Source organism: Leopardus geoffroyi, chromosome X, assembly GCF_018350155.1.
Source record: "Leopardus geoffroyi isolate Oge1 chromosome X, O.geoffroyi_Oge1_pat1.0, whole genome shotgun sequence".
NCBI lineage: Eukaryota > Metazoa > Chordata > Mammalia > Carnivora > Felidae > Leopardus > Leopardus geoffroyi.
This window is the reverse complement of record NC_059343.1, coordinates 41,499,760-41,564,068: the sequence shown is the minus strand read 5'-3', so window position 1 is coordinate 41,564,068 and position 64,309 is coordinate 41,499,760. Positions and strand designations below refer to the sequence as shown.

At 43.8% G+C, this 64,309-nt stretch overlaps 1 protein-coding gene across 5 annotated transcripts; it reads right to left on the bottom strand.

Moving 5' to 3' along the window:
- Window positions 1–9,189: 9,189 nt before the first annotated feature.
- ZNF157 (zinc finger protein 157) lies at window positions 9,190–48,504 on the bottom strand. Of its 5 annotated transcripts, none has more exons than XM_045471462.1 (6): window positions 47,931–48,504; window positions 46,111–46,317; window positions 33,525–33,603; window positions 13,813–13,939; window positions 13,419–13,603; window positions 9,190–11,836 (listed from the first exon to the last, which is right to left on the bottom strand). In XM_045471462.1, the coding sequence occupies exons 5-6, from the start codon at window positions 13,489–13,491 to the stop codon at window positions 10,614–10,616; spliced, it is 1,296 nt and encodes a 431-aa protein (XP_045327418.1). In that variant the 5' UTR covers window positions 13,492–13,603; window positions 13,813–13,939; window positions 33,525–33,603; window positions 46,111–46,317; window positions 47,931–48,504; the 3' UTR covers window positions 9,190–10,613. The 5 variants fall into 5 exon arrangements, with proteins under 5 accessions (XP_045327418.1, XP_045327415.1, XP_045327414.1 ...); XM_045471459.1 differs by having other exon boundaries at window positions 13,419–13,514; XM_045471458.1 differs by lacking the exon at window positions 33,525–33,603 and having other exon boundaries at window positions 13,419–13,514.
- Between the last annotated feature and the right edge of the window lie 15,805 nt (window positions 48,505–64,309).

Here is a 64,309-nt window from a genome sequence, read left to right as displayed (position 1 = left end):
GCGGTCCGGGAGTTCGAGCCCCGCGTCAGGCTCTGGGCTGATGGCTCAGAGCCTGGAGCCTGTTTCCGATTCTGTGTCTCCCTCTCTCTCTGCCCCTCCCCCATTCATGCTCTGTCTCTCTCTGTCCCAAAAATAAATAAACATTGAAAAAAAAAAAAAAAGAAGTTACGGAAAGCTGTTATAACTCACGGTTACATTTATTACAGCTAGAGGACAGAGATTGAAATCAGTCAGGGGAAGAAGTTCTATTGAACAGAGTCCAGGAAAATAAGCTTCCAGTTGGAAAGAACAGCTTCTAGTTGTCCTCTCCCCATGGAATCAAGACATTACTCTCCCGGCATTGATACATGACAATGGCATGGAGGGAGCACTGGCAACCAGGGAAACTCACTCCAGCCTTGGCGACCACAGCCTTCAATGGGGCTTCATCGTGTAGGCATCGGATGACTGCTCACATGGCTGGTTTCAGTTTCCAACCCTCAGGAGGCCGAGCTTCACAAACCAAAACCCCCACACTTCATTATGTTGTTCATATGACTCTGAGCCCTCACCCTAAATCACGTAGTTAGGATCTGAAAGGCATAAAGACCCCACGTAAACAAAGACATTCCTATCAGGCATGACATTCCAAGGGCCTAAGAGATTATTTCCCAGAAGCTGAAGGCAAAGGCCAGGCTTCTCTTTGAGTAAGGTTAAATTATTTACGATACAGGCCACCCCCCAGACCTTTGGCCATGGCTCTTTCGCAGCAAAATATATTTGGGCATCTACGTTTAGCGTTTATATGACATCAGCAACAGTAAAACATCCATCCCATAAGGCCATTATATACATTTTCATGTTTTTATGCTTATTCGATTACTCTTCCCCTTTGGTCCATCTCTGTACCTTATTATTAAGAACTTTTTGGGGGCGCCTGGGTGGCTCAGTCGGTTGAGCATCTGACTTCAGCTCAGGTCATGATCTCACGGTCTGTGAGTTCGAGCCCGCGTCGGGCTCTGTGCTGATAGCTCAGAGCCTGGAGCCTGCTTCAGATTCTGTCTCCCTCTTCTCTCTGCCTCTCCCCAACTCATGCTCTCTCTCTCAAAAGTAAATAAAACTTGAAAAAAAATTTTTTTAAAAAAAGAACTTTTTGGGGCACCTGGGTGGCTAGTCGGTTAAGTGTCCAACATGATCTTGCAGTTCATGGCCTGGAGCCTGCCAATAGGCCGGTGTTTAAAAAATAAGGCAACCTGTCATCAAAAGTCATAAATAAGTTATACAGTCAGGTGGGTATTTAATACAGATTTTATATAGAATTTTTTATATTCTATATATTTTCTATAATATATATATTTTATACAATATAGATTTTTTTCAAAGGGCAAGCAACAATGGAGTATGTATTATGAGGGCTATCGATAAAGAGATTTTTGGGGGCACCTGGGTGGCTCAGTTGAGCATCCGACTTTAGCTCAGGTCATGATCTCACAGTTTGCGGGTTTGAGCCCCGCGTCAGGCTCCGTGCTGACAGTGCAGAGCCTGGAACCCACTCGAGTTCTGTGTCTCCCTCTTTCTCTGCCCCTCCCCCACCCCTGCTCTCACACACACACTCTCTCTCTCTCTCTCAAAAATAAACATTTTAAAAATAAGGAAACAGAGATTTTTAAACAGGAGTGTTGAATAAGAACTATGCCAATGGGTGCTTATGAATAGTATTTCTTAGTGGCAGACATCTATGGGTGATATGTCAATGGTTTTTATTTCTCAGGGGGGAGACTTGTCAACAGGGGTCATGAATGGAAATATTTTAATGGGTATTTTTGAATGGAGTGATTTTTTTTCCCCCACGAGGTTAATGAATGAAAGAGTTGCCAGTGGGTGGGTATTTATGAAAGGGGAGATTTACCAATGGGAATCCTAAATGGAGACATGCCAGTGGGATATTTCTGAACAGATAGCACAAAAGTGGCTACAGTAAGCAGAATTGTGGAAATGACCCCCAATATTCCAACCCCCCTTACATAAGCTCCTCCCCTTAAATGTGGGTGGAACTTGTGAATAGGATGATGGATAACTCCATGACTGTATTACATTAAGTAGCAAAAGGGATCTTGCAAATGAAAATAAGGTTAATCAGTTGGTCGTAAAATAGGGAGGTTATCCAGGTGAGCCTAATCTAATTAAGTGCAGGAGGACTTCAAAAATGCAATTTTCTCCTGCTGGTGGCATAAGAGGTCATCAGAGAAGTTGGAAGCATGAGAAACCTTTGGCACATCCTAAAGGCTTTGAAGGCAAAGAGGCCCCTGTGGCGAGGCATGCATTTGGCCTCTAAAAGCAGAGAACCACCCCTGGCTGACAGCCAGCAAAGAAACGGGAACCTCAGTACTACAACTGCAAGAAACTAGATCCTGCCAATAACCTGAATTAGGTTGGAAATGGATTCTTCCTGCGAGCCTCCAGATAAGAGTCCAGTGTGGTCAACTTCGGTTTTGTGAGACCATTAATTAAGCAGAGTATCCAGCTAAGCTCCCTTGGACTTTTGTTTTGTTTTGTAACATTTTTTTTTGAGAGAGACAGAGGGCGAGGGGCAGAGGGAGAGAGAGAATCCCACAAGGGGCAGAGAGAGAGAGAGAAGTTGGGGGTCACCCAGGGCTCCTGTCTTACCCAAAGCAGTGCTCGAGCTCACCCGATGTGGGACTTGAATTCACGAACCATGAGATTATGACCTGAGTCGAAGTCAGATGCTTAAGGACTGAGCCACCCAGGCACCCAACTCACTTGGACTTTGAATCTACTTTCTGTCTCCACAGTTTTGCCTATTCTGGACATTTCTTATAAATGGAACCATACAATATGTAGTCTTTTGTAACTGGCTTCTTTCAAGTAATATTTTCAAACTTCGTCCATGTTGTAGCAGGTATCAGTACATCATTCCTTTTTATTCCCGAAGAATATTCCATTGTATGGATATACCATATTTTGATTATCCATTCATCAGTCAATGGACATTTGTGTTTCCACTTGGGGGCTACTATGAATAATACTGCTGTGAACATTTGTGTCTTTCTATATGTGGACATGTTTTCATTTCTTTTGGGTGGATGCCCCACTTTATGCCCTACCAGCAATGTAAGATGGGTCCAATTTTTCCACTTCCTTGCCAACACTTGTTATCGTCTATCCTTCTTATTCTAGCCATGCTAACGAGCGTTAGGTGTTATCTCATTGTGGGTTTTTTTTTTTTTTTTTCATTGTGGTTTTGATTTCCATTTCCCTGATGCCTAATGATGTTGAGGAGCTTTTCACGTGCCCTCTCCCATTCTGTGCGTTTTCACTGTCTTGACAGTATCGTTTGCGGAAAAGTGTCTCTAATTTTGATGAAACCCTATTTATCTCCTTTTTGTTTTATAGTGTGTGCTTTTGATGCTGTATCTGAGAAACCATTAAGGGATAGGATTGGAATACAGATTTGGCTCCAGTAACTATGTTCGTCATCATACTACGTTGCCTGTTGAGAACTTACATCACTGGTACTAATAGTACACAGGAAGTTATTATTATGTGTTTCATGTTTTGACCTGAAAAAAATACCCATTAGTCATCCTCCAACCCTAGTACAGACCTCAGGATTCTGATCATGTACTGTGAGGCCCATGTTTTAGGGAGAAGTACTGAGGCTCAGGTGAGGGAAAGGGTGGCCCCCAGGCTACCCACTGAGCTGTACCGCCCCCCCAAGTCTGCGCATGTCACAGGGCTGACACCCCTCCGCGTGCTTCCTCTCAGTCATCAGTCTCTCTCCTAAGCAGAGATTCACACCCAGACATGTGGCATGCTGGCTTTGGGGGGGTGGGTAATTGACCTTACTCACGTTAGCGGATTTTCTAGAAGGGTAATGGGAGGAAATGGAGTGACCTCAGGACTACAGACCTCCTACCAGGAGCCACACAAGGACTCTGAAGTAGGAAGCTTGTCTGTAGGGTATGCTTCTTCATGGCAGCCACAACTAAAGGAGGCAGGTGCCTGGGTGGCTCGGTCAGTTAAGCATCCGACTTCAGCTCAGGTCATGATCTAGCAATCTGTGAGTTCAAGCCCCGCTTCGGGCTCTGTGCTGACAGCTCAGAGCCTGGAGCCTGCTTCAGATTCCGTGTCTCCCTCTCCCTCTCTGCCCCTCCCCCACCCACGCTCTGTCTCTGTCTTCCTCAAAAATAAACATTAAACAATAAATAAATAAAGGGAGCTACCTGGAAGGAAGGTGCTCCCTCTGCAGGCTGACACTCTTTGCTGTTTAACACCCCCAGCCACATCCTGTGTATGCAACAGTCCTTGGTGCTGAGAAACAGTTGGATACACCAGAAAATAAGCAGGTGTGAACACACCCAGGATTGAGGGAACAACTGGGAGAAGAAGGTAAATTATTCCAGGCATTGGGGAACACCCAGAAGCAGCAGGAACAGTCTGTGGCTCCACACAGGCCAGGGTTGAGGAACTATTCCAGGTCACTAGAAAACAGCTTTAGGGCAAGGGATCAAGTCACCGCAGTGATGTGCAACAAAGAGGCTATCAAACAGCCAGAGGGACAGAGACTCTAGAACAGCCAAATGGAAGAGGAAACCATTCCTGAATGGCATGTGACAGCCAGAAATACCTAGGAGACAGCCCCGAGAGATAAGGGAACAATCTCAGGCTGAGGGAACAGCCAGAGAAACAAAGAAACAGCTGGAGGGACAAGGAGACAGTGTCTGGACCCGAGGAACAGTAGGATCAACAAATATCTGGAGAGACCACAAAATAGTCCCTGTATGTGGAAGACAATCAGAGGGACTAAAAAAAAACCAGAGGAACAGGGGGTAGACCCTGAGGATGAGACCACAGCAAAAAAAGACCAAGGGATAGTCTCTGAAGCGCAAGGAACAGAAAAATCAAATAGTCTGAGGCACTGGGGAACCGCCAGAGTCTAAAGACCGATCACAAGGATTGAAACAGCCAATAAACCGGGATACAGAGATCAGGGAACAGCGGCTGGTCCTAACATAGGTTTATCAGAAACGGGAGTAATCACAGAGATTAAGGACACTGTACTTATAACTAGTGGGATTTCAACAGACACAGTCATGGGAGCTAATATAGTGCCAGCAGATACAGCCAGGGGGACTAACGGGGGTCAGACACTATACTGGTGACTAATACAGGATCATCCAAACCATGAAGGGCTCTAATGTAGGGTAGGCTCTAATGAGTCCCAGGCATTATACTGAGGCTCATGAGGCAAATACACCGTACTAGCGAATAATGAGGGACCAGCAGCCACAGGGATGCGGGTGGTAAATGAACTGATGCTGAGACAGAGACAAAATCACTTTAGTGATGGCTAATGGCTAATCAGCAGAATGACGAAAGGCTAACGTGAGGTCAGCAGACACTGGGCTGATTTTTTACGACCAAAAACACTGTATTTGTGACCAGTGTTAGTAGACATAGGGATGGCAGTAATCCGGTGTCAGCAGCAGATGTCATGACTGAGAAGCATGAGGCAAAGACTGAACTAGCGAGCAGTCACAGTGTTGAGGCTAACATGGGGTGACGAGCACTGTGCTGGGGGATCGTTGCATTCTGACACTGTATTAGTGGCTAATGAGGGAGCAGAGTGATGAGGGTTCATGCAGTCACAAACACCATGATTGGAACTTCAGAGGGTGAAAGACATTCTACTCGTGGCTAAAGGGTGATCGGCAAGATGGGGCTAATGTGGAATCAGCAGATATTGTACTGGAAGCTCGTGGAAGTTAGTCTCTGCTCTTACGGCTAATTGGGGATCAGCAGACAGAGGGATGGTAGCTAAGGAGGGTCAGCAAATACATTGCTGGGGCCTCATGGGTGTCCAAGAAACTACTGTTGGCTAATGGAGGATCAATGGACACCATGATGGGGGCCAATGCGGGGCCACCAGACTTTACTGGGGCTTCAACTGGTCAAAGACACAATATTAGTGGTTAAAGGGAGGAGATTTAACAGACACAATGATTTGACTACTATAAGGACAAAAAACATGGTGATACATCCTCAAGGAGTTCATCCTCAGCTAGTGGCTAAAAATAAAAAGGCACTGGTGTATGGTCAGCCCGTGCCCTGACAGGCTGTAGTGTTGGGTGAGAAGACACAGTGATGGGGGCTATTTTAAGCAGACACCACTGGGTCTGAAGGTTAAAAAACTTAAAGGTTCATAAATAGGGGCTCCGAAGACAGAATGACAAGGTCATCCAAGTTCTGCAGATGGTCTACTGGGGCTCAGGGGGATCAAAGTCACCACACTGGTGGCTAACTGGGGAACAGCAGATAGATACTGGCGCAACTGTGCTGTGCTGAGCTGTGGGTTCATTCGGTGGCCAATAAAAATCAACATAATGATAGGATCTAAAGTAGGAAGAGCAGACGCTGTGATTAGAACACACTGGGTTGAATGTATTGCGTGGTAGCCAGTAGGGGGGCAGCAGACACTGCCGATATGGGTCAACAGACACTACATTAGGTCTAAAGGAAGGTGACGAGACACATTGCTGTGAGCTAATGAGAGGTCAGCAGTCACCACGCTGAGTCCAAAGAGAGACAAAAAACATGATATTGAGTTAATGGAGGATCATCAGTCACAAAGCTGGGGCTAAAGGCGTGAAGAGACTCCGCGACGAGCAAACAGGTCAGCAAAAATTGTCATGGCAACTGAGAGGGGTGGCGAGACGTGATGCGATGAGCTGGGGGCGGGGGGTCAGTAGACTTGGTGGGAGCAAAAAGTTGTGATAAGACGGGATATTGGGAGCTGATGGTAGGTCATTGTACAGACATTGTGCTCTAGACTAGCGGGGGTGAAAAGAAGTGCTGTTAAGTTAATGGGGTGTTGGTAGTCACCACGCGGACATATTCTGGGGGTAAAAACTACTGTGGTGGTGGCCAATGGAGAACCAAAGGAGACTGCTTAAGCTGTTGCGAGTCAAATACGCACGGCAGTGCTGGCAGTGAGGGATCACCACGTAAATGACGTTCCCTAACACGAGGCCAGCACAACCCATCATGGGGCCTCAGTGAAGGTCATTTTCATGGAGCAAAGCCATTTCTAAAGCCCTGGGACTAAGTCTCCCATTGCCGGTGTCTTTTTCTCCCAGGCAGCCCACATCCGGCTCCTGGTATGGGAACAGGGAACTTTTTATTATTGTTTTTAAAGTTTGAGATATAATTTACATGCAAGCAAGTGCAAAAATCTTAAATTTACTCATTTCATAACTATTAATACACATCCCAATCAAGATATAGAATAGTTCCATCGACCAGGAAGTTCCCTCCTACCCTTCAGGAGTTAATTCCCCTCCTAGAGGCAACCGCTGATCTGCTTTCTGTTATTATAGATGACTTTTATTATGTTTGACATTTTCCAAAACAGAATAATAATTCTGAAACATAAACTTGAGGGGCGCCTGGGTAGCTCAGTTGGTTAAGCATCCGACTTCAGCTCAGGTCATGATCTCAGGGTTCGTAGGTATGAGCCCCGCGTCAGGCTCTGTGCTGACACCTCAGGGCCTGGAGCCTGCTTCAGATTCTGTGTCTCCCTCTTTCTCTGCCCCTCCCCCACTCACCCTCTGTCTCTCTCTCTCAAAAATAAATAAACATAAAAAAAATTTAAACATAAAATTGAATTTTTTAAATGGATGATCTGAAGATTAAAAGAATCACTGAGATGACATCTTGATAAATTTAATTAATGCTCAGTAAATAAGGGTGAGGGCATGCTGTTGAAAAAATGCATAAAGTGTAATATGTACACTCAAGTGTATGCTATATTTGGGGACATCTGATGGTTAATTCAAATACCGTGGGTCATCATATTTATTATGGAATGTCCAGGGAACAAAAAAAAAAAAACAGGTATTTAATGTAGCATCAATTTTCTATGGCATAGCGTTACCAAATGCTAAAGGTAAAGGATTCACTTTTGCTCATCAAAAATGCTGCATTAGAGAACATTCTCGGGGCACCTGGCTGGCTCAATCAGTAGAGTACGTGACTCTTGATCTTCGGGTCAATAGTGCAAGCCCTACACTGGGCCTAGAGCTTACTTAAAGAACAAATTAAAAGATAAGCTTTAAAAAAAGAAAACATTCTCAAAGGTCAGAGGTTTGTCACTGGCAGACTTCCACTAAAGGGCATTGTTCAGGCAAAGAAGAAAATGATTGTGGACGGAATGCAGAAAGGTGGCAAATATGTGGGCAAAATGAAATGAACGTATGAAAGAAAAAAGTTTTCTGTGGACATAGAAGTATGTATCTCTTCTGTGTGTATGTGTGTGTGTTACACGTAAATATTTATATAAACCCCATAATACATCAGTATATTTTGAAATGTATATGTATATACATGTACAAGCAAAATTTCTGTTAAAAGTTAACTTTATTTATTTATTTATTTTTTCAACGTTTTTATTTATTTTTGGGACAGAGAGAGACAGAGCATGAACGGGGGAGGGGCAGAGAGAGAGGGAGACACAGAATCGGAAACAGGCTCCAGGCTCCGAGCCATCAGCCCAGAGCCTGACGCGGGGCTCGAACTCACAGACCGCGAGATCGTGACCTGGCTGAAGTCGGACGCTTAACCGACTGCGCCACCCAGGCGCCCCTAAAAGTTAACTTTAATTAAAGACAATTTATGGGAGAAAACCGTAACATACAATGGAAGTCGAAAAAAGTTGAGTTAAAAAATAAAAAGACAAACCATATTCATGGATGGAAAGGCTTAAAGCCATTTTACATCTTCCGGACTGGCAACAATTTGAAAGACTGATAAGTCCTGGTGTATATGTGGGATAATGTAAACTTCGTCTCAAACTGCTCATGAGAGTGTAAATTAGTACAATTTGGAGGGGGGGGGGCGGAATTCAATTATTTAATAAAGTTGCAAAACTTCTGTAGCAATCAGAACCCAGCTAGGAGGGGCGCCTGGGGTGGCTCAGTCAGTGGAGCCTCTGACTCTTGATTTTGGCTAAGGTCATAGTCTCACAGTTCACGGGTTCGAGCCCCGCTCTGGGCTCTGGGTGACGGCACGAGCTTGCTTGGAATTCTGTGTCTCCCGTTCTCTCTGCCCCTCCACTGCTCACGCCCACCCTCATGCTGTCTCAAAAATAAATAAACATTAAAAAAGAAAAAAAGAACCCGGCTAGGAGACAGAAACGATACCAGTTGTTTTAATGAAAAGAACTTCTTATAAAGAATTTTTGACTAGTCACAAAGTTATTAACCATGTAACTGAAAAGGACAGAAAGAGAACATTAAAATTATCATGGAGGCAGCAACTGCAGGAAGCAGCTAGGCTAAGGTAACAAGGGAAGAAACTGGAATTATTAAAAACTGGAAGGTTGGCTGGGGTGCCTGGGTGGCTCAGTCGGTTGAAAAACTGGAAGGCTGGGGAGTGGTGTCACGTGGGTGGGACTGGTAACTCCCAAGGGGGTGGCACGAGCCAGCTGCCGCTAGTGTTTCTGAGGGGGCGGGGCACCATTGGCTGTTCTGTGAGTGCTGAATTAAACAACTGCCACCATGAGGAACTTCTGCGCAAGGGAGGGAGCGATACTGGGCTGACACTCAGATGAACGGGGCGCTAACAGGGAGGAAAAGAAAAGGGGCAAGGCCCTTCTTCCTTCCTCACGCTCACGGTTCACGGTCACTATCTCCGATTGGCAAGGCCCCACGGGAAGCAGCTGGCAAGACAGAAACATGTTTTGTAGAGTCACAGCCCCAGCATCGCAAAGAACAGCGTAGAAGGGGGGTGTTGGAGCTAGGGGCACAACAGCTTAGTAACTTAAACACTGCCTATACTCTATGACCCATCAGTTCCACTTTTAGATCCAGACACTAAACACAGAAACAACACAAATGTCTTGCACTAGGGGGAGAGAAATGAATACACCAGACCTATATTTATCAGCATGGATAGATAGATCAAGGACAGGTAACGTTTCATGAAAAAAGCAAGCTGCAGAACTTTCAACACAGGGTGGTACCATTTATGGAAAGTGTTCAGAGGAATACAGTATTATATATTGTACAATTCACGCTATACACACACACACACAACCTCAGGGGAGATTAACATTCTAAATGTTGACAGGAAAACCTTAACTTTAGGGGAAAAGTGTAGGAGAATTGTGATCACCTTGAAACTGATAATATTCGAACCTAAAACCTCAACGGAAGAGTTAACAACTTTAAATAACCAGCCACAGTCCAGGAGAAGATTATCTGCCATACACATGACTGAAAAAAGGTTTGTACATTCTCATATATTGAAAAACGAAAACAAGAACATGTAAAGCCAGGACGTAAAAGATAAGCAGCCCGTCAGAAAACAATGGGGAAAGGATACACAACAGTCAAAGCACAGAAGAAAAGAACCCTAACGGCCAGTCAACAGGTAAGAAGTTATTCAACCTCACCATTGATTAGGGGAATCCAAATGAAACGAAAACAACGAGCTATCCCCTAGCAGGAATCAGGATGTATTTTCACACCAGTGTCCGAGCCTAACTGTTACGGGTGTGCTCTGTGTGCCGGTGACCAGAGGACCCAGAGGGCTTGGTCAGGCGGTGATGGGAGTCTTCACAAAGAAGCTTTCTCCACAGTAAAAGGCAAGGGCCGGCCCACGTGAGTTCTCTGATGTTCCGTGAGGTGAGCTTTCCGGCAGAAGGCCTTGCCACATTCTTGACATTCAAAGGGTCTCTCTCCCGTGTGAATCCGCTGATGTTCAATGAGGCGTACTTTCACGTAGAAGGCGTTTCCGCACTCGCTACATTCATAGGGCTTCTCTCCCGTGTGAGTTCTCCGGTGTTGACAAAGGGATTTCTTCATACTGAAGATTTTTCCACATTCGCTGCATTCATAGGGTTTCTCTCCTGAATGCATTCTCTGATGTTCAATGAGGCGTGCTTTAACATAGAAGGCATTGCCACATTTGCTACATTCGTAAGGTTTCTCTCCCGTGTGAATTCGCTGATGTATCCCAAGAGACGAGTGTACCCTGAAGGATTTCCCACATTCGTGACACTGATAGGGTTTTTCACCTGTGTGAGTTCTCTGATGATTATTGAGAGTCATTTTCATTCTGAAGAACTTCCCACATTCGCCACATTTATAGGGTTTCTCACCTGTGTGAATTCTCTGATGTTGATTTAGGGATTTCTTTGCACGGAAGTTTTTCCCACAGTCACCACATTCATATGGTTTCTCCCCTGTGTGGGTTCTCTGGTGTTGGGTCAGGGATATCTTGACTCGAAATGTTTTCCCACATTCGCTACATTCATAGGGCTTCTCCCCCGTGTGAGTTCTCTGGTGAATCATAAGGGTTGCCTTCTCAGAAAAGGTTTTCCCGCATTCGGCACACGCATACGGTCTCTCTCCTGTGTGTGTTCTCTGGTGTAGAATGAGTTGTGACTTCCTGCCAAAAGACTTCCTACATTCACTACATTCAAAGGGTTTCTCCCCTGTGTGAGTTTTCTGGTGAGCAATGAGGTATGACCTTGCACTGAAGGTTTTTGCACACTCACCACACTTATAGGGTCTCTCCCCTGTGTGTACCCTCAGATGTTCAATAAGGTTTGATTTCCTGCAGTAACTTTTCCCACATTCATGACATCCAAAGTTTTTTACTCCTGCGTGTGTTCTTTTATGTCCAACAAAGCCTGTGTTCTTGTAGAAGACTTTTCCATATCCATTATACTCAACAGTTTGATCCACAGGTTGAATCTTCTGACGCTGAAGGTCACTGTCATGCCTGAGGGCACCACCCCCGACAGAACTCTTGCCACACAGCAGTGAGAGAGATCCTTTAAAAACAAATCAGATCACTTACTTAAAACTCAACAATGGTTTCCCTTGTCACGGTACCGAATGAAAGTGCTTACCAAAGCCCACAAAACATAGCCTGTTAAAAAGTGCTTCACCTCGCCTAAAAAACTCAACATAATTTGGCCCCCAGCTAACTCTCTGATATGGCCCCCGGCCACTCACACCACCCACCATTAAGCTACACTGGCCTCTTTGCTCTTTTTAGGATCTATCACCCTGACACACACTGTTCTCTCCACCCCGAATATTCGAAGTCTACGTGGCTCTGTCTCTCTCACATCACTGATGTTGGTGCACCAATGTTAACCTCCCCAAAAAGTCGTCCCTGGACATATCCTCCACAGGCACACGACACATCGTTGTCTATCTTTCGTATCTTGCATTGATTTTCTTCTCACCACCAAACGTGATGTATCAGACTGCCAACTCCGGGACAGTGATATTAGTTTCCCAGGTGCTAGATCCCTACACCTAGAACATGACCAGATCATAGCTGACACTCATTTAAGAGGTGGTGGAACACCAGAGGCGCGTACGAACAAATGCCCCACAACGAACGGCATCCAAGGCAGTGGAAGGCAGGCAGGCAATTGAGAATACTAAAGAGAGACAGACTAGCTGAGAACGTGTAAGACGAGGCGGGCAGGGTTAGGTAAGAGTGGTAGATAACCACAAAACTCAAGAGGGGCGCCCGGGTGGCTCAGTCGGTTGAGCGTCCGACTTCAGCTCAGGTCACGATCTCGTGGTTCCCGGGTTCGAGCCCCACGTCGGGCTCTCTGCTGTCAACACTTCGGCTGTGGCTCCTCTGTCCCCCTTTCGTTCTGCCCCTCCCCTGCTTGTGCTCTCTCTCTGTCTCTCTCAAAAATAAATAAGCTTGGGGGCGCCTGGGTGGCGCAGTCGGTTGGGCGTCCGACTTCAGCCAGGTCACGATCTTGCGGTCCGTGAGTTCGAGCCCCGCGTCGGGCTCTGGGCTGATGGCTCAGAGCCTGGAGCCTGTTTCCGATTCTGTGTCTCCCTCTCTCTCTGCCCCTCCCCCGTTCATGCTCTGTCTCTCTCTGTCCCAAAAATAAATAAACGTTGAAAAAAAAAAATTAAAAATAAATAAATAAATAAGCTTGGGGCACCTGGGTGGCTCAGTCGGTTGAGCATCCGACTTCGGCTCAGGTCATGATCTCACAGTTCGTGGGTTCGAGCCCCGCATCGGGCTCTGTGCTGACAGTTCAGAGCCTGGAGCCTGTTTCAGATTCTGTGTCTCCCTCTCTCTCTGCCCCTAACCCACTCGCATTCTGTCTCTGTCAAAAATAAACATTAAAAAAAAAAATTTTTTTAATAAATAAATAAATAAATAAGCTTAAAAAAAAAAAAACCTCAAGATAAAACAGGCCAGAGCACTTAAGTGTGAACGTAATGAGGGCAGGTGTGGTTTAGGTACCTGAAGTGTGTAAACCTTCTGCCCTCCAGTCATTTGCAAAGAGGAAGGGCCCCTAGAAAGAGCCTACTGGAAACCACTGCCCCAAGCGTGAATTTCTGCACTCTTCCTTCCCGTTTCTGCTCACTCACCTGGGAAACCTTGGCCTGAGGATTCCTCCTCTAAAATCCACAGCTCTTCTCCTCGCTCCAACTTGAAGATCATCTCTGGTTTGGCCACGCAGAGGCCTGTTAATGGGAAATGGCAGAGGACATGGGCCAAGTTGTCTGAGCGCTAGGGCCTCTGATGGAGGAGGAGGAAGGTGCATCTTCATGAGCTGCACGAGGAAGGGGGCCCATTTAAACCTTTCATTGGGGGAAGTGACAACACACATCACGCTTCCTGGTGCCTCAAACCTAATCAAGCATCTGTGACCCTGGAATCTAGAACCTAAAGTATTGTTAAAGTCTACAAAGGCCATACACGTTACAGTAACCAAGAAAGAAAACCTATGGTACCAGGAGTTACATGGACAATAATCCTCACCCACGGATGCCAGGTTGCTGTAGTTCTCTAACATCACATCCTTGTGCATGGTCCTCTGAGCAGGGTCCAGTCTGTGCCACTCCTGTCGGGTAAAATCCACAGCCACGTCCTCAAATGACACAGATCCCTGTAACAACAAGCTGCAATGATCAGAATGGGACACACGGAGGGGCGCCTAAGTGGCTCAGTCGGTTACGCACCCGACTCTTGAGTTCGGCTCAGGTCATCATCTCACGGTTCGTGGGATGGAGCCCTGTGTCGGGCTCTGCGCTGATGGCATGGAGCATGCTTGGGAGTCTCTCTCCCTCTCTCTCTGCCCCTCCCCAACCTGCTCACACTCTCTCTCTCAAAATAAACATTAAAAAAAATGTTAAATACTATCTCAAAAAAAAAAAAAAAAAACAGACGTGTGAAACTAATTCTCTCCACAGAGCACCAGTAAGAGTTAACTAGAAGAAGCTACATTGGACACCTGACCCTGTGTCTTGCTCGATATTATATTTTGTTGGGCGGGGGGAACCCAGAACAGCCCTGCTATTGTGTTAATATATCAATCCATGAAGAAAAGACTGCTGACTGCTGAGTTAACATGAGGTGCCGGACCTGTCCCAGTTGCTGGGAAAACAAACAAGGGATAAGATGGAGTGCCTGTTCTCAAAGAGCTCAAAACCCAGTGAAGAGGCTTAGGTATGAACACAGTCTTGCAATGAGGTGTTACGGGAGCTGCGTTAGGCATGCGTACAGGGTGCAGTGGGCTGTGTTATCAGATCCAACTTCGCTTGGGGAGACGGAGCGTGGAATCCTTCAACAAGAATACAGTTTCCCTCAAAAATATGGGACAACAGCATAAAAAAAGGCAGGAAAACATGAAACACACATGGTGAGCTATGAAACTACATATAGAACCGGAGGAGAGAAAAACAGCACTTCAGGCTATGATGAGCTTAAGGGCTGCAGAGACATTCCGGGGCCAGAGAGGGGAGGGATTTTCAACTGTTTTTTTTTTTTTTTTTTTCCTACAGATCATCAGTCTCTAAAATGCCTGACTCCCTATACCATCAGAATATTTTCTGACCCTCCCACAATATATTTATATTTCGAAATTAGACAGAAGTCCTGTTAAGTGGGAGAAAGGCACAGATCATTACTCCCAGGATAATGGCGCGAGCAGATGGGTTGAGGCTGGTGCCATATATTGAGATGAGCAAAACAAGAGAGATACTGGGTTGGCAGAAGGAGAAATTGAAATAGATCTTGGACCTGAGCTGGGTTGTTTATGGCACATACTGATAGACGTCCAGCTGGCAGGTGGCTATAGGATTCTGAAGCTCAGAAGAGAAGGCTAGGATAGGCCAACGATTGGGAGGCAATAGCATTTCAGTACTAGTTGAAACCACCAGAATAAACTGGAAGGCTAAGAAAACACAAAGAGCTTGAGAGAAGCACCAGGTACAGAGTCAGCAGGGACACCAAAAGTACATGAAGCTTGAAGGGGGGGGGGGTCCCTGTGGGACACAGAAAATGGGAGAAATACTGTTTTTTTTTTTTTAAAGCAGTCCTGCCCCAAAGTAGGCCCCAGGGCCAAAAAAAAAACAAAAAAAAACACACAAAAAACCTGTAACCTTGTAGCAGCAGACACCTCAAACTCTAAGGAAGAGAAATCCTTTTCTTTGGCAAGAATAGTGGTCTGGAGAATGTGGGAAGGATCCCCATTGCCTTTTTTCTACCCTCCCACCCCTTGGCCCCAAGGACAAACTTCCTTACAGAAAGTGAGTGCCAAAGCGGACAGACTAAATCCCTAACTGTCCAGCCAAAAGATCATGGGAGGGAGTGTGGGGGAGCACGACTGTGGGGGAGACTGCCCTAATAAAATAGCCTCAGAATACATGAAGCAAATCTGAAAGAACCGAAAGAAGGAAGGGGCAAATGCACACTTAGAACCGCTGACTTTCAACACTTCTCTTAGTAATCAAAGTAACCAGTAGACAGAAAATCAACGGGGATATAGGAAAACTGAACACCACCCAGCAACCAAAGGACTCTGCAGAGCATTCCACTCAGAAACATAGAAATTAAGTTTCTTCTTCAAGTACACACGGAATAGTCACCGAGCTAGGACATACCCGGGATCATTGAGCAAATCTCAACACGATCAAAGGCCCCTTGGGTACCAAGGAAAATTGACCCGGAAAACCAACTCTGACATAGCACTTAACAAAACAGTTAGAATTTAAAGACAAAGAAAATATCTCTTCAGGGCCTCCAGGCAAAAAAAGATGAAATAACTTACAAGACCAGAGAATTAAACTGGCATCAATTTCTCAAAAACACTTGTGCCCTTCCTCAGGAATTTAACAGAGCTGCGCTGTCCAATTTGGTAGCCACACGTGGCTAGTTATAGTCCTGGACAGCAGAGATACAGAACGTACTCATCACTGCAAGGGGTTCTATTGACCAGCACTACACCAAACGGTGAGCTTCATCCGACCAAAACCGATGAATGGGGAAATTCTGGCAAAAGCCTGACACTGGGCATTTTACATACTACCGTAAAGTTAAGACTAACACAACGCTGGGGTCACGGGCTGAAGGATAACGTATAGATATTAAGTTGTCCCGACAAAGTAGAAAAAGAACTAAAAAATGGAAGAAGAGAAAGAAAAAGAGAAAAGATGAATGAGATCATTGACTGCCATGTAGGTAAAGGTGAGAGACAAATTAGATGTTATAAAAGATTAATAAAGAAAAAAAAAAGTAGGGGCACCTGTCGGCGGAGCGTGCAACTCTTGATCTCGAGGTTGGAAGTTCAAGCCACGCATTGGGTGTAGAGATTACTTTAAAATAAAATCTTTTTTGAAAACAAGGTAAATTGGTATAGGCGTTACGGGAAACAGTATGGAGGCTGCTCAAAAAATTAAAACTAAACCTACTATATGATCCAGTGGTCCCACTTCTGGGTATATATCTGAAGGAAATGAAATCACTCTCCCAAAGAGATATCTGCACTCTCATGGTCATTGCAGAATTATTCAAGATATGGAAAACAACTTAAGTGTCCATCGATGGATGAATGGATAAAGATGTGGTGTGTATACACACACACACACACACACACACAACTCAACATCATTCAGTCATGAGAAAGAAGGAAATCCTACCATTTGCAACAACATGGATGAAACTGGAGGGCATTGTGCTAAGTGAAATGACTCCAACAGAGAAAGGCAAATATTGTACTGTATGATCTCATCCATACGTGAAATCTTTTTTTAAAAAAAGTCAAACTCACAGAAGCAGAGTAGAACATTAAGGGGGGTATGGGAGAAATGTGGCGATGTTGGTCAAAGAGGACAAAGTCCGCTATGTAGAATGAATAAAGTCTAGAGATGCATGGGGCGCCTGCCTGGCTCAATCCACGGAGTGTGCGACTCTTGATCTCAGGGTTGTGAGTTTGAGCCCGAGGTTGGGTATGGAGATTACTTAAAAATAAAATCTTAAAAACAAAGTCTAGAGATCTAATGTACAGGCGTGATGACTATACTTAAGTAATACTATATTGAACAATGGAAATATGCTAAGAAAGTAAATTACAGGTATACTCATCACACACAAAAAATGGTAACTACGTGAGATGGTAGTTAATGAACTCGACTGTAGTAATCATTTCAATATGTATATGTGTAGATCATGTTGTATACCTCAAATATATACAACTTTTATAAATAAAGTAAACAGAAAGAAACAAGGACTGCCTAAGGGTACTATACGAAGTATTAACACAAAGGGAATTATCAGCATGAAAATACAACCTTCCTAATAACCAAAAAAAAAAAAAAAAAAAAGGTAGAGGAAACACTAAATAGAGAAAGAAACAGCAAATATAACAATCTCACAGTGATTACATCAGAAGAGAAAGTGAAAAAATTGAGACCAAACATATCTGTATTGTTTATGACATCAAACAGTAACATAAGTAAGTGTAAATGGGATTACGTCACCTACGAACTGAAAAATGTTTTCATGTTGCCTCGTAAAGCAGAGCCCAATAATACTGTGCACAAAAGGTATGTTTAAAACACAGTCATTCAAAAAGGCTAAGGGGCGCCTGGGTGGCTCAGTCGGTTAAGCGTCCGACTTCAGCTCAGGTCACGATCTCGCGGTCCGTGAGTTTGAGCCCCGCGTCGGGCTCTGGGCTGATGGCTCAGAGCTTGGAGCCTGCTTCCGATTCTGTGTCTCCCTCTCTCTCTGCCCCTCCCCCGTTCATGCTCTGTCTCTGTCTCAAAAATAAATAAACATCAAAAAAAAAAAAAGGCTAAAACTGGGGCACCTGCGTGGCTGTCGGTTGAACGCCCGACTTTGGCTCAGGTCATGATCTCACAGTTTGTGAGTTCAAGCCCCACATCAGGCTCACTGTTGCCAGCTCAGAACCCGCTTCGGATCCTGGGTCTGCCTCTCTCTCTGCCCCTCCCCCGCTCACACTCCCTCCCTCTCAAAAACAAACATTTTTTTAAAAAGGTAAAATTAGGGGCGCCTGGGTGGCGCAGTCGGTTAAGCGTCCGACTTCAGCCAGGTCACGATCTCGCGGTCCGTGAGTTCGAGCCCCGCGTCGGGCTCTGGGCTGATGGCTCAGAGCCTGGAGCCTGTTTCTGATTCTGTGTCTCCCTCTTTCTCTGCCCCTCCCCCGTTCATGCTCTGTCTCTTTCTGTCCCAAAAATAAATAAACGTTGAAAAAAAAAATTAAAAAAAAAAAAAAGGTAAAATTAAAGAGGTGGATAAAGATTTACCAAATGAAAACAATATAAAAGCAGGGACTGAAATCTTGATGCCAACGTAGAATTCCAAAAGCAGTTATATGAGACAAAGGAAGATACTTTGTAATATTAAAAGCCCTGTCCAAAATAAAGATCTAACAACAGAGATATGTGTAAATACCTATGCACAAAGTGACACCGCAAAAGCCTATATAAACCAAAAACTACAAGAATACAAGAAAAAAAAGCCTTCTCTAATGGGAGACTTTTAACATACCATTCACAAAATAAGACAGATTATGTGGACAAAATAATAAGCAATGATACAAGAGACCCAAGCAACATAATAAGGTGAAACTTTTGGATATATACATATCAAACACTACACTCCGATCATACAGAATATACTTTCTCTCAAGCACACATGGAACATTCACAAAAATTGACCATGTAGTAGGGCACAAAGAAGATAATCTCAGTAGGTTCCTTAAAATAGAAATATTATAAACAGGGGCGCTTGGGTGGCTCAGTCGCTTGAGCATCCGACTTCGATTCAGGTCATGATCTTACATTCATGGGTTCCAGCCCCGCATCGGGCCGTGTGCTGACAGCTCAGAGCCTGGAGCCTGCTTCGGATTCTGTGTGTGTGTCTCTCTCTCTCTCTGCCCCTCCCCTGCTCATGCTCTATCACTCTCTGTCTCTCAAAAAATAAAACGTTAATTTTTTTTTTTAAATACAACTATTATGAACACCAATCACAATCAGTAAAGAGATTTAAGAGTTAGAAATTGACAAGCTGATTCCAAAATTCATATAAAAAAAGGAAGGGGGGGGCACCTAGGTGATTCAGTCAGCTGAGCATCCAACTCTTGATTTTCAGCTCAGGTCATGATCTGAGCGTTGTGGGATCAAACCCCCTGTTGGGCTCTGTGCCAAGCATGGAGCCTGTTTGAGATTCTCTCTTTCCCTCACTCCCCTCTCCCCAACTTGCGTGCTCGCTCGCTCTCTCTCTCTAAAATTAAAAAAAAAAAAAAAAAGAAGGGATTGGGACTTGATGCAGGTCCTAGAAATAACAAGACACTACATTGATGATATCATGATAGTATCAGAAACTGAAAATCAAGCCAGGACTGGCTGAAATGCAATAGTGACATATGGGGAGCAGAGGAGAGTTGATAGATGCGACAAAAATCCAAGGGCCTACTCAAATGGAGTAATTTGTAAGAATACCTGGGGCAGAAGCTATCCCTGGCATGCCACAGGCAACACAAAATGAACTATCGTTGGACTGCGAGCGTGGATGAGAGCCAGAAACTGGCTGGAGCTTGAGAGAGGTCTTGTCATTCTCCTGACGGAAGAAGGCCTCAGGCCCTGTATAAACCATCTGTGATGGAATTTGCATTGTTTCCTGAAAGGAGGATTCTGTAATCACTGTGTCAACTGGCATAGAGATTTCTCTTCATATAATGAGGATCGGGGATCTAAACTTACCCAAAAAGCTAGAGAGGCACCATTTGTTCCCATTGCAATGGCGGGTTTTGCAGCAATCATTATGTGTGGATTATATAACCTGAAGAGCAGGACAAATACTAAATGTTCAATGTTTATTTATTTTTGAGAGACAGAGAGAGAGAGAGTATGAGTAGGGAAGGGGCAGAGAGAAGAGGGAGACACAGAATCCAAAGCAGGCTCCAGGCTCTGAGCTGTCAGCACAGAGCCCGATGCGGGGCTCAAACCCACGAACTGTGAGATCATGACCAGGGCCGAAGTCAGACGCCCAACCGACTGAGCCACCCAGGCGCCCCAGCTAAATGTTGTCTGTTCACCCGTTCCACATGTGCGTGGCAGCCCAAGGCTTTGCTGTGGGAGCAAGGATTCTTGGTATGAGCTATTCCATGTATGAGGAGTTCTGGGCAAGGCCTAAACCTTAGAAGAAGAGATAATGTCAGGGCGCCTGGCTGGTTCAGTTGACAGGGCATCTTTATTTTTAATGTTTATTTATTTTGGGGAGGGAGAGAGAGCACGAGTGGGAGAGGGGCAGGCAGAAAGCGTGGGGACAGAGGATCCGAAGCGGGCTCTAGCCCTACACTGACAGCAGCGAGCCCAAGGAGGGGCTCGAACGCACAAACTGCGAGATCATGACCTGAGCCGAAGTCGGACGCTCAACTGAGCCACCCAGGTGCCCCCAGTCGGTAGAGCATCTTGATCCCAGGGTCACGAGTTCAAGCCCCACATTGGGCGTGGAGCCTACTTTAAAAGAAAATTAAAAAAAAATAAGAGCAACTGTTTTGGTCTTGGTGGTGGTGGTTAGACATCTCATTTGAAGGTTATATGTTCATGTTCAAAATAAATCATTAGTGCCTGGGTAGCTCAGTTGGTCAAGCATCTGCCTCTCGATTCTGGCTCAGGTCACGATCTCACAGTTGGTTGGTTCAAGCCCTGCGTCGGGCTCTACGCTGACAGTGCAGAGCCTGCCTGAGATTCTCTCTCCCTCTCTCTCTGCCCCTCCCCTGCTCACTCACTCTCACACTCTCTCTCTCTCTCTCTCTCTCTCTCTCTCTCAAAAATAAATAAACTTAAAAAGAAAAGAAAAATCATTAGAATGAGTCAATTACCTGGTAATTGAATATTGGCTTCCTTTTATACAGGCTTGATTTGGCTGGTGACTAAATTATTAGTGCCTAGTTCCCCAGGGGAGTCAAATTAGCACCAAAAAAAACGTCCCTTTCAAATGCACTTGATAGTGGTAAAATGTTCAGCTTCTTCAACTCTTCCGATGAAATCAGTTCTAAAGAGGACAACATGCAACTCCTGAAGTATTTTCAGTTTTTTGGGCTATTGAAGGGTTGGCTATTGGAGCCCCTTTCAGAACGGTGCGTGGAATATAACATCATAAGCCTCCCCACAACCGAAAATGTGTGTATATGTGTTTAAACCAAACCTAAAAAGCTGATAAAAGGGCTCCTTAGAAGTAGTATTTATTTCAGGATTATACTTGCAAACATGGAATAATTATGGATCTTAGCTTAGCTTAGCTGTTTGTGAGTGCAGAATTATATTTATGCTGCTGTTATATTAGAATAATTTTAAATGCCAGGCACCTGGGTGGCTCAGTTGGTTAAGCGTCCAACTCTTGGTTTCAGCTCAGGTCATGATCTCACGGTTTCCTGAGTTCGAGCTCTGTGACGGGCTCTGTGCTGGCAGCACGAAGCCTGCTTGGGATTCTCTCTTTCCCTCTCTCTCTGCCTGTCCCCCACTTGCTCTCTCTCTCTCAAAATAAATAAGCAAACAAAAAAAATTTTTTTTAAAGAAAAGAGTAATTTTAAAGTCCTCTTGATACAAAACAGATGAACATAAGGGAAGGGAAGCAAAAATAAATATAAAAACAGGGAGGGGGACAAAACATAAGAGACTCTTAAATATAGAGAACGGAGGGTTGTTGGAGCGGTTGTGGGAGAGGGGATGGGCTAAATGGGGGAGGGGCATTAAAGAATCTATTCCTGAAATCACTGTTGCACTTCATGCTTACTAAATAAATACATTATTAAAAATAAATAAAGTCCTCTTGAAATAGAAAGCTACCTTTTAAGTGCTAATGCAAAGGCAAATGAAAAACACTTTTTAAACATGCGAAGTATGTTTATTTTTCCTGTAAGAACCATAAATGCTAATAAATTACCTAAAACGGAAGTGACCAATGATTTATGAGCAAGCTGCTTTGGTCAGACATTACAAACTTTGGTATACTCCAGAACGTGTTACTGCACTTGTGAAATTTCTCTTGTCTAACCTAACTTCACATCCCACGGTGATACCATGGTAAATGTAGTGTTATTAAAGTAAGTGAAGACGTTTAAAAAAAAACACCATCGTTGTCAACCCCTGGTACTAAACAAAAAACGCAGCACCTGATCAGATTACTTGGGATTTTGCAGGGTGCGTGCTCCACATCTATAGGTATTGCTAAGCTCCTATCTACAAAATTACCCAAAAGAAGGTCATATTTGAATAAGATGCTGAAAAAAAGTAAGCAGTCTCAATTGTAAAAAGCAGTGGCTCTTTTTTTTTATGGTGAAAAAACGTATATTTAGATTTAGCCAGCTGGACTCAGTTTAGATGATCCCAATTTTGTTGGCAACACCCAAAGCATCATAGTCAGGAGCCAGTCGAATATATATATGTCTTCTCTTCCCCATCGGGCCCGATCAGAGTGTTGACTTTGGCCACATCCATGTCACAGAGCTTCTTCACAGCCTGTTTGATCTGGGGCTTGTTGGCCTTGACATCCACAATGAACACAAGTGTGTTGTCCTCTATTTTCTTCGTGGCTGACTCGGTAGTCAGGGGGAACCTGATGACGGCATAGTGACCAAGCTTGTTTCCCCCCGGGGCGCTCTTTTGAGGGTATTTGGGCTGCCTTCAGAGATGCAGTGTCTTGAGCCGTCGGAAGGGAGGTGGCATGTGGGTCTTTCTCTGTGCGACTGGACGCCTTTCAGCACTGCTTTCTTGGCCTTCAAAGCCTTTGCTTTGGCTTCCGCTTTGGGAGGGGGTGGAGCCTCCTTCCTCGCCTTTGGTGCCACCTTCGCAAAAGGGAACAGTAGCTCTCTTGATGCCTTTGGCCATTATGATCCACACTCAGACATGATTTTGAAAGCGTATGCAACTTGTACTAATGGAGACAGGAGCCCAGTAGGCTCATGAACCAAATGACCATGGTGACAGGGATGGAGGCTATATATGGAACCAGCGACACAGACTCTCACTCACCAAGGCTGACCTGGCCACAGCGACAGCACAGTGGCCAAGGTGCCAGCAGCAGAGACCAACACTGAGTCTCTGACATGGCCCCACACTCTGGGGTTATCAGCCAGCTGGCTGGTGGCAGGTGGATTACACTGGGCCGCGTCCACACGGTGAAAATTTTTGTAATCTTGGGTTAGGTGAACGTTTCCCAAATACAGCGCTTTTTAAAAGCAAGACCCGTAAAAGAAAAAAAAAATAGTAAATCAGGCTCCATCAAAATTAATGTCTTGTTTTTTGGCAAAACTCCATGAAGAGAATGAAAACACAATCCAAGACTGGGGAAAGGATTTGCAAATTACCTATCTGATAAAGACAGCATGGGAGAATGGCCTTTTGAAGGCTCAGCTGCAGTTCTAACTAGGTGATGATACCTTGCAGAGCTGAGACGATATCCACCAGGAGGCTGTACAGCCTCGGAATCAGCATCTAATATATGGTACTGTTTCTCCCAGAGACGGGAGTCACGGATCCAGAATTCAGAGGGGGGAAATGGGAACGGCATATCACTGACTTTGCCCATAATGATCAGTGAGCAAAAATGTTCCTGCTCGTCCGTGTGACCTTTATGCTCTGCTGGTATAGAGATCTCAGTTCCAAAGGGATGAATGCTTGGGGCGCCTGGGTGGCTCGACGCTTGGTTTGGGCTCAGGTCATGATCTCACGATTGGTGAGGTCGAGCCCCACATTGGGCTCCGCGCTGACATCGCAGAGCCTGCTTGGGAGTCTCTCTCTCTCCCCCTCAAAATAAATAAAATAAATTTTAAAAAACATAAGAGTGATTCCGTTTCACTGGAACCTAAGACTGCCACCCAGAAGCTTTGGGCTTCTCATGCCTCTGAAGCAACAGGCAAGGAAGGGAGTTGCCGTGTTGGCTAGGGAGACGGAGTCTGCTGATACACCATGGAGGTATGGAGGGATACGCCTGAAATATAGAAGGCCCCCTGAGGCATACTATCCTGCTGTGTGATTAAAGTCAGTGGACAACCATACAACCCAATTCAGGCAACTATTAATAGACGGACCCTGAAGGAATGAAGGTTTAGGTCACCGCACTAAGTAAAGAAGCGTGACCCAGCGAGGTGCCTGCTGAGGGCAACGGGAATACGGGATGGATAGAAGAATGTATTTATAAATACCAGGATGGTTGCATCATGTTAGGCAGAAGGATGATCTTGTTATTGTCTTTATTTGGGGACTGGGTATGGCTTAGGGTGACGTGTGTGGGCGCCAAGTTGACAAGGGCTGGACTGTGATGGTCAGTTTTATGTGTCAAGTGGGCTAGCTATCATCCCCAGGTACTCAATCAAACACTAATCTGGGCGTTGCTGTGAAGTTAGTTTGTAGATGTATTTAACATCTACCATGAGTTGATTTTAGTACAGAAGATTATCCTTGATAATCTGGAGTGGGTTTTATCCAATCAGTGGAAAGGTCTTATGAGCAAAACTGGAGTCTCCCTGAAGAAGAAACTCTACCTGTGGATGGCAATGTCTGGCTCCTGCCAGCTTCCACTTTGCCCTTCCTGCTGGCTCACTCTATGGATTTGGGACTTGATTAGCCAACTCACACAATCACTTAATCCAATTTCTTGCAATAAATCTCTTTTTAAAAATTTGTTAATGTTTATTTATTTTTGAGAGAGCGAGATAGTGCGAGTTGGGGAGGGGCAGAGAGAGAGGGAGACACAGAATCAGAAGCAGGCTCCAGGCTCCGAGCTGTCAGCACAGAGCCTGACGTGGGGCTCCAATTCACGAACAATGAGATCATGACCTGAGCCGGAGTCGGGCGCTTAAACGACTGAAGCACCCCAGGTGCCCCATTGCAATAAATCTGTTAATGTACATATATATCCCCTAGTGGCTCTGTTTTCTCTGGTAGAACTATGACTGATACAGGGTACCCAGTTGGGCCTTTAATCCATTGACAAGCAATCCTTATAATATACAAAGAGAAGGCAGACACAAAGGAGAGGGTCGTGTAAAGACAGAGGCAGAAATTATAGTGATACAGCCACAAACCAAGGAATACCCATAACCATAAGGAGCTGGAAGAAGGAGGCAAGCAAGAGAAAAAGCCTAGACTGCCCTGAAGAGACTGTTGGAAGAAATACAGACGTGAAAGGCACTGCTGGAGAGGGCTCAGAAGGAGGTGAAAAAGATGGCAAGGGAGGGGCGCCTGGGTGGCTCAGTCGGTTGGGCATCCGACTTCAGCTCAGGTCATGATCTGGCAGGCATTTCACAAGTTCGAGCCCCACATCAGGCTCTGTGCTGACAGCTCGGAGCCTGGAGCCTGCTTCGGATTCTGTGTCTTCCTCTCTCTCTGCCGCCCCCACCCACCATGCTCTCTCTCTCTCTCTCTCTCTCTGAGGTAAATAAACACTAAAAAATTAAAAAAGAAGATGGCAAGGGAAATTTCTATCATCTTAGAGAATACATGCATCACGAACAGAATGGTAACAGACACAGAAACATTAAAGGTGCTTCTGGTGAGGCTTCAGATGAAAATGAGGAACACGTTATTGGAAACGGAAGGAAAGACTATCCTTGTTATACAGTAGAGGGAGACTTGGTAGAATTGTGTTCTATAGTTCTGTGGGAACTAAAACTTGTAAGGAATGACCCTGGATAACTTAGCTGAGAGATTTTCCAGTGAACCATTGAAGGTGTAGCCTGTTTTTGTCTTGCTGCTCATAGTAAAAGGTAAGACAAAAGGAACATATTGAGTCAGGAACTGTTAAGCAAAAAAAGAACCAACAGTGAATGATCCGTTATATTCTCAGCCTACCCATCTCGTAATGAATGCTAAACTCAGAAAATTCATTGTTGGAAACTAGAGCTGTGGAAAGCCAAGGGTGTGGCCAGACAATCTCCTCCTGAAGAGATTAGGTGTGTGACTCATGGATCCACTGGACCATCTCAGCCAAATCCAGGAATAGAGATGAGACTATCCAGTAAAGATCTTTGGGGGCCCTTCTGTCTAATGAGGACACACACGAGGGAGTCACAAGGCTTTTGTGAACGTTATATGTTCAGAAACACTGACAGCTCGAACTGAAAGGCATGGATGCAGGACAAAAAGAGAGAACGCTGGGAGCTTCCGGGCTGGTGGACACGTAGAAAGGTGGGGAGACTGGTGTGCCTAGAGAGGGCATGGAAGCTCTATATCCCTTCCCCATACCTCGCCTTATGTGTCTCTTAATCTGGCTGTTGGCTCGTTTATCATATCCTTTAATAAACTGGTAAACATTTAAAAAACTGAGACAAGGATGTCAGACTTCCAAAATTTTATAGGCAGGAAACTGACTGAGGGAGCTGGCTGACTGTAAATGTTTGCCACCCTGCAAGAAAAAAGGAAGAATGACTTAAAAGGCACAGTCAGAACGGAAGTGTAGGTCCAGAGGGAGAGGCCAATGGAGCCACTGTAGGCAGTGCAGAGGCTGGAAGTGTTGCCGCAGGTCCAGAAGATCAAGAAAGAGTCTGATGCAAGAGAAAGAAACACTACTGCAGTCACTCAATTCTGTCTTCCGATGGTTCTTCCTTGATAGAACAGCTCCCTCCCAACTCTGATCGAGAAAAAGCACGGCAGTTTGCTGCACAGGCAGAAAGACCAGCTACATTCATGGGACACTCGTCCAATGGAGACATTTGGACACCATGGGGGGCAGTACTTTACCCATGACTTGTCATCTGGATATTGGTTAGCAATTTCCAACTTAGTAATGTTCCTCCTGCACAGACTTATTTGAGAGCATTGTCAGGACACTCAAGTCGTGCACCATCTGGTACCCCGGGAAAAAAAACTAAAAAAGAACCAGCCAGGACAGAGTGTCAGAAAAGCATGGGTTAAGACCTCAGAAAGGAAGGGCAACAGATTAAGGACTCAAGATGATGGTGAAGAGGAAAACACATGGAATGCAAATTCTACTCAACAGAGGTGGTGATGCAGTAAGACTACAACAATATACGCACTAATCATTGTTTGTCTCATGATTTAATTCAACCAAAATTCTACTGGGCGTATTAGAGAGTATACTCGGGGGCACGTGGGTGGCTCAGTCGGTTACGCCTCCAACTCTTGGTTTCGGCTCAGGTCATGATCTCAGCCTGCTTGGATTCTCTCTGTCTCTCCCCCTCTCTCTGTCCCCACCACACACACACACACACGCACACGCACACACACACTCTCTCTCTCTCTCTCTCAAAATAAATAAATAAACTTAAAAAAAAATAATATTACACTGTATGTTAACTAACTGGAATTTAAAAACATAAAAATATTCTGTTGGGGAAATAGGACTGCTTTATGTTTTCCAACTAATCTAAGTCTATTTATTTATTTTGAGAGAGACGGAAAGCACAAGTCAGGGAGGGGCAGAGAGAGAGAATCCCAAGCAGGTTCCACACTGTCAGTATGGAGCCTGATGCGGAGCTCGAACCCACAAACCATGAGATCATGACCTGAGCCAAAGTTAGATGCTGAACCTACCGAGCCACCCACGTGCCCCCAGCTAATCTCTATTTTAAAATATTTCTTTAATCCTGTTTACTGGGTGTGAGTTAAAACACATGAAGCAACGGAACAGAAAACCATCAACAAAATGAAAAGGCAACCTATTGAATGGGAGAAGATATTTGTAAATGAGATGTCATATCCAAAATACATAAAGAACTTAAACGACTCAATACCAAAAAAAAATCCCCGATTAAAACATGGACAGAATGGGACACCTGGGTGGCTCAGTCAGTTAAGCATCCGACCTTGGCTCAGGTCGTGATCTCGCAGTTCGCGAGTTCGAGCCCCGTGTCAGGCTCTGTGCTGACAGCTTGGAGCCCGGAGCCTGCTTCGGATTCTGTGTCTCCCTCTCTCTCTGCCCCTCACCCACTCACATTCTGTCTCCCTCTATAAAATAAATAAACATTAAAAAATTATTCAAAAAATTAAAAATGGGCAGAGGATCCAAATAGATATTTTTCCAAAGAAGACAGACAGAGGGCCAACAAACACATGAAAAGATGCTCGACATCCCTCATCGTCAGGGAAGTGCAAATCAAAACCACAATGAGATATCACTTTACAGCAGTCAGAATGGCTAGTACCCAAAAGAAAAGAAATAACCAGTATTGGCAAGGGTGTGGAGAAAAAGAAATCCTGGTGCGCCATTAGTGGGAATGTAAATTGGTCCAATCACTGTGGAAAACAGTATGGTGGTGCTCCAAAAATTTACTACCACTTTGGAGGACAGTAATTTAATTACTCAAAAAATTTAAAATAGAATTACCATACGATCCAGTAATTCCACTACTGCGTATCTACACAAAGAAAATGAAAACACTATTTTGAAAAGATATACGCACCCCTATGTTGATTGCAGCATTATTTATATGGAGGCAGCCCAAGTGCTCACCCGTAGATGAATGGATAAAGAAAATGAGGTAGATCTATACGTATGTCTACATACATACTAGAATACTGCTCAGCCATAAAAAAGAATGAGATCTTGCCATCTGCAATCACATGGATGGGTCTGGAAGGTATTATGCTAAGCGAAATAAGTCGGACAGAGAAAGACAAGTACCGTATGATTCCACTTCTATATGGAACCTAGAAAACAAAACAAACAGACTCGTAAATACAGAGAACAAACTGGTAGTTGCCAGAGTATAGGTGGATGGGGAAATGAGCAAAACAGATAAAGGGGATTAAGAGTTAGAAACCTCCAATTACAAAATAAATACATCACACAGATACAAAGTACGGCATAGGGAACACAGTTAATACTGCAATACTGTATGGTGACAGATAGTAATGTGTAGAACTGCCGAATCAATACGTTGCACACCTGAAACTAACATAATGGTGTATGTTGAGGAAGTTTTAACTTAAAAGTAAATTATTCTATAACCTATAATTCTATAACCTATCATCTACAATCTACATATTCCCCTGGGGGGAAGAAAAACCCACTCTAACTCGGAAGAGTCAAAAGATAAACAACTAACTGGTTGCAAACTCCCTGCATAAGGTAACCAGCTGTCAGAAGCCTAAAGAGTCGAAAGGCGTGACACCAGTAACCTCCATCAGCTTCCTTATGTAGCATTTCATACACCCAATATCACTATTCTCCTCTCAGATGGCATGCTTTGCTTAGAAGTATGTTACTCTAAAACTCTTTTTTGGGGGGAGCGCCTCGGTGGCTCAGTCGGTCGAGCGTCCAACTTTGGCTCAGGTCATGATCTCGTAGTTCGTGGGTTCAAGCCCCACATCACGCTCAGTGCTGTCAGCGGAGAGCCCACTTGGGATCCTCTGTCCCCCTCTTCTCCTTGCCTCTCCCCCACTCGCGCTCTCTCTCTCAAAAATAAATAAGCATTTAAAATAAATAAATAGGGGCGCCTGAGCGGCTCAGTTGGTTAAGCGTCCAACTCTTGGTTTCGGCTCAGGTCATGATCTCACGGTTCGTGGGTTCGAGCCCCACGTCAGGCTCCATGCTGGCAATGTGGAGCCTGCGTGGGATTCTCTCTCTCCCCCTCCCCAGCTTGAGCTCACGCTCTCTCTCAAAATAAATAAATAAACTTTAAAAAAATTTAATAAATAAGCAAAAGAAGTAAAGTTCTGTAATTTTAATCTGAATTGAAAATGAATTCTGTAGTTTTCATTCTCTCAAGAAAAAGTACGCTGAGTTCTGCTTCCAGGAAAATACACGTAAATGTACTCTTCCCTAGTCCTCCTGCTAAGTACATCTAAGAACCCTGGACACTATATATAAAAACAAAGAAGAGAATTTTCTATGTACAGCATCATGTCATCTGCAAATGACAGTTTCACTTCTTCTTTACCAATATGGATGCCTCTTATTTCCTTTTCTTGTAGGACTGCTGTCGCTCGGACTTCCAGTACTATGTTAAATTAAAGTGGCAAGAGCAGACATCCTTGTCTTCTTCCTGATCTTAGAGGAAAAGCTCTCAATTAACCCTCACACACCATTGGTGGGAATGTAAACTGGTACAGCCACTGTGGAAAACAGTATGGAGGTATCTCAAAAAAATCTGAGGGACACCCGGCCGGCTCAGTTGGTAGAACATGTGACTCTTGAGCTCAGGGTCATGAGTTCAAGACCCGTGTTGGGTGTGGAGCCTACTGAAAAAGAGATTTCAAATCGAAATACGATATGACCCAGTAATTCTACTACAGGAATGAAGTGAAAATGAAGAAAAGGCAAATGAAAACGCTAATTTGAAAAGATACACGCACCCCCATGTGTACGGCAGCCTTATTTACACTAACCAAGATATGGAAGCAACCCAAGTGATCACTAACAGATGAATGGATGAGGAAGATGTGGTGCATACACAATGGCGTATTACACAGTCATAGAAAAGGATGATATCGAACCATTTGTGACATGGGTGGACCTAGACGGTATTAGGTTAAGTGAAATAAGACCGAGAAAGACAAACGTCAGAAGATTGCATTCATATGTGGAATCCAAACAAAACCCCAAATGAATAAACGAACAAAAAGCAGAATCACACCTATGAATACAGCAAACAAACTGGTGGCTGCCAAAGGGAGGGGGTGGGAGAATGGGCAAAATGGGTGAAGGCGAGTGGGAGACACAGGCTTCGGGTTATGAAACGATGAAGTCACGGGAGTGACAGGCACAGCATAATGGTATCTACACTTGTGGTGGGCAGAGAATAATGTATAAACGTGTCAAACTGCTATGCTGAACACGTAAAACTAATTAGTGTAACTGTGTGTCAACTATACCCACATTAAAAAAGGCACGGCATAAGGAATATAGTCAATGAACGCTATCGCGATAGCTCCGTATGGCAAAAAAAGGAGGCTAGGCTGGCGGTGGGCACGGCTTAATGTATAAATCCGCTGATTCACTATGGGGTACACCTGAAACTAATGTAACACCAGGTGTCGCCTATACTCAAATTTAAAAGTTTAAGAAATAAATAAGATATATTTCAGTAGTCAAAAATAATAATAATTCCTTCCTACCTGTGGTGCTCCCTGTCTGGGTCATAATAAAATATATTTAATTTTAAAAAGAAAATAAAATGAAGAAGACTGTGCCACTTGGAGATGAGGCAGATCAGTGGGGGACTTAAAACTCCAGGAACAACATAGCAGTGATTCCCCTGAGTTTTCTTTATACCACATATATCCCACAGTAGGTGCTGGAGACACAGGCAACCCAAAAATTCCAATGGACTAAGAAAGTCTGCTTTATCTGGTCAAAGGACCAGGAAAAGGACAACCTAGCAAGAAAGCATTTTTTTAAAATATTTATTTATTGGGGTGCCTGGGTGGCCCAGTTGGTTAAGCGACTGACTTCGGCTTGGGTCCTGATCTCACGGTTCGTGAGTTCGAGCCCCGTGTCGGGCTCTGTGCAGACAGCCCGGAGCCTGGAGCCCGCTTCGGATTCTGTGTCCCCCTCTCTCTCTGCCCCTCCCCACTCATGCTCTGTCTCTCTCAAAAATAAATACACTTAAAAAAATTTTTTTTAAATAATTATTTATCTATTTTGAGAGAGAAAGAGAGAGAGAGAGCATGAGCGGGGGGGGGGAGGGGGGGTGAACAGAATGCCAAGCAGGTTCCATGTCAGCATGGAGCCTGACACGGGGCTCGATCTCACGAACCATGAGATCACGACCTGAGGTGAGATCAAGAGTTGGATGCTTAAGCGACGGAGCCACCCAGGTGCCCCCAGAAAACTTTGAAATAATAACCAACTTATTCCAGCCAAGCATCGTGGGAGAAAAGCACGAAAACCTATGGGTCCCGGCTCCATCCCGTCAGCAAAAGCCAAGTGGGGAGCATATACTTCCACTTCTTTGTGGCTTTGACAAAGTGCTATACCCCCTACAACACTGGAGTGGTATCACAAAAGACAAAGCAGGGAGCTGAGGCTCATCCCTTCTGGGCAGCAAGGAGCCTCCTCACTCAGTGCCGTCAGTGAAGAAACCAGGGGGAGCCTGGACGTCCATCGCAAATCAGCAGCAATGAGGCATCCTTCCCCCGTCCTACCGAGTAGTGGTATCAGAGGTCTAGCGGAGAGTCAGGAGAGGTGTCTGGAAAGATACAATGGAAAGCTGGAACCCGACACCTGCCCAGAAGTAACGAGAAGCTCTCTACCTCGGGTTCAAGGGAAGCCAACTGGGAAACCTGGGTTTATTCTGCTGCCTGGTAGTGGTGACATGTCATCCTTTCTTCCCCAGCTGCACTGAAGTTAGAGGAAGCCAGCTAAAACCAGTTTAAATAAGAACCAGAATCTCGTAACATCATATCAAAAATGTCTAACGGTTTCGATGGATAATCACTCATATCAAGAACCAGAAAAGGGGCGCCCGGGTGGCTCAGTCGGTTAAACGTCCGACTTTGGCTCAGGTCATGATCTCACAAGCTTGTGAGTTCGAGCCCCGTGTCGGGCTCTGGGCCGGCAGCTCGGAACCTGGAGCCTGCTTCGGATTCTGTGTCTCCCTCTCTCTCTGCCCACCCGCCCTGTAAAATAAACATTTAAAAACTAAAAAGAACCAGAAAAATCTCAAACTGAATGAAAAAAAATCAACTGCTATCAAGACTGAGGTAACAGAGAAAACTGTCCGATGAAGACTTTGAATCAGCCATCACAAAAACACTTCAATGAGCGCGTCTCAGGAAAACACGAGAAGATACCAGGAAGACGCAAATGGAGATGTTAGACCTGAAAAATACAATAACTAAAATAAAAAACTCAATGGATGGCCTCAACAGCAGAACAGAGGAAACAGAGGAAAGAATGAATGAAGTGAAACACAGAACAGAAATTACCCAGTCTGAATCACAGACTAAATAGACTGGCGGGGGGGGGGGGGGGGGCGGGGGATGTGCCCCAAAGCTCTATAACAAAAGAACCAACATCTTGCCATCAGAAATCAGGAAGGAGAAGAAAAAGAGGTGAGGCTTTAAAAGTACCTGAAGAAATAACGAATAAAAATGTCCCAATTTGGCAAAACAAATACATTTACAGACTGAAGAACCAGAACAAATCCCAAACAGGATAAAACCAAAGAAATCCACACTAAGATATATTATCGTTAAACTTTTGAAAACCAGAGATTTAAAAAAATACATATTGAAAGCCATGAGAGAGAAATGACACCTTACCTACAGAAACAATTTGAATGACGGCAGATTTCACATCAGAAACCATAGAGGCCATAGGACGTAGCACATCATTTTTCAGCTGAAAGAAAAGAACTATCAACAATGAAAATATCCTTCAGGAATGAAGGAGAAATAAAGACATTCTCAGGCAGAAAAAAAAAAAAAAAAAACCCTAATACAATTTGTCCCGAGCAGATCTACCCTAAAAAGAATGGCTAAAGGAAGTCCCCTCAACAGAAAATGAAAGATAACAGAAGGAATCTTGGAACACCACAAAGAAAGAACAGATGCAGGAAACAAAAATATGGATAAACAGGGGCACCTGGGTGGCTCAGGTCATGACTTCGGCTCAGGTCATGATCTCATGGTTTGTGGGTTCGAGCCCCATGTTGGGCTCTGTGCTGACATCACGGAGCCTGGAGCCTACTTTGGATTCTGTGTCTCCCTCTCTCTCTGTCCCTCCTTCACTTGCTCTCTCTTTCCCTTTCTCTCTCTCTCAAAAATAAACATTAATAATAACAATAATAATAATAAGCTATACAGGGGCACCTGGCTGGCTCAGTCATCAGAGTGTGTGACTCTTGATCTCAGGGTCATGAGTTTGAGACCCACATGGGGGGTAGACTTTATTTAACAAAAAAAATAAAAATAAAAAATAAATAAAAAGCTATACAAAGAGATACACTCAAAAACACTCTAAGTAAATCAAAATGGAATTCTAAAAAATGTTCCCATGACCGACCGGGGAAAAATAAAACAGAAAATGAAACAGAACAAACACAGAAGAAAAAATAAAATAAGACCTAACTTATCATTACTCACATTGAATGTCAATGGTCTAACTGCACCAATTAAAAGACAGAAATTAGAAAAAAAAAATTACACACAGGACCCAAGTGTATGGTATCTGAAAGAAGGTCACTTCAAATATAGCAATATAGGCAGGTTGAAAGTAAAAGTATGAAAAGAGATATATCATGCAAACATTCATCAAAAGAAAGCAGAAATAATGTTAATTATACCTCAATAAAGTTGAAGAAAGCAAGCAGAAGTAGCTATACTAATATCAGACAAAGTAGACTTCAGAGAAAAAAATTACCAGAGACAGAGGGAAGACATCTAACGATAAAAACGCCAATTCATCCAAAGAGACAAATCAATCCTAAATGTAGAAAACAAAAGCAAAAGCTAATGAAACCGGAAAAAAAACAGAAAATGGGCAATTTGGGGGCGCCTGGTGGCTCAGCTGGTTGAGCATCCTCAGCTCAGGTCGTGATCCCAGGGTCGTGGGACAGAGCCCCACATTGGGCTCTGCGCTGAGCGTGGAGCCTGCTTAAGATTCTTTCTCTCTCTGGGGCGCCGGGGTGGCTCAGTCTCTTAAGCATCCGACTTCAGTTCAGGTCATGATCGCGTGGTTTGTGAGTTCAAGCCCCACGTTGGGCTCTCTGCTGTCAGCGCGGAGCCTGCCTCAGATCCTCTGCCCCTCCACTTCCCTCCCTCCCTCTCTCTCTGTCTCTCTCTCTCTCTCAAAAATAAATAAACATTAAGAAAAAGAGTCCTTCTCCCTCTGCCCCTCTACCCCACTTGCATGCTCTCTCTCTCTCAAATAGAAATTTTTAAAAAAGAAAAGAAAATGAGCAATTTTCCCTGACCACACTGGAATGAAACTAGAAATCAATAATGGAAAGCTCACAAGAGAGCAGAAAGCTAACAAGAGAGGGGCACCTGGGTGGCTCAGTTGGTTGAGTTGGTTCAGCTCAGGTCGTAATCTCACAGCTTGGCTCCTGAGTTCGAGCCCCGCATCAGGCTTTCTGCTGTCACGGCAGAGCCCACTTTGGATCCTCTGTCCTTCTCTCTCTGCCCCTCCTCTCTCTCTCTCTCTCTCTCTCTCTCTCTCTCTCTCTCTCTCTCACAAGAATAAACAAACATTTAAAAAAAGAAAGGTAACAAAACAATCTCCAAACACTTGGAAGCCAAATGACACATTTCTAATAATCTATGGTACAAGGAGAAAGTCTCAAAGGAAATTTTAAAAATACAATAAACAAAATGAAAATGAACATACATTTACAATTCGTGGAACACATCTAAAGCAGTGCTGAGAGGGAAGTCTCAAACCAAAAATCTAAGGTCCCGGGGCACCTGGGTGGCTCAGTCGGTTAAACGTCTGCCTCCTGTTTTCGGCTCAGGTCATGATCTCACGATTTTTGAGTAGGGGCTTGACATTTCTCTCTCCCTCTCTCTCAAAAAAAAATAAATAAACAAATAAACATTAAACATTTTTTAATAAAAAAAATAAACAAAAATAAAAACCTAAGGTCCATTTCAAAAACCTAGAAAAAGAAACCATATTGAGGTTATGCTGTGAAGGGTACAAACTTGGAACAGCAAGTGATTATAGGAAACAATATTATAAACTTCAAAGTTGTTAAGAAACTAGACTTAAATTGTTCCCACCACAAAAAAGAAATGATAATTATGTGATGTGATTGAGATGTTAGCAAACTTACACTAGTAATCATATTGCAATATATAAATGTATCAAACACATGTATACCTTAAACTTACACAATGTTATATATCAATACTTTAATTTTTAAACAAGAAAAACAATAGGACTAAAATAAACCCAGAGCAAGCAGAAGGAAAGAAATAGAAAAGAGAAAAAAATAGGGGCACCTGGAAGGCTCAGTACGTTAAGCGTCCGACTTTGATTCAGATCATGGTCTCATGGTTTGCCATTTCGCGCCCCTCATCGGGCTCTGTGATGATAGTTCAGAGCCTGGAGCCTGCTTCAGATTCTGTGTCTCCCTCTCTGCCCCTCCCCCATTCATGCTCCGTCTCTTTCTCTCTCTCTGTCTCTCAAAAATAAACATTAAAAAGAAAAATTTTTTAAAGAAAAGAGCAAAAATTAGTGAAGTTGAAAACAGAAAAATAGGGGCGCCTGGGTGGCGCAGTCGGTTAAGCGTCCGACCTCAGCCAGGTCACGATCTCACGGTCCGTGAGTTCGAGCCCCGCGTCAGGCTCTGGGCTGATGGCTCGGAGCCTGGAGCCTGTTTCCGATTCTGTGTCTCCCTCTCTCTCTGCCCCTCCCCCGTTCATGCTCTGTCTCTCTCTGTCCCAAAAATAAATAAACATTGAAAAAAAAAAAAGAAAACAGAAAAATAATAGATAAAAATCAGTGAAATAAATCTTTGAAAAGATCAATAAAATTGACAAATTTTTGGCAAGACTGAAAAACAGAGAAGACACAAGTTACCAAAATCAGGAATGAAACAAAGACTATCACTACAGACCTTGCAGACATCAAAAGGATAATAAAATTATAAATAATTCTTCATATACACATTTGATAACTTACATAAAATGAACTACTTCCTAAAAAAAAAACCACAAACTATCACAAATTGCCTGAAATGAAATAATTTGAATAGCCCTAGTACTACTAAGGAAATTTAATCCATAATTTTTTTTTTTTAATTTTTTTTTTTCAACGTTTATTTATTTTTGGGACAGAGAGAGACAGAGCATGAACGGGGGAGGGGCAGAGAGAGAGGGAGACACAGAATCGGAAACAGGCTCCAGGCCCTGAGCCATCAGCCCAGAGCCCAACGCGGGGCTCGAACTCACGGACCGCGAGATCGTGACCTGGCTGAAGTCAGACGCTTAACCGACTGCGCCACCCAGGCGCCCCAATCCATAATTTAAAAGAAGAGAAAAGAAGGAAAAAAGAAAGAAAGGGAGGGAGGGAGGGAGGGAGGGAGGAAGGAAGGAAAGAAGGAAGAAAGGAAAGGAAAGGAAAGGAAGGAAGGAAGGAAGGAAGGAAGGAAGGAAGGAAGGAAGGAAAAGAAAAGAAAGAGAAAGAAAGAAAGAAAGAAAGAAAGAAAGAAAGAAAGAAAGAAAGAAAGAAAGAAAGAAAGAAATCACTGGCCCACACAGTTTTCCTGGAGAGTTCTGTCAAATTCTTTTAAAGAATTAACACCAATTGCAAAACCTCTTACAGGAAAAAGAAGAGGAAGTAATTCTTCCTAACTCATTCTACAAAGCTAGTTATTTACCTGTGATAAGCTTAAAAGGGGGTCCCCAAATATATCCGCATCCTAATCCTGACAGCCTGTGGATATCACCTCTAAAAAATGGCAAGAGTAAAAGGGTCTTTGCAGGTGTGATTAAGGATCTCAAGATGAGAGGAGTATCCTGAATTATCCAGGTGGGTCCTAAACGCAGTCACATGTACCCTAACAAGAGGAACGTAGAAGAAAATTTGCCACACACACAGAGGGCAGTGATGTGAAGCCAGAACAGAGACAGATTCGAAGATGCTGGTGGCCATAAGAATGGAATGAGGAAGGCCAAGGAACAGGGGCAGCCTCCAGAAGCTAGAAGAGGCAAGGAAGGTTCTGGAGGGAGCACAACCCTGCCAAAACCTTGATTTGGGCCCAGGGATACTTATTTTGGACTTAAGGCCTCTGGAACTGCGAGAGAACAAATTTCTGTCATTTTAAGCCACCAAGTGTGTGGCAATTTGTTGCGGCAGCCACATGAAGCTAACACATTCCCTGATTACAAAGTCAGACAAACACAGTATAAAAAAGAAAACCACACCCCAATATCACTCATGAATATGTAGGCAAAAATTCTTGACAAAATATTAGCAAATATAACTCAGCAATATATTAAAAGAATTATAGGGCGCCTGGGTGGTTCAGTCGTTAAGAATCTGACTTTGGCTCAGGTCATGATCTCATGGTTCGTGAGTTCGAGTCCCACATCAGGTGAGTTCGAGCCCCACTTCGGGTGAGCCTCGCTTCTCTCTCTCTCTCTCTCTCCGTATCTCTCTCTGTCTCTCTCTGCCCCTTGTGGGATTTTCTCTCTCTCTCTCTCTCTCTCTCTGCCCCTCGCTCACTTGTGCCCTCTCTCTTTCAAAAAAAAAAAAAAAAGAATTATACACCATATCCAACTGGGGTTTATTCTAGGAATGCAAGGCAGGTTCAATATTCAAAAATCAATCCATGTAATCCACCACATTAAGAGGATTTTTAAAATCACATGATCATATCAACGCATGTAAAAAACAGCATTTGACAAAATTCAATATTCATTCCTACAAAAAAAATATGAATAGAAACAGGAAGAGACAGGAACTTCTTAAACCTAATAAAGAGCATCTAAAACAAAACCGCAGCTAACATTACACTTAATGGTGAAAGACAAGATTAACCAGCAAGGCAAGAACGTCCATTCTCACAATTCTTATTCAACATAGTGCTAGAAGTTCTAACCTGTGCAATAAGGCAAAAAATGGAAATGAAAGGCGTACAGAATAAAAAAGAAGAAAGAAAAAGTCCCTATTTACAGATGATATGATTGTCTATGTAGAAAAATCACAAAACTTTGGGGCTCCTGAGTGGCTCAGTCCGTTAAGCGTCCAACTCTTTATTTTGGCTCAGGTCATGATTTCACAGTCGTGAGTTAGAGCCCTCACATCAGGTTCCATGGGGCATGGAGTGTGCTTAAGATTCTCTCTCTCTCTCTCTCTCTCTCTCTCTCTCCCTATGCCCCTCCCCCATGCACACACGTACTCTTTCTCAAAACTTTTTTTTTAAATCACAAAAAAATCTACAAAAAATAAAACTCCTAGGACTAATAATTGAATTCATCAAAGTCACAGGAAACAAAATATAATACAAAAATCAACTGTATTTCTATGTTAGCAATGAAAATGTGGACTCCAAAATAAAAAAAATACAAAACCATTTATAATCACTCAAAAAAATGAAATACTTACGTATAAATCTAACAAACTATGTACAAAAGTTGTAATAACTACAACAGACTGGCCATCTTGAGAAAAAAGAACACCGCGGGCCTCATGCTCTCTGATTTCAAACTATAATACAAAGCTATAGGAATCAAAACAGTGTGGTATTGGCATAAAAACAGACACACAGATCAATGGAACAGAATAGAGAGCTCAGAAATAAACCCACACACATATGGCCAATTAATTTACAACAGAGGACCCAAGAATAGTCAGTGAAGAAAAAGGACAGTTTTTTCAATAAATGGTGTTGGAAAAACTGGGACAGCCACATGCAAAAAAATGAAACTTTTTTTCAAAGTTTCACCAGGCACAAAAATTAACTCAAAATGAATTAAAGACTTGAACCTAAAGCCTGAAACCATAAAACTCCAAGAAAACATAGACACTAAGCTCCACGGTAAAGATTTTTTGGATTTGACACCAAAAGCAAAGGCAACAAAAGTAAAAATAAACTACTGGTACCACACCAAAGTAAAAAGCTTCTGCACAGCAAAGGAAACCATCAACTAAATGAAAAGGCAAACTACCGAACGGCAGAAAATATTTGTAAAGCGTATATCTGATAAGGGGTTCATATCCAAAATATATGAATAACTCACACAACTCAATGGCAAAATAAAAAAAATCCGATTTAAAAATGAGCAGAGGAGGGGCGCCTGGGTGGCTCAGTCAGTTAAGCGTCCGACTTCGGCTCAGGTCACGATCTCACAGTTGGTGAGTTCGAGCCCCGCCTCGGGCTCTGTGCTCTGAGCTCGGGCTCGGAGCCTGGAGCCCGCTTCGGATTCTGTGTCTCCCTCTCTCTCTGCCCCTCCCCGCTACTCGCGCGCGCACGCTCTCTCTCTCTCTCAAAAATAAATAACATTAAAAAAATTTTTACAAAAAAATAGGCAGACGATCTGAGTAGACAGTTTCCAAAGAAGACATGCAGATACTCAACAAGTACATGAAAAGATGCTCAACGTCAGTAATCTAGGGGTGCCTGCCTGGCTCATTTGGTAGAGCGTGCGACTCTTCATCTCAGGGCTGTGAGTTCGAGTCCCACATCGGGCATGGAGCCTACTTTTGAAAAGAATCACTAATCATGGGAGAAATACAAATCGAAACCACGGCAAGATATCACCCCACACCTGTTAGAATTGCTAGGCAGTGTCAAAAAGGCAAGAAATAACAAATGTCGGTGAGGATGTGAAGAAAAGGGAATCCTTGCCCACCACTGGTAGGAACATAAACCGGTGCAGCCACTATGGAAAACAGTATGGAGGTTCCTCAAAAAATTAAATATAGAACCATCATATCATCCAGCAACTCTGCTTCTGAATATTTATCCAAAGGAAAAAAAACACTAACAAAGAAATATCTGCACCCCCATGTGCAGTAAAGCATTATTTACAATAGCCAAGATATGGAAACAACCGAGGTGCCTGTCCATCAACAGATGAACGGATAAAGAAAATATGGGGTGTGTGTGTGTGTGTGTGTGTGTGTGCGCGCACACACACAATGGAGTATTATTCAGTCATAAAAGAAAGGGGAAATCTTGCCATTTGCAAGAATGTGGATGGACCGTGAAGGCATTATGAAAGAAGTCAAGACAGGGAAAGATATAAACACTGTATGATCTCACTTACATGTGGGATCTAAAAGAAAAACAAGCTCACAGTACAGAGAACAGATTGGCAGTTGCCAGATGTGGGAGTAGGAGGTGGGCAAAATGGGTAAAGTCAAAGGTCAAATAAATAACTCGCGGAGATGTGACGTACAGCATGACGACCAGAGTTAATTATACTGTACTGAATATTTAAAAGTTGCTATGAGAGTACATCTTCAAAGTTCTCATCACAAGAAAAAAAATTCTATCACTCTGTACGGTGATGGATGTTAACTGGCTTTATTGTGGTGGCCGTTGTGCAAAACATACAAATATCAAATGATTATGTTGTACATTAATATAATGCTGTAAGTCAATTATACCTCAATAAAAAAAAAGCATGGTACTGGTGAAAGAAGAGATAAATATATCAGCGTAACAAAAAGAAAGGAAATAGATTCACAAATATAATCCACTGATCTTTGACAAAGGAGCAAAGGCAATTCAATGGAGAAAACAAATAGGGTGGAAACTGGACATCCATAGGCAAAAAAAAAAAAAAAAAAAAAAAGAACTCCAGACATAGTCCTTATACTTTTCACAAAAATTAACTCTAAATGGATCTTAGGATACAAAAATACTGATTCGAAGGGGCACATGCACCCTGATGTTTATAGCAGCATTATCAACAGGAACCAAACTATGGAAACAGTCCAAGAGTCCACCGACTGATGAATGGATAAAGAAGATGTGGTATAAATATACAATGGAGTATTAGCCTCAAAAAAAATGAATCTTGCCATTTGTAATGACATGTGAAGCGGAAGAAGTCAATCACAGAAAGACAAATACCACATGATTTCACTGATCTGTGGAATTTAAAAAACAAAACAGATGAACATAGGGGAAGGGGAAAAAAAGAGAGGAAAGCAAACCGTAAGAGATTCTTCTTTTTTTTTTTTTTAATTTTTTTTTTTAATTTTTTTTTTCCAACGTTTATTTATTTTTGGGACAGAGAGAGACAGAGCATGAACGGGGGAGGGGCAGAGAGAGAGGGAGACACAGAATCGGAAACAGGCTCCAGGCTCTGAGCCATCAGCCCAGAGCCCGACGCGGGGCTCGAACTCACGGACCGCGAGATCGTGACCTGGCTGAAGTCGGACGCTTAACCGACTGCGCCACCCAGGCGCCCCAAGAGATTCTTCTTTTAATGTTCGTTATTTTGAGAGAGACAGAGCACAAGCGGAGGAGGAGCACAGAGAGGGGGGACAGAGGATCCGAAGCAGGCTCCGGGCTGACAGCAGAGAGCCCGATGCTGGCTCCAACTCATGAATGCGAGATCATGACCGGAGCAGAAGTCAGATGCTTAACCAACCATAAGAGACACTTACCTATAGAGAACAAACTGAGGATATATATATATATATATATATATATATATATATATATATATATATATATATCCCTATGCTTATTTCATTATTATTTATAATAGTCAAACTATGGAAACAACCTAAGTGTCGATCAGTAAATAAATGGATAAAGAACGGGGCGCCTGGGTGTTTCAGTCGGTTAAGTGTCGACTTCAGCTCAGGTCATGATCTTGCATGGGTTCAAGCCCCACGTTGAGCTCTGTGCTGACAGCTCAGAGCCTGGAGGCTGCTTCAGATTCTGTGTCTTCCCCTCTCACTCTCTGCCCCCCCCCACTCGTGCTGGCCCTCTCATAAATAAATAAACTTTAAAAAAAAAAGAAAAGAGGGCGCTTGGGTGGCTCAGTCGGTTGAGCGTCGGGCTTTGGCTCAGGACATGATATCGCAGTTCGTGAGTTCGAGCCCCACGTCAGGCTCTGTGCTGACAGCTTGGAGCCTGGAGCCTGCTTCGGGTTCTGTGCCTCCCTCTTTCTCTGCTGCTCCCTTGCTCATGCTGTCTCTCTCTGTCTCTCAAAAATAAATAAAACGTTAAAAAAAATTTATAAAAAATAAATAAATAGGGGCGCCTGGGTGGCGCAGTCGGTTAAGCGTCCGACTTCAGCCAGGTCACGATCTCGCGGTCCGTGAGTTCGAGCCCCGCGTCGGGCTCTGGGCTGATGGCTCAGAGCCTGGAACCTGTTTCCGATTCTGTGTCTCCCTCTCTCTCTGCCCCTCCCCCGTTCATGCTCTGTCTCTCTCTGTCCCAAAAATAAATAAACGTTGAAAAAATAAAGAAAGAAAGAAAGAAAGAAAGAAAGAAAGAAAGAAAGAAAGAAAGAAAAGAAAAAAATAAATGGATATTAGACATATATGCAAAATGTAAAACTATAAAACTTCTACAAGATAACAAGGGAAAATCTAAGTGACTTGGGTCTGGAGATGTTCTAAAATACAACACCAAAAGCATGATTCATAAAAGGAAAATTGACAAGTTGGACTTTATGAAGATTTTAAAATTCTGCTCTATGAAAGACACTGTGGGGTGCCTGCCTGGGAGGCTCAGTTGGTTAAGCATCCAACTCTTGATTTCAGCTCAGGTCATGATCTCACGGTTCGCGAGATCAAGCCCCACATCGGATTCCAAGCTGACAAGCGTAGGAGCCTGCTTGGGATTCTCTCTCTCTGTCTCTCAAAATAAATAAATAACCTTTTTTTTTTTAAAAAAAGGGACACCATTAAGAAAATAAAGAGACAAGCCTAAGAATGAGAGAAAAGTATTTACAGAACACATGTCTGATAAGGGACTTGTATTTAAAATATACAAACAACTTGGGGCGCCTGGGTGGCTCAGTCGGTTAAGCGTCCGACTTCGGCTCAGGTCATGATCTCGCAGTCCGTGAGTTCGAGCCCCGCGTCGGGCTCTGTGCGGACAGCTCAGAGCCTGGAGCCTGTTTCAGATTCTGTGTCTCCCTCCCTCTCTCACCCTCCCCTGTTCATGCTCTGTCTCTCTCTGTCTCAAAAATAAATAAAACGTTAAAAAAAATTTTTTTTAATATACAAACAACTCTTAAAACTCAACACTGAGGAAACAACCAATCCAATTAAAAAAAATGGACAAGATCTAAGTAGACACTTGACCGAAGAAGATATACAGATGGCATATGAGCACGTACAAACTATGTTCACCATCATTTTTCATTAGGGAATTGCAAATCAAAACAAGGAAATACCATCACACACCTACTAGAATGGTTAAAATCCAAAAACCCAACAACACCAAATGCTGACGAGGATGTGGGGCAACAGGAATGCTCTCGTCCATTGCTGGTGAGAATGCAAAATGGTGAAGAACTTGGGAAGACAGCTTGGCAGTTTCTCACAAAGCCAGTCTTACCATACGACCTATCGTTGCACTCCTAGTTATATACCCAAGTGAATTGGAAACTTACGTCGACACAAAAACCTGCATATAGGGGCGGCTGGGTCAGTGGGTTGAGCGTCTGCCTCTTGATTTCGGCTCGGGTCACGATGCCAGTGTCTTGGGATAGACCCCAGCACTGGGCTCCTCTACCTCTCCCCGTCTCGTGCACACACATGCTCTCTCTCTCTCTCTCTCTCTCTAAAAAAATTAGAACTAAAATAAAATAAAAACCTGAATATAAATGTTTATAGCAGCTTTACTCATAATTGCCAAGAACTGGGAACGGCTAAGATGTCCTTCAATAGGTGAATGGACAGGCAAACTGTGGCACATTCATACAATGCAATATTATTCAGTGGTAAAAACAAATGAGTTATAGGGGTGCCTGGGTGGCTCAGTCGGTTAAGTGTCGGACATGGGTCCGACTCTTGATTTCGGCTCAGGTCACCATGTTGATGTTGGTTCAGGTCATGATCTCATGGTTCGTGAGATTGAGTCCCGCGTTGGATTCTATGCTGACAGCACGGAGCCTGCTTGGGATTCTCATTCTCTCTCTCTCTCTCTCTCTCTGCATCTCCCCTTCACGCACGCTCGCTCGCTCTCTCTCTCTCTCTCTCTCTCAAAAATAAATAAACATTTGGGGCGCCTGGGTGGCGCAGTCGGTTAAGCGTCCGACTTCAGCCAGGTCACGATCTCGTGGTCCACGAGTTCGAGCCCCGCGTCGGGCTCTGGGCTGATGGCTCAGAGCCTGGAGCCTGTTTCCGATTCTGTGTCTCCCTCTCTCTCTGCCCCTCCCCCGTTCATGCTCTGTCTCTCTCTGTCCCAAAAATAAATAAACGTTGAAAAAAAAAAAAAAATTTAAAAAAAAAAAAATAAATAAATAAATAAATAAACATTTAAAAGAATAATGGGGAAACTGTAGCGGAATACAGAGTGGTAATGGACCTGCATGTACTCTTTTCTCAATTATTCTGCAAATCTAAAACTGTACTACAGAAATTAAGTCCATTAATTGTTTGAAATGCACTTAGCATACAATCCAGCAATTGTCATTCATCCCCTCCAAAATCCTTACACAAACGATCACAGGATCTTTATTCATAATAGCCAAAAACTGGAAACAACCCAGATTCCCTTCAACTAGAGGTTGGTTAAACAAACTGCAGTACATTTATACCATGGAATACTGCTCAGCAAGAAAAAAGAACAAGCTATTCGTAAATGCAACAATCTGCATGAATCTCCGGAGAATTACGCTGAGTAAAATCCAGTCCCAAAAGGTTACATAGTGTATGATTCCATTCCTATGTCACGCTTGATATGACAAAATTACAGAATGAGAACACAGATTAGTGACAGCCAGGAGTCAAGGAGGGAGTAGGGGGAGGAAGGAAGTGGCTACTAAAAGGCAAGATGAGGGGCGCCTGGGTGGCTCAGTCGGTTGGGCGCCCAACTTCCGTTCAGGTCATGATCCTGTGGTTCATGGGTTCGAGCCCCGCGTCGGGCTCTGTGCTGACAGCTCAGAGCCTGGAGCCTGCCTTGGATTCTGTGTCTCCCTCTCTCTCTGCCCCTCGCCCACTTGCGCTCCGTCTCTCTCTCTCTCAAAAGATAAATAAACATTAAAAAAATGTAAAAGGCAAGATGAGGGGGTCCTTGTGGTGATGGAAATGTTCCATATGTCAATAGCCTGGTTGTGATACTGTACCAAGGTTTTGCATGATGTTCCCATTGGAGGAAAGTGTGTAAATGGTACATTGCATTTGAATCTACAATGATCTCAAAATTAAAATTTACCTTAAAAAAATAAAAGAAAAAAATGTGTTAAGTAGGCTCCTCCTCCTTACCTCAAAGGATCTGCCAGGCTGTCCTGGAACCAGGGCAGGGAACCTCTGGGGTGATTTCCCAGTAGCTGGCATGTTCACCCTGGGTCTCAGCCCACCTTCCAAAGCTGGAGGGGAGTCTGTATGTGGGCTGCGGTCAGAATGAATGGAAGATCCCGCAGCCTCCAGTAAGGAGGAAACTCAACAGCTCCACGGGGACACCAAGAAATCCTAAAAGGACAGTATCCATGTCATCAGTGTCATTCTACATTCACACCACAAAATTCAGCACCGCCCACTCTGAGTGTTAGGGTGGATTTTATGAAAACAATCATGATATCTGAAGTCACACTGATGACCTCAGAGTCCTTGATTCTGGGGTGGCTCCCTAGGGAGCTTCACACCTTACCTAGCCAGCCTACTCCTCAATTCCAGGTTCAGGGTAGATCGGGGTTTGTGGGGAGGGCAGAATTGGGGCAACAAATGGTGCTAAAGCCCTATGAGGTGGACAGAGGGAGGACTTGTCCATGGGGACCTAGTGGGTGACCGCGGAGGCAGGAAACCTGGAAACCTGAATGAAAGGTCTCTCTTCTGCCCTCTTTAATTATTTTGCCATTTATAGGGTGAAAAATCCCTCTTAAATTCTTCTACAGGAAGCTCTTAACCTCTTCTTTCCAGAAGATGATTCAACATTAATGTTATTTATTAATCAATACATGGCGGGGGGGGGGGGGGCATGCTGCTATTAAATTACACCAGAAAAGCATTTGACACCATTCTGCAGATATTACTAATAAAACTCCAACTAAAACTAGGGAAGAAGTAAATCACTTAAATATCACAAAAACTCATTTACCAAGCATAGCCCTGAAATATTATGCTAAAAAGTAAAATGATGACGCTATTGCCGTTGAAATTACGAACAAGATAGGGATGTCTGACACGACTCAAAATTGTGTTGCTGGCTCTATGAGAGATGAAACAAGGAGAATAAATGTTGCAAGTTAATAGAAATGTGGCTTTCCTTGCCAGTGATATGATTTTACACAAAGAAAACCTGACACTACTAGTAATCAGAGCAGTTTGATAAGGGGCTAGATACCAGATAAAATTATAAGAGCAGATAACTTTTCCTCTGTAATGGCAACAATAATCAAACAAATGAAAACGGGAAAACAAAAATCCATTAATAATGATAGCAAGAAATACACAAAATATACTTAAGGAGCTGGACGAGTATGATTTAAACAAAAATTGACAAATATAAAATAGTCACACAGATATACCATATCCTTGGATAAGAAAATGTAATAAAAATGTCAACCCTGCCAAAAGCATTATATTAAAGTAATGTAAAGAATAAACAAAAAAGAAACACAAAACTCAATAATAGTAAGATGGTGTGTACAAAATGTGTGGAATGCAGCTAAAGAGATTCTTGAAGAGCAATTCACGTTCTACATGGTTTTTAACAATGAAGAAAGGGTGAACATTCATGAAGTAACGTCTCGACTTAAAAAGTTACAGAGAAAATGGTACAGATAAGAGTAGAAATTAATAGAAAACAAAGGTACATCAGAGAGGATGAACAAGGCCAAAAGTTGGTTCTTTGTGAAGGCTAATAAGATTAGCAAATCTCTGGGGAGACTGATAAGGAAAAACCTAAACACACACTCTATTAAGACTTGACAACAAGAAGCAGCAAGCTATCTAAAAACCTGACCACCCCAGAATCCCCTATCCCTGACCTGCACAGATTCCTATTCACCAGATTCCTTAACTCCCCACCAGTGGACCTCACAAACTGACAATTCATCATTCCCAAAAGCCAACAAAGCCATCACCTCAAAAATCACTGATGACTGTCACGCCACAAAACCTCGTGCACTCGCTTTAGCGTCGCGCGCCAACAGGACTTAAACGTCCTCTGAGGGCCACTTCCGTTTCCTGTCCTCACCCCTGACCGTGCCGCTTCTGCGTGGTTGTTCTCGCACACGATCGTAAGGGCTGTGATGCTGTGGTCTACTCACTCCGAGCAAGGTGCAGTTAGGGATCGGCAGAGACTTTGTCCACGAGTGGCGTTGTTGGGCGAGGAATATGGCTGTGCCCAGGCTTTCCTCCATGGGGGCCGCCATCTTAGCGCCCATTCCGTACAGTGGGCTGTTCCACCAAAGGCGGGGGCGGGGGGGGGGCGTTGTTCAGGGGTAGAAACCTTCTGAAGGCAAGCATTCCAGAAGAGCTGGTCTTTGGAACTGGGTTCTATAGATCTGTGCAAACGTGACAGAAGCAGAGGTGCCGGGGGCAGGGGAGATGTGCCCTCATCTTCAAGGGAGATACCACTGAGGAGAGGGGTAAAAGTCAAGATTAGTTCCCCCCTGGAAGATGTCACTCAGAGGAAAGGAGAAATTAAAATGGTACAGTCCCCCTCCTGACAGATACCTCTGGGCAAGAAAGGGAAGGAGTCGGGGTGGTATAGTCCTCTCCTTGGAGATACCACTGGAAAGAGGGGGGAAACTGAGGTTATTGTTGATCCCCTCCTGGGCGATACCACTGGAGAAGAGTGGGGAGAGGCATGGTGGTACATTGTTTTGATGTGCTGGAATTGGTATCGAGGGGAATTGAATCCCCCTCAATCTCCATTACCTCCATTACCCCACTAAAATGACAGTAGCTAGAAATAAATAATAATAACAATAGCCTTTGATATGGACAACTATTTTTTTTCAATATATGAAATTTATTGTCAGATTGGTTTCCATACAACACCCAGTGCTCATCCCAAAAGATGCCCTCCTCAATGCCCATCACCTACCCTCCCCACCCTCCCACCCTCCATCAACCCTCAGTTTGTTCTCAGTTTTTAAGAGTCTCTTATGCTTTGGCTCTCTCCCACTCTAACCTCTTTTTTTTTCTTCCCCTCCCCCATTGGTTTCTGTTAAGTTTCTCAGGATCCACATAAGAGTGAAAACATATGGTATCTGTCTTTCTCTGTATGGCTTATTTCACTTAGCATCACACTCTCCAGTTCCATCCACGTGGCTACAAAGGGCCATATTTCATTCTTTCTCATTGCCACGTAGTATTCCATTGTGTATATGAGCCACAATTTCTTTATCCATTCATCAGTTGATGGACATTTAAGCTCTTTCCATAATTTGGCTATTGTTGAGAGTGCTGCTATAAACATTGGGGTACAAGTGCCCCTATGCATCAGTACTCCTGTATCCCTTGGGTAAATTCCTAGCAGTGCTACTGTTGGGTCATAGGGTAGGTCTATTTTTCATTTTTTGAGGAACCTCCACACTGTTTTCCAGAGCGGCTGCACCAGTTTGCATTCCCACCAACAGTGCAAGAGGGTTCCCGTTTCTCCACATCCTCTCCAGCATCTACAGTCTCCTGATTTGTTCATTTTGGCCACTCTGACTGGTGATATCTGAGTGTGGTTTTGATTTGTAATTCCCTGATGAGGAGCGACGTTGAGCATCTTTTCATGTGCCTGTTGGCCATCTGGATGTCTTCTTTAGAGAGGACAACTAATATTTTTAAGCGAATTGTTAATAGAAAAATATTTAGAAAACGTTATAAGCTTACTTTCGCTGAAACTACATCTCCAAGACACGCCCCCAACTCCTCCTGTCAACCAGGTTGCAGCCGCTTAGCCTCTCTTATATGGGAATTTAGGAGTTACTACTTACTCTTGGGAGAGAAGAGAGGATTCTAGGGGTTCTTCACCTCTGAACCCTTATCTTAAACATTCTTCGAAACCTACTCCTGGGGCACCTGGGTGGCTCAGTTGGTTAAGCAACCAACTCCTGATTTCCGCTCAGCTCATGATCTTGTGGTTTGTGAGTTCGAGCCCAGTACCCGGCTCTGTGCTGACAGCATGGCACCTGCTTGGGATTCTCTCTCCCTCTCTCTCTGCCCCTTTCCCACACATGCACTCTCTCTCAAAAAAATGAATAAGTAAACTTAAAAAAAATAAAACCTATTCCTACATGTAACCGTCCTGCAGGCCTTCTCTGACAAGAGGTGGAGGGCTCTTTTCCCTGCTGAAGGCATTTCAAACACAACAGATTTGTGTTGTGTGCTAAGCCTAGTTAGCTTGGGCGTGGATTGCTGTGTGTCCTAAGGACATTCAGATCTTCTCTCTGGGCCTCAGTGCAACAATCTGGAGAGTTAGAGTGTCAGCCTCTCAGAATTTGTGAATTGACTGGAAGACAGAGTAGCAAATGTGAGAACGTTGCTGTAAGACACACACTTCTAAAGAAATTTCCAAAACTTATTATTGTCATGACTTTTGGCCAACAACTCAAATCCTAGATTCCGCTAACCTCCACCATCAATGCCTCCTGGGCTGATCTCAAACCTGGGCCTTTCTTAACTCTACCAATACCTATGTTGCATTCTTCTGATCTAAATTCATGTGTTCTATTAATGATTTCATCATCTGTGTCCCTGTATTCTGACCATGAATCCAAGATGCTCTTTTATCATATGTGTCCTTTTTTGATAGACAAAGAGACTAGTCATATGTTAATTTTCCACTATCAATGCCTCTCTGATCCATGTCTCAACTATTGGACCATGGTTAACTTTTCTACCATCAATGTCCTTTTGATTAGACTTCCAAAACAGACATATGTTGCAGAGGGTCTGGGTTCCAGTTCAAACCAGAGGGGAAATGGTGTTTGAAGGATAGCAGAGGCCCAATTTCAAGAACTGGACCTGAGGACCATTGAAGGTAGAGGTTCATTCACGGTGGAAGGCTGCTGACAAGACTGGGCTAACGGCCTGTAAGACAAGATGGGGATTTCTGGCAAAATCATTAACAGATGTTTTTAGATCAAACCAGGGAGATTGATGATGCTGAAAATTTCATATTTTCCTAAGATATGGACAGGGAATAGTTAATGGAGGCCCAAGGTTCAAGGTCAGAAGTGATGGTTTGTCACTTCAGAGATGAGATGAGAAAAGATTGAGGCTTCCATATTGTTCTCTCTCTCTCTCTCTCTCTCCATCCCTCATATCACTCACGCAGGGAGAAGCCAGCTGCTATGTCATAATGACACTCAGGCAGCCTTTGAAAAGAGGCCCATGTGCCAACCACGCCTACCAGTAGCCAGTGAGGAACTGAGTCTCCTAGCCTATAGCCGTATGAATGAGCCAGCCTCCAGCCTCAGGTGACTATAGCCCCAGCCAACAACCTGACCGGAACATCAGTTAGAGACCTTAAGGCAGGATCTGTAAGCCAAGCCACTCCCAAGTTCTTAACCCCACAGACACTGTGAGATAATAAATGTTTCCTTTAAGCTTCTATGTTTCAGGGTAATTGGTTACCTACTAATATCTATTATCTACTAATGAGATATTAGACACAGCAATAGATAACTAATACAGGCATCTAAAGTTTTGGTATTTTGTGCATCATGGATTTTTGCATTAATTTTGACTTCTGAAAACATTGCACTAAAATGTTATTTATCTCGATTACTGAGGTTTTCTGGTACTCCCTTACATTCTGCACTTTGAGGTGAGTGCCTCATCCTTGTCCCAAACCTGCTGGGAAAACTTTTTCTCTAAAATCATAGACTATCAGAAACTTGGCTATTTGAAATTATATCAATAAGAATAAAACATCCTCCTGGTGCCTGGAGGATCCAAGTCACTTTAACATAGAGGAACAGCTTCACTTTCCAGCCCATGTTCAGAGGCTCAAATAAGGGGCAACTGGAGTCAACGTGTCACATCTATTTTTACTTTAGTGTTTCTAAATACAAAGGCCCCTGAATCCACTTCACTGTCCAGACTGAGCATTGACTCTTTTACATACCAACTTGCTTTGCTTTGGGCTGATCAAAACGCTGCTTCCTTTGAATTTTAACTAAACTCAGCTCTTCCCCCAAATCCTGCAGTGATCCCATTTCCCCCTTTGTTTGCCAAGACTAGGGTGATCTACCATCCCTGTTGGCCCAAGACTGAGGGATTTACCCAGACGAGGGACAATCGTTGCTAAAACTAGGAAAGTCACAGGCAAACCTGAACAAGTTGGCCACCCTAGGTGAGATCCCCCGCAGTTCTCATGGTGTGTGGTCTCCCTTGCTGCAGCCAGTTAATAAACCCATATGGTCAAACTACGGATGTGACCCCGGTGGTCTTTATCAGGTAGGCTTTATCAAGGTCATTAAGTTTGGAAGGGTTCACCGAGGTCAAGTTTGAGATCAGTCCTAATTTAACAGACCTGGGTTGAAGCTCCAGATCAAAGGGGCATTGATTAAGAAATAATTAATTGAAGGCTGAATGCTAAACCATGCCAGAAAAGCATTGATAGTAGAAGAGTTATCAGAGCTCTGAGTCAGACTGGAACCATAGTAGATAGGGTTGGAAATTGGTCCGGGGGTGATAGAAATGTCAACAAGGGCTTGGATTTTAGATTTTGACCAGAGTCATCGATGAAGCTGGATTCGATAACAAATGACCAGTTCAAGTGCCAACCGGATGAACAGCGGTGGTGGAAGAGTTAACGGAAACCAGCAATTTGAGCTCTCTTGTCTAGACCCAGTCCGTGGGTTGCAGATAAATGGTACAGCTGGCCAATGGCTGTGTAGGAGAGGTGGGGTCTCGTTTCTAGTGGCCAATGAGATGAAACAGCAAGCCTGTTACTAGGGAGAAGCCCCTGTTGCTATGTGCCGAGTAGGAGAGTCAGGGTCTAGCCTGACTAGCTACAGACAAATAGTTAGCCAATGACTGCAGGAGAAGTTGGACTTCAGCCTCCCCAGCCTATGGTAAACTGTTACCATGTAGCAACCCCCAATGCCAAGTGAAATGAGGCAGCCAAAGTGACACCTGAGAAGCTGTAGACAGAAGGTGCAGTTAACGAATGGCTGAGCAGAAGAATCAGGCTCTGGCCTCCCCACTCAAATAAGGCTGCTGGGTCTGTAAATCAGCAGAAGTCTCCATTGTCCAATGCAGGGAGGGGGCAGGGCATAGTCTGAGGGGGTATAGATAGATGATGCTATGGGAGGGAAGTGGAAGTGGGCGGGGGCAAGGCCTGAGATTGCTTTGGACAGAGGGTGCGGCTGGCTAGTGACTCCGTGTGAGAGGCAGGGTTTGGTTTCCATGGCCAGCAAAATGTGAGCATCCGTGTTACTACGCAGAAATAACCCTGCTGTTCCAAATGACACCAATAAGAATGAAGCCTCTCACTCTTGCCTAGAGAATCTAAATCACTTTGATGCAAAACAGCAGCCTCAACCCAAGTGGAAGAAGAGGAGGAGGAAACTTGGCATGAGGGGCTGCAGACAGGTGACACCTTAAAAAGAAAAAGAAACAAATGAAATGTAATGATGGGTTTTATTTAAACTACAAAGCCAAAACGTTATCATTTCAACTTGTAGTCAACTTTTAAAATTACTAATGGGAGGGGCGCCTGGGTGGCTTGGTGGGTTAAGCATCCAACTTCGGCTCAGGTCATGATCTCACGGTCCGTGAGTTCGAGCCCCACGTCGGGCTCTGTGCTGATAGCTCAGAGCCTGGAGCCTGTTTCAGATTCTGTGTCTCCCTCTCTCTCTGCCCCTCCCCTGTTCATGCTCTGTCTCTCTCTATCTCAAAAATAAATAAACGTTAAAGATTAAAAAAAAAAAATTAAAATTACTAATGGGATATTTGGCATTCTTTTGGTTGTAATAAGTCTGAGAAGTCAGATGCACTTGCAACATGTCACAGAATACTAAATTTTCACCAGAAATATTTGATGTGTATTTAGATTTCATAAAATTTACATTTGAAAACAGATTAATACTCACAAATTGGTCCCAACATATGTTAAATGTTTTCCAATAATTGGGGCGCCTGGGTGGCTCCGTCGGTTAAGCGTCCGACTTCGGCTCAGGTCATGATCTCGCAGTTTGTGGGTTCGAGCTCCGCGTCGGGCTCTGTGCTGACAGCTCGAAGCCTGGAGCCTGTTTCGGACCCTGTGTCTCCCCCTCTCTCTGCCCCTCCTTTGCTCATGCTCTGTCTCTGCCTCTCAAAAATGAATAAGTGTTAAAAAAATTTTTTTAAGTTTTCCAATAACTGAATTGTCTATTTTAAATGTTTAGTTAATAAAAATAAATATAATTTGAAATTCAATTCTCAGTCTCACTTGCTTCATCTCAAGTGCTGAATAACCACATGTGGCTAGTGTCTGCCATATCACGTGGCACAATTCTAGACAATGTGCCACTGGTGGTGGTCAAGTTAAATAGGCATGGTTTTGAGTTGTAGACCACGTAGGCATGGGCGGTAGAAGAGCTCATAGAGACCAGGGTTGAAGATCTGTAAAAGATCAACAAAAGATTGTTGACAGAAGTCCACGTTCAAGGACAGAATAAAGTAGCACTAATGGTGGAAGAGTTAACAGAAGCTTGGGTTTGAGTTCAGACCTGAGGTGTGGATGGTTAAAAAATAGAAGTTTCCAGGGGCACCTGGGCGGCTCAGTCGGTTGAGCATCGTACTTTGGCTCAGGTTGTGATCTTGCGGTTCGTGAGTTCAAGCCCCACATCGGGCCCGCTGCTGTCAGCCTGTTAGCGCCGAGCCCGCTTCAGATCCTCTGACCCCTCTTTATGCCCCTCCCCCCACTTGCACTCTCCCCAAAATAAATAAATATTTAAAAAAATAGAAGTTTCCAGTCCCAACAAGATAGCATAGACCCATTTCTCCCTGTTCCCTCTTGCTAAGTACAACTATCAACCCTAGAAATAAAAGAAGAAAACATCAAAAGAAAAGGGATGAAGGGTGGTAAAAAAAAAAAAAAAGTGAATTCATTTAGGATCCTAGGAATGGAGGTACAGCACAACTGAAGGGCATCTTATATTCCCCCTGATGTGGAAATGTTGGGGTTCGGAGCTGACGGCCAAGAAAGAATTCTTGAGATGTCTTCGGTGCAAAAAGGCAGTTTTATTGGGGTGCCTGGGTGGCACAGTTAAGTGTCTGACTCTTCATCTGGGCTCAGGTTCGTGAGTTCGAGCCCTGCATCGGGCTGCGTGCTGATGTCATAGAGCCTGCTTGGGATTCTGTCTCCCTTTCTCTCTGCTCCTACCGTGCTTGTGCTCATTCTCTCTCAAATAAATACATTTTTTTTTAAAAAGGTGGTTTTGTTAAAGCATGGGGACAGAATCCACGGGCAGAAAGAGCTGCATTAGGGTGTGAAGAGTGGCCAATTATATACTTTCAAGCTGAGAGGAGATTAGAGACAGCACAAATCTCCAAGGTATTTTGGAAACAAGGTTTCCAAGGCCCTGAGGGGGCCAGCTTTTGTGAGGAAAAGGTCACTTATTAATGTTTAGTAAAACCTCGGTCATGAGACCCTTCAGATGTTAATCAGTGAGCCATATGCTTGGAGTATGATTGCCAACATACATCTTGTTGGAATAAAGATAAAGGAAATTTCCAAAAGGATTTCTATGTTTAGAGTAGACTCACAGGATCTTGGGGGATTGGGCTAAGATTGCCTTTTGCCCTTAGCAAAGTATCAACATCGAGGCAGCTGAGGTACAGAGGAAGGTCATTTTTTCTTTTTTAAGTTTTATTTATTCATTTATTGGAGAGAGAGGGGTGGGGGAGAATCCCAAACAGGCTCTGCACTGTCAGCACAGAACCCAACGTGGGACTCGAACTCATGAGCTGTGAGATCATGAGCTGAGCTGAAATCAAGAGTCAGAGGCTTAACTGACTGAGCCCCCCAGGCGCCCCCCAGGTCATTCTGCCTGTTTCAAGGACTTGTCAGTAGGCTGTAAGTAGTAAGGCAATTTAATTTTTTCTTTTGCCTTTGTTTCCCATATCATCACCCACCCAACAGAAGGCAACTTGGGCCCAGCATTTCCTGACATCCAACCGAGCAACATGAGACAGCTTAAGTAGGTTCATTTCTCCCCTGGATCAAATGGAAGTCCCTCTGACCACACGAGGCAAGCCCAGTAACCACAAGGGGATGGATTGGGAGCCGGTTTATAATAAGAGAGAAGTTCTCTCTTTCTCTACTGGGCCTGAGACTGCCCTCTCCCACCAGCACTGCCACAGGCAGGGGGAAGCTGTAGGACGGATGCGGCCACAGCAAGAGGAAATCTTCTTTTACCTTGAAGGCCTCCCAGACCTGAGATTTTCTTCTCCCAACAGGAAGCACAAGGCAAGTGGGTGAAATCAGCACGAAGAATCCAAGCAGGCAGCCAGACTTGGAAAACCTGTCACGTGACCGGAGATAATGGGGCAGGCAGGAGGAACCAGCAAAAGGGACTCAGCCACAACAAGCATCCTGGCCCCGATGCCGCTTTGACCTTGCAGGCCTACGATTCCCCTTCAGCAACCATAAGGCACTGGTCACAGGAGCCCATCATATCCCTCTACCACGGGGGGGACACCCGGAGGTCTGGCTTGTAGAAATCTTTTCCACCCCCTCAGGCATAAACCAGCAGAAATAAATGGAACCCCCAGAGATACCAGATAGACCAAGCAGATGAAAATAACACCACAAATTTTCTGAAAAATAAACTTCCAGGGCGCCTGGATGGCTCAGCCGGTTAAGCGTCCCACTTTGGCTCAGGTCATGATCTCACGAGTCATGAGTTTGAGCCCCACGTTGGGCTCTGTGCTGACAGCGTGGAACCTGCTTGGGAGTCTCCCTTTCTCTCTCTCTCTCTCTCTCTCCCCCTCCCCTACTTGTGTTCCCTCTCTCTCTCAAAATAAATAAATAAACTTAAAAAAAAAGAAAGCAAAACAAACTTCCATTGGAACTATGACACAAAAACTAGGTCAAAACCTTCATGCTAAACCGGGTAACGGGCCGCTGAAATAAAAGATTTTAATAGGACCCAGAGTCTCCTAACATCATAGACAAATGCCCAGGATACAATGGAAAATTATCCATCATTCCAAGGACCAAGAAAATCACAACTTGAATGAGGAAAGACAATCAACTGACGCCAGCAGTGAGATGACTCAGAATTTCAGATTATCAGACAAGGACTTTAAAGCAGCCATCATCGGATGTTTCAACAATCAATTCTACATTCCACAAACTCTCTTAGAACACACGCAAAATGAGAAAAACCTCAGCAAAGAAACAGAAGTTGTTTTTTAAACACCCAATGGAAATTACAGCACTGAAAACTACAATAAAAGAGATGAAAAACTCACTGGATGGGCTTTGCCAAAAACAAAATCCATCTGAGTACATTTAAAGCTCTCATCAGCTTTATTCAATGATTCCTGAATCTAGCAGCGTTCCATCCAGCAAATACAAAGGACCTGCACAAACTAGAAGACTTTTTATAAGTATTAGGAGGCAGGACAAGGAAGTTACTAGAGAGCAAATTGTTTCAGGCAAGGTCACCTTCCTTTGGGGGTCTACGAGCAATTACCTCACTAGTGCTGACCAGGAAATTCCAGACTGACTGGTTTAGATTACATCCCAGGGAAAGACTGAAACTACAATTAGGTTAGCTATTAAGTCTCCATTTGGTGATGTGGGTTTAGCACAAATGACTCCATTTGGGGCCTGTTGTCCTTTTTTTCATAGCCTTAGGAGTGGAGTGGAGATGACAGAAGATAGTATCAATACATTTGAAAGCTGATCAAGCGAATCAATCCAATCATAACAACAGAGAGAAAATTGACAGAAAATATTGAACTATGAGACAATAACAAAAGACGTAGCATTCATTATCATGGAAGTCCCAGAAGTATGAAAGACAGTGAGGCCAAAATAGTATTTGGGTGTTTGTTTGTTTGTTCGTTTTAAGATTTTATTTTTACGTAACCTCTACACCCAACGTGGGGCCCGAACTCAGAACCCCAAGATCGAGTCACGCGCTCTTTCAACTGAGCCCCCAAAGGAGTATATGAAGTAATGAAATGTTCCAAATTTGGCAAAAGACACAAACCTACAGATCCACGAAGCCGAGGCAATCTCAACAGGATAACCCCCCAAAAAAGTTCACGTCAAGATATATCATGACTAAACTTTTGAAAACTAAAGACAATGAAAATATCTTGAAAGCAACCAGAGACAAAGCATTGCCTCTAAGGGAACACCAATTTAAATGACAGCAGATTGGAGATGCCTGGGTGGTTCAGATGGTTAAGCATCTGACTCGGTCTGGGTCGCAGCTCAGGTCTTGATCACAGGGTCATGAGTTCAAGTCTCATTTTAGGCTCCATGCTGGTCATAAAGCCTACTTAAAAAAATAAATAAATAGGGGTGCCTGACTGGCTCAGTCAGTTAAGTGTCCAACTTTGATTCAGGTCATGACCTCAAGGTTCATGGGTTCGAGCCCCGTGTTTGGCTCTGTGCTGACAGCTCAGAGCCTGGAGCCTGCTTTGGATTCTGTGTCTCCCTCTCTCTCTCTGCCTCTCCCCCACTCATGCTCTGTCTCTCTCTCCCTCAAAAATAAACAAACCTTAAAAATTTTTTAAATAAATAAACAAACAAATAAATGACAGCAGATTGGGTGAGACAATTAGGGAGATGTTGTTTAAGGGTACAAACTTGCAACTAATAAATAAGTTCTGGAGATCTAATGCACAGCATAATGAATATAGCTAATGATACTATATCATATCCTTAATATTGCTAAGAGAGTAGATCTTAAATGTTCTCACCACAAAAAAGGAATGGTAACTATGTGACAGAATGAAGGTATTAGCTAATGCTATGGTGGTGATCATACAGCAATGCATAAATGTATCAAATCAATACATTTATACCCCTTGAGCCCACACAATGTTATATGTCAATTATATCCCCGTTTTTAATTTTTTTTTAATGTTTTATTTTATTTTTGAGACAAAGAGAGACAGAGTGCTAGTGGGGAGAGGGGCAGAGACAGAAGGAGACACAGAATCTGAAGCAAGCTCCAGGCTCTGCGCTGTCAGCACAGAGCCCGATGCAGGGCTTGAACTCACGGATGGTGAGATCATGACCTGAGCTGAAGTCGGCCACCCAACCGACTGAGCCACCCAGGTGCCCCTATATCCCCATTTTTTAAATGAAAAACAATTTTTCAATAAAAATGACAGTATATTTCTCATGTGGAGACCAGAAGGAAGAGGCATAACATTTTTCAAAGTGCTGAGAGAAAAGAATTGTCAACTACGAATTCTGTATTTGGTGAAACTATCCTCAGCTAACAAGAGGAAATAAAAAGCTTCCGGGTTGGTGAACACATGGAGATTCAGGGAGAAAGGCACTCCTAGAGAGGGCATGGAAACTCTGTCCCTTCCCACATAATTTGCCCTATGCATCTCTTCCATCTGGCTGTAATAAACCGGTGTTAAATAACAAAAATTTAAAAACAACAAAAAAAGGGGCCCCTGGGTGGCTCAGTCGGTTAAGCATCTGACTCTTGATATCGGCTCAGATCATGATCTCATGGTTCATGAGTTTGAGCCCCAAGTAGGGCTCTGCACTGACAGAGCAGAGCCTGCTTGGGATTCTCTCGGTGTCTCTCTCTGTCTCTCCCTCTCTCTCTGCCCCTCCCCTGCTCATGCTTGCTCACGCTGTCTCTCTCTCTCAAAATAAATAAATAAATAAATACATTTTAAAACAGTAACAAAAATTCAACTGTGTAAATTTTATTTCCTTTTTTTTAATGGACTAAAGTTTAAAGATCTAATGGGCTTTATGAATTGATTCATGAATTGAGTAGCATCCGGTCTACCAAGAAGAGGGGAGCTCCAAAGGGCTACAGAAAGGGAAAGGTTTTTAAAGGTAGAGAGGGAGTAGGAAAAAGGAAAATATTAGCAAAGAATCTGTTGTTTTAGGCAAGGTCACCCTCCTAAGGGGGAACGGAAGGGGTCTATCAGTACATTTCCTAGTGCTGCCCAGGAAATTCCCATGTTGACTGTTAAAGGTGACATTACCAGGGGGTTGAAACTGCAGTTAGGTTAGGTATTAAGTCTTGGTTTCCTGACTCAGGGCCTCAACCCTAAGTGATTTAACTTTGGGCCAGTGGTTTTCTTTTTAACACCGGTAATCTAGTAAGTAAAATGTTCCTCTGAGTTATGTGAGCTGCTAATTATGTGAGTTATGCGAGCTAGCAAATTGACTGAGCGTTAGGAGGGGTCGTGGGAACCTCTGGTTTATAGCCAGTTGGTCATAAGTACAGGTAACCTGAGCTTGTGACTGCCATCTGAAGGGGGGGAGGGGGAGTCTTATAGGACTGAACCCTTAATCTGTAGAATCCGGTGCTATCTCCGGGTAAATAGGATCAGAATGGCTTGGTGTTGTGTCAGAATCCCCTCCCCCCACCCCCCCCCACCCCCCCACACACACATTGGGTCCAGGAACCAAACGTTGTTGGTGTCAGACAAGTGAGATTTGCTAAGAATGGCCCCGGCTGGAAACAAGTGGTTTGGAAAGAGAAGGATGAAAGGGCGGGTGGGGGAGGAACCTTTGATTCCTCGGTGGCCACGTGGTCACCTAAGGTTTGGAAGAGCAGCTGTGCTATGCACAGTTACTAAAGATAAAAATTACCAATGAAATTTAGAAATGGATCCAACTCCCAAGCAGTTGTTCACTGAACGCATAAGGAAGCAATGAGAAACTAACAAGCAAGCGCATAAGAAAAAGGCAAAATATTCAATCCCTTGGTTATTGTAATTTACAATAGCGAAACAAACAAACGAACAAAAAGTAAGAAGAGAACGCTGGGTCAGACTTTGAGGCTAGTCCAAAACTCAAATTTCAGTGAGCCTCAGCCACTAGCCTCAAAGCGGGCCCCCCCCCCGCCCCGCCCCAAGGTAAAAATCAAGATGGGGGGAGGGCAAAGCCAAGAAACTATTGAAATTGGGGGGGTGGGGGTATCAGTGAGAAGGAGTTGTTTCATTTTGTAGATCGGTACCCTTAGCTTCCCAAGGAGCCTTTACCAAACGGATTATGCAAATAACTTACTTAGGAGCTGGGTCTTGGGTTTTTGAGTGCCACAGAGTGGAAAAGCAAGTTTGGGTTGATACAGGACTCAGAGCTCACTACCCACGTCAAGGGAAATGCTGTGATTCAAGCGGGGCCCCTTACAGGGTATACCCCATACAACCTTATTGTTGCAAAACTTAGAAACAATTCCGGAAGCCTTAGCGAATTTGCAGTCTCTGTTTCTCCTCCCGGATCTTAAAGATGCTAATGGAAACATTAGGTTAATTAACAAGTGAATGGGGAGACTCAGAGGGGGGGATTCTGAGGACTCTTCCCGACCAGGTGGAAATTTTTTTCAACAGTTATTTAAAAGTCAGGTGAATAAAGCAAAAATTATAGAAGCAAAACAAAGAGGAAACAGAAAGGGGAGAGTCACAGGACTCTCATCCCAGCAAGATAGACCTGTTTTGATGGTTATCAAGAAATGGAATGAATAAAACAGTCATTGATGGGAATAAAACAAAGGTTTTATTACAGCGCCACCAAAGGTTGGGTGGGCCAAAGGGACCCCCCCCCGCAGGTGCCCCAATATTAAAGAGCCCCAAACAAGTCTGCTTTATTTACCCCAGTTTAAAGCAATTCCATGGGACAATGCTTAGGCAGATTAATCAAGTCAAAAGTTTGACAAAAGGGGGCCCCTGGCCGATTCAGTGGAGTGTGCAATTCTTGATCTGTGAGTTTGAGCCCTACATTGGGTGTAGAGATGACTTAAAATAACATCTTAGAGAGGCGCCGGGGTGGCTCCGTCGGTTAAGTGTCCAACTTGGGCTGAAATCGTGATCTCACGGTTCGTGAGTTGAAGCCCTGAGTCCGGCTCTGTGCTGACAGTTCAAAGCCTGGAGCCTGCTTCCAATTCTGTGTCTCCCTTTAGCTCTGTTCCTCCCCCACTCTCTCTCACTCACGCGTTCTCTCTGTCTCTCAAAAATAAATAAGCATTTAAAAATAAAATATTTTTTAAACATTGACAAAAAGGTCATAGTCCCTTGGCTTGATCCCTCACTGAAGACCCAAAAGCTTATTGTAGCAGAGTAGGTAAAATGGTCAGGGGGTGGAGAAGTTTCCCGGACTCCTTGATATAGGAGCCCCATGAACTGTGGTACCAAAACCTGTTGATGAAATTTTAACGGAGGCTACAGTTAGAAATGTAAGTTAAGGGGAGCACACTTTACCACCCCAAAAGGTTCTTCTTTGGCAGGGGAATTATTTAAGCCGCTTATTTTCAAGAAAGAGCAGACACAGGTGAAACTCTGAAAATTGAGTAGAAGTTACCATTTGGTAAGAGACATTTACATGTATAAAGGAAATCTCCACTTATAAAAGTGTCTTCCTTGTTGTACCAGGGTGACTCAATCTCTAGAAACTCTTATCCATGGAGAAGACAGTGACTTAAGTCTGCATAAGAACCCTACCCCTGATTACTGTGCTTTACTTCTTTTGTCTTTAGCTGAAGGTGGCATTTAAGGGATGGCTTTGACCTTTTTGGGAGAATTACAGTTTTCCTGGGTGTCTCCCATGTACACAGGAGGTATACATGTGATTAAACTTGTGTTTTTCTCCTCTTGATCTGTCTTATATTAATTTAAATATTAGACCAGCCGAAGAAGCTAGAAGGGAAGAAAAGAAAACTTTTCTTCCCCTGCATAAGGGCTGATAAAATTAAGGTAAAAGTTTGTAGAAGAATTGGTATGTCTGAACAGGCTTCATGTGAAGTGATTGCAACTTTTTAATCTAATTGTGGGGGCACCTGGGTGGCTCAGTCGGTTGGGCGTCCGACTTCGGCTCAGGTCATGATCTCACGGTCCGTGAGTTTGAGCCCCGAGTTGGGCTCTGTGCTGACAGCTCAGAGCCTGGAACCTGCTTCGGATGGATTCTGTGTCTCCCTCTCTCTCTGCCCCTCCCCCGCTCAAGCTCTGTCTCTGTCTCTCCCAAAAATAAATAAACATTAATCTAATTGTATGATGGGGATGGACATTGTATGTGACCGGGGAATGTTTTCCCTGCCCAACACTGTAACCCAGAAGGCATGTAAATCCACCCTTCAAAGCAATCTTAATTGGACACGCTAAATGGGAATCAGAGTGCCTGAGCCCTCAGTGCAGAACAGTTGCTTGAGCCTGTGAAAGATTTCAGGCAGCTCCAAGTCCTCCACCTGGACTTAACTTCTCCTCACCAGGACACCTGAACCATTCCCAATTTCACTTTGAAAGGAGACAAGGCGATTTGACAAGTTTCAATCCCTTATTTGCATATTAACGCAACCAATCCCAGTTAACCTAGTTTCAATCCCTGTTTTGTGTAGAGGACCTGAATGAGAAGGACACTATAGGCTTTTGCCTATATAAACGCCTATATAAATCTGCCCTGTCTTTGTTTTCCTCAGAACATAATGATGAGGAAGCCTAAGGCAAGCTGACACTATGAAAACCCTACCCCCCCAACCCCCCGTTCTCCACTCCCCCACTCTCCCCACCCCCACCTCCTGCCCCCTCCGTGGGATATGCGGGATATTCCTGGCTGCCCAAAAACAAAGGAAAGGAAAGAAAACAAATGGTTAACTGAAAGAGATCAGGAGTCTCCATCAGTTTATAAGTATTTAATAAATTACAAGAAGAAGGCAATCTTATCAATAGCCTAATCTCCAGAAGCCTAATAGACTCAGTTTTCTGGAGCCCCTCATATCACCCTCCCCTCCATAGTGATGTAGGGAACAAAGGCAAGAAGGAAATAGCAAGTAAAATTAAATTTCTTTATAACCTGCAGCCCATTGAGAACTACTTGAGGCAAATACAGAATATAACATTTCTCCGGAAATCCCCTCCTGTCATGATGTTAATGCCTTACTAGAAGTAAAACAACCTTAACTTGACAATAGCCAGGCCTCCAATATCTTAAGAGTCCTCTTTAGCATATGGAAGTCCTTCTGGAAATTTTCCTTTATACCTTTACCTCCGCCAACTCCATAGTATACAATCAGTCACCCTTCACACTATTAACGCAGCTCTTCCTGCCCACAGATCCTGTCTGTATACTTTAATAAAATCACCTTTTTGCACCAAAGACGTCTCGAGAATTCTTTCTTGGCCATCAGCTCTAAACCCCCATCACTCCAAAACCCCATCAATAATTTAGGTTTCCACCTGAATTTGGATCTCATAAATTGCAATTCAAATTGCCCAAGTCAATGCCTCTTTGTTTAAATGTTCCGTGAATTCTTTTTTTTAATGTTTATTTATTTTTGAGAGGGAGAGAAAGACACAGAGTGCAAGCAGGAGGGTGCAG

Excerpts from the sequence above, each read along its gene's own strand:
- ZNF157 (XM_045471458.1), bottom strand. The coding sequence starts at position 46,182 with ATGCCAGCTACTGGGAAATCACCCCAGAGGTTCCCTGCCCTGGTTCCA. Across the intron at positions 13,940-46,110 it reads AGCCTGGCAGATCCTTTGAG|GGATCTGTGTCATTTGAGGA; the intron begins GTAAGGAGGAGG and ends TTGTTGTTACAG. Across the intron at positions 13,515-13,812 it reads CAGCAACCTGGCATCCGTGG|GCCTCTGCGTGGCCAAACCA; the intron begins GTGAGGATTATT and ends TCCCATTAACAG.